General features: G+C 41.4%; 1 protein-coding gene across 1 annotated transcript; it reads left to right on the top strand.

Moving 5' to 3' along the window:
- Nucleotides 1-5,894: 5,894 nt before the first annotated feature.
- pudp (pseudouridine 5'-phosphatase) lies at nt 5,895-42,321 on the top strand. Its single transcript, XM_084574558.1, has 4 exons — nt 5,895-7,084; nt 7,669-7,887; nt 10,943-11,172; nt 39,770-42,321. The coding sequence occupies exons 1-4, from the start codon at nt 7,015-7,017 to the stop codon at nt 39,944-39,946; spliced, it is 696 nt and encodes a 231-aa protein (XP_084430684.1). The 5' UTR covers nt 5,895-7,014; the 3' UTR covers nt 39,947-42,321.
- Nucleotides 42,322-72,089: the final 29,768 nt, after the last annotated feature.

A 72,089-nucleotide genomic window follows, 5' to 3' on the forward strand; every position in this document is an offset into this window, starting at 1 on the left:
GCGTCCATCATAAACAAAGTCGTCGTCCACGACCTCAGAATCGGAGGTGTGCACGGAGATGACATCATCCAGGTCAATAGTTAGTAGGTCAATCTACAGATGATGATAACAGGTAACTCTGGACTCAATGGGAAATAGCACTAGCGTGTCATAACAAAATATTGGTGAAATGAACGAGTTTCGCAGCAGATAATGTCTTATTTAGAGGCTGCGTTTCGGTGCCCCAGTCACTCCCACTATATGGATATACGCAGCGCTCCGCTGGATCTAAGGGCCCGTCCACACATACGAAAACGATCTTTTCCCTCTCCGTTTTCGATCATCGTTTCAAGAAATATCCGCGTCCGCACGGATCCGTTTCAGCACGACCGAAAACGCTACTTCCTATTCCAGGCCTATAAGTGGCGCTGTTTCGGTTTCAGAAATTCACCAAAAATGGAGAGGAAGATGCGGAGCATGCGCATAAAGCTTGAGCGCTGTTTACAAATCGCCTTTTTTGCTCAGCGTGGTGGCACAGGAGCATGATATTTTGCCCTAGTAACCCTAATAGGCTCAATATCGTCTCCAGCATGAAAACTAGCATGTAGTCCGCCATTGTTGTTGATGTTGTTACGAGACGTCTCACGGGATGTGGAAGGCTGCTCGGGAGTGTGGCGATGACGTCATCGTTTTCCCCGTATTCGCCGTCCACATGAAAACGCAAGAGCTGCGTTTTTGAATCTCTCCACCCTGGGACCCGTTTTCAGAAAAGTGCGTTTTAGGGCTATGCGTTTACAGGATACGTGTGGACGAAAGGCCAAAACGATGAAAAACTTATGCGTTTCGGCGTTTTTGCGTTTCCGTGTGGACGGGCCCTAAATATCTTCCGAACGAAGTTATATGGGTGCGTAAATGAAAGTATTTTATGCCAGAAATAAGGTCCAGGTTGTAAAAAAACTGTAATTCCCCTTTAAATTCCTGGATGATGTTCATGATGGAGGTTGGCAGGTATGTCAGCCATACTCATCGTCATCTTCTGTAACCACTTGTCCTGTGAAGGGCCGCGGGGGGGTCCTGTCCCAGCTGTCATCGGGCGAGAGGCGGGGTGTCAACCGCACTCATTCATGTTTTACTTGGCAAAGAATTTGGCTTCCGTAACTTTTAAACAAAAATCACAGGGGGTGAGGAGTGTTGATCTTGACCCCACTGGATAATGTACTCATAAGATAACAATGATACCAAGTCTCATTCCAAATTAAACTGAAAAGTTATCGGCCACTACTATTTGTACAATTGACAGGACACTAATCCTCACTTGGGATGACGAAAACAACGTATTCATACAAAGGGAAATCCCTCTGTATCCAAATCCAGAACCGTCAGATGACGCAAGTTGGTCAAGTCTGGCCCTGTCTTTCAATAAACTCTTAATATGCGGCCTTGATATCTTTTTTTTTTTTTCATACTGATGAGTCATCCAGTCATTTCTCAGACATGTTTCATTCATAAAGTAGTGATGTTCTGACTGTAGGGACAACGAAGGGGAGTTGATAACTGATCTCTCTGTTGGTTTCCAGCCCAAAAGCCGCCCAAAATATTGGATCCATGTTTTGTTTAGTACTTTAAGTACCAAGTTTGCTTACACTAATGTGTCCTGTGGTGTCTGGCAATAGTATATTGTTAGTGGGGGCCTTTGAGGCCTATGGATTGAGGGGAGTGGCCTCTGTGGATCATCCCACAGATACTTGATCAGTTTGGGATGTAGGGAACTTGGAGGCCAGGTCAACAGCTTGTGCTGTTTTCCATGCTTTTTGAATTGTTCCTAAACTGTTTTTGGGTCTGTGCCTGTGTCAGGCTGCATCCTACAAGGGATGGTGGCTGCCCTCAAGGAGAGTCATTGCTCCTTGAGGGCAAACCGCTAAACTAGGCATAAAAATGCCAAATATAACCATGAAACTGAGGTTGAGAGGCATGTGGCCAACCAAGTAGCGTACTAGTTTATGTTTTATAGTTATCCAACTTGCCCATGATATGTCACTTAATCCTACATAATGCCAGCAAATGTACTTGTAATAAAACTACTATTTTCACTGACAGTTTTATGCTATCTTCTTGTTTATCCCTATAACCCTAACTTTATGAGCACTCTTTAATATGTAGATTTTCTAGTGCTATCCATTCATTTTTATTCATTATCAGTCTCTTATGTAACATGCTTCAGCTATATCTTCTACTCTAATTTTTATCATGTTGTTATGCCGTCTGTTTGCTCTAGTCTGATGCACGTGTGACATATTTATGTATTATTTTGTTCTTCCTGCTTCTCTCTTTTCTCTTTTTCTGGCTCTATCCGACGGACCTCAAGCAGGTGGTTCCTCCCACCTGAGCTTGGTTCTGCTCAAAGTTTCGTCCTTTGAAGACTGAGCTTTTCCTTTCAACCACCATTTAGGCTTCTGCGTCAATTCGACGCCGTAGCTACAGCGACAGCACGGACCATACGCAGAACCTAACGCCTTAGCCAGAAATGTAACTTTAAGTCACGACAACGCAGACCACTAGAGCTGTGATTGGTCCGCTTGGTAGTCGCGTGCTGCTGCTTTAGTATTTCCAGATGCTTCTCCATCTCCGCAATTTTTGAATTGATTGTTTTGGATTGATAAAGACAGAACACATCAAGGAAAGGGGGCGGTTCGGGGGTACAAAGATTTGTATGAGTCGTCTTTGGCAAATTGAATCGCCAATTGTTGAAAGTGAAGCAGGAAGTGAAAACAAAAGTTAACCTGACTGGAAAAAAAGACACAGCGCCGACTAGTGTTTGGGTGGTTACGCTGCCAATGTCTCGTAGTACCTTAAATGAGCCTTTAGTGCTTGCTCTGGGGGTTTCACGCCCTGCGTTCAGTAAAGCAACGACTGGAACAAACAAACAAAAATACAGACACATATTGCAAACCCAATATATAATTAATGGGCTATACAATAAAAGATCAATGGCTAAACATGCAAAATTCAACAGATAATTTCAGTACAAAGAATGTTTATTTATGAATCTCAGTATAATAATTTAGGAGCAGGCATAATGAATACATTTGCCAGTCAAACTGTAGCGTCTCTGTAGAATCCCACTCCAGAGGGAGATATGAAAACTAACTAACTGTGTCTCTGCTGTTTGACTGAAAGCGTGTGTCTGGTAGATATAAATAGTGGAGTGGTAAAATCACAGCCAAAGTGTCGCTCCAGGCTAGCTTCATAGCAATCTCCCGCTACTTCTTCCCAGACTGTCATCTTTTTTTTTTTTGTTGTTGATTTGTGGGTTTGGAAGCATCATCAGGTTCATCCTCTATTCCTGTGCTGCTTCCTCTGCGCTCACGACCCTGCTAGAACAAAATAAAAGTAGGCTATTTTTTTTTTGTCTTGTCGGAGTAGTTATATTTACATGATCCAGGTCTTGACAGGAAGCCGCCTTTTCTTTAGCGCTCACCCAGAAAGACTCCCGGTTCTTGCTTCTTCTTAGCGTTACAAGCCTATTGGTCAGCCTGAGCAGTTCCCTAAACTATGCAATTCAACACAGAGCAACCTCAACAGGCCTCAAAGCCTCCATTTCGCTCTCACCGTCCCCCAATTAGACCTGAAATCCATAGGCTCATTAGATTGTCCAGGTTGCGGAGTTCTCTCATTCCCCTGACATCTCTTTCACACTAACAAGACGAACTCTGTTAACGTGGAGTTTCCAATTATTCAGAAAGATGTGGCAGTGCTGGTAACAATGCAGCGAACAGCCATTTGTCAGTAATTTGCAAGGGGGGCCTTCTCTGTGAGACTGTGGAAAATTGAGATGTAAGTCTGAATTTCAACTTTATAGAATCATTTGTTATTCAGCATGTTAATTCAGCATTTTTTATTTTTTTATTTTTTTTACACAAGGGAGGGCATTCAAACTAAAATGGACTCTTCTTGTCTTGGCTGGTGCAAGTTGAAATATGTTGCTGAAATGAAATGTGACAGTAGCTAATATGAATAATTCATCACCTGTCTGGACCTTTGGAAAATGGTACTACGCAAACCACTGACAGACTATTGTATGTCTGAGACAGTTCTCAAACAAAGCTCATTTTCTCCTAATTTGGACGTACAAAATAGGACGTTGTAGACTCAGAATGCTCTGTAGATGTTTTGTTTGTGAAAATGGGTCCAGTATTTAGTTAGGTGAATATGGGGTGAAGGAATCAGTCAGAATCTGTGTTTGTGTTCACTTCCCCTTTGTGAATGAGCAGCCGGGCCTGCTACCATCTCCAAAAGCAGTGGGGCATTGGAGAAACCCACTTCCAGGAAATGACTGTTATGGTAAATGGTAAATGGCCTTGCTGTTATATAGCGGTTTTCTACCTGTTGGTACTGAAAGGGCTTTACAGTCACAGACACATCTACCCATTCGCTCACACAAGCACACACACACATTCACACACCAGTGCCACGCACTGGGAGCAACTGGGGGTTCAGTGTCTTGACAGTCTTCACAGGGATTTTTGTACCGCACCTTAGCTTCGTTAGCATACTTCAATACATTGCTTTACGGAGTGGTTGGCATGGCAACTGTCAATCATCATAATGTCACATCCTGCTGTAGCGTCAAATAACTAACTAAAACAAAACTTATCAGAAAAATGGCCACTTGAACATACATCAGTACTAACTACCTAAAATAACAGAAATCATCTTTGAAATTTTTTTTTAAAAAACTGACATGTACTTTAATGTTGCCGTGTTTTAGTTTGACCCAAGTTCTATCCACTGACATGGAGGAGGCGGAGCTTATGACCTATACTGGAGCCAGCCACCAGGGGGAGCTCTATGGGAATGGCTAGGCGCTACGTCATCATGTCCAAAAAAGCCACTTCCGTGTCCATTCGCTAATATTGTAACGGTTACGGTGCTCTGTCAAACTGGACTACAACGGCATTAAAATGGTGCAGTGCTGTGTCCCGTGTGGTGACATGGTGACACTTGGCCCTGCCGATTGAGAGTGAGGAGTTGTCGTCATGGTACAGAGCCCCTCCCCTCGATATCGCGGTATCTCGCAGGATCCTCACCCTCTCCGCCATGTTGGCAGGATTCCAGCCCTAACCCCAGTCGCAGTTAATTACTTTGTCATTTTGGTGTCTGCTAAGTGCAATGTAATTACGACACACTAAAACGCATGTTGAGAAAACTTACCTTTGCCAGTACAACGCTGTTTTCACCACCTGGAGGCTTGTAGATGGCCAAGTCCTGCACCCAGCCACAGCAGAAAGCCTCGTAACTTTCCAAAGACTTGTGGCTTTTAAACTCCTGCATTGTGTAGTAACTCACACCAAAAACAAGGTAATTTACGATATCCATATACATGCACGGAGGCAAATGGTCCAGGTCTCTGTGCCATTCCGCTGCAGGGAGCTCTTATGGGTCTATGTGTTGGATGTCTGAGAGCTTCTCCAAATACCGCTGTTTTGCGGTAAGTGTAAGCTTGTCCCTGTAAGGTCCATTTTCTTTCGCCTTAACTTTCTCCATTGCTTTACTTTCTTACTTTTCTTGTATTCGTAGATCTGTCCCGCCGAAATAATAAACGCGCAAAAATTAAAGAGCTCTGGAATGTTTAGTCGCGCCTCTGTTAAGTTCTGAAGGCGTTGCCCCTGGCAACCGATAGAGTCTCCTACCATCATGGCCGACCGGCTCAGACCCCGCCCAAATCGGCACGTGACTCCTCACTCTCAATAGCACAAGAGCGGGTACTTGCCTTCACCTCCTGTCCCTCAGCGTGTACCTGAGTGAAAACAACTTAGCTAGCTAACCCTCATCAAACCCTAAGACAGCTAAGGGACAATCAGCGACGCACAGCCTGTGTTTACATCAGCTAGCTTCCAACCCTAAATTCAGTATACTGAACCTGTCTAGCTATGTTTCTAAGACATTCCCAGTGTGTTGTAAATTTATTTACATGAGCAAAACGTGTAAAGTTGTATGTTACGTTGTTACCCTGAAAACAACTAAGCTAGCTAACCCTCACCAAACCACAACACGGCTAAAAGACAGTCAGCAACGTCATCCCGTGTTTACATTAACGTTAGCTAACCAACATCCTTACTTTCTCACCTCAACATCGTAGCTTTTTTTTTTCATGGAGGCCTGGACTTTCCCTGATAGACTTCCACCTGACATTGAAACTGATATAACCCTATTTGAATTATAGGAGTTAAGACCCTTCTGAACAGACTTTGGGAAGTCAGTAAAGTAGGCTGTCACTGTATAAAAGGTGACCGGTTCCTGTGCTGTAGCGGCAGTAGCCATAGTTGTTTACGTGACCTAAAAATTAATGGACACGGACGTGATTCCTAGCGATTTGTGACGTCACACTGACATTGAAACTGATATAACCCTATTTGAATTATAGGAGTTAAGACCCTTCTGAACAGACTTTGGGAAGTCAGTAAAGTAGGCTGTCACTGTATAAAAGGTGACCGGTTCCTGTGCTGTAGCGGCTGTAGCCATAGTTGTTTACGTGACCTAAAAATTAATGGACACGGACGTGATTCCTAGCGATTTGTGACGTCACACCAGCCATTCCCATTTGCTTTGGCTTCACTTTAGAGGAGCTGTTCCACCATCCATCTTTTTTTACAGTCTAAGCACACATTCTTGCTGGAAAATAATGTCACCAGCCCCAAGGACTTTCTTAAAAAGACTTGGGACTTAACGTAGATTTATATAATTGTAAAGCTTTTGCAAGCTGTAAAATATTTCTGTAAGGAAACAATAATAAAGGATTTTTGCGAAATATTCTTGGTACTGTGTACGTGTTAAATGATTATGTGCAAGTTTTGTCTATTACATTTATCATTTGTTAGAGTGTTGACGCATAGCACAAAACAGAGTTTTTTAAAACCAACTTTTTAACTATGAACGCCATGAGACGTCCGTGTGGACTCCATTTCCCACTAACCATTGCGCCGGTTCCACTGATGTCGTCACACTGAACCCGGAACCGCGCTCACGACTGAAAACATGTCCGTGACAAGCGGTCGCTATAAACCCGTGAGCCATGTTCTTTTCGACATGGACGGATTACTTTTAGGTGTTGAAACGCTCTTTGTGTGTTATATCTTGTGGTACTGTTTAGTTTAAGTGCATTCATTGCTTGAAGTCGTGCAGCGCGAGGAGCTGACACAGTGAACCGCCACAGAGTCTGACATGGTTTCTTCGCACGAGACTAAAATAATATATCAAACGTCAATGAATATAGTCCGTCATGGTGCACGATTGAGGCACACAACTGAATTATCAGTCTGCATTACTTGTTTATCACCGTTTAGTGTTACTTAGGCTGTCTGGTAAAGCTTGATTTCTACTACCGCTGCACGTACGAGTGCGTACCTACGTCGTAGGGGGTTACGTCGTCGAAAATTCAAACTTAACCTGATAATAAAAAATACCCTTCACGGGCTGCCACTGCAACATGGAACATGTCCTTTAACTTATGCTTAACCTCAATGGTGTCATTTTCCTTAACTAAAGTTTGTTTCTGTAGTTATATAGTTTACTGTGCCTGTTCTGTAAAATACGTTGAAGTGTACCAAATGTTGCATTCAAATTTAATCCTAAATTTGTGAAAGTACATTTGAAGTTATTCATATTCTTTTCTGCATTTTCTCTCCCAAGACACAGAGCGACTTTACACTGTGTCCTTCCAGGAAATATGCGACCGTTTTGGAAAGCAGTACACGTGGGATGTGAAGTCGTCAGTGATGGGTAAAAAGGCCCTGGATGCCGCCCAGATTATCCGGGATGCTTTGGACCTTCCCATGACAGCTGAGGAACTCCTGGGCGAAAGCAGGAGGATACAAGAAAGGATTTTCCCCTCTGCCAAACTCATGCCAGGTATCCCTGACCACACAATTTGACTTTTTTTTTTTCTTCTTTTCATTAGGAATACAGGAATACAGCTCTAGACTGGTCAGCATTAGCTCTTATTTGGGGCTTATTTGGGTGGTACTGTAGTAGTACAGGCCAGGTACACACAGGGCGACAGAGAGTCTTAAAATTATGACACTTTTTTCTAAAGTGTCATAATTTTAAGACTTTGGCCTGTATTTGTTTGAAAAAAAATGCTTACCAATATTGGAGTGAAACTAAATGAAGAGCCTTTTGGGACCAGGTAGCCGAGCAACAAGAGACGACTCTTTGAAAAGAGCCGGACTTCCCATCACTAGTGGTGGCGTAACCTCGCCGCGCAACTACTCAGTCAATCATGAACACCTGTTGTTCTGTTAAATGAATATTAAAACTCAGGAAGAAAAACACATCCAATAAATTAGTTTTACATAAGGATATCCAGGATATCCTGTTCTCATTTAAATGATCATGGAAAGGATTTCATTTGCGCTAATAATGTCACTGATACAAAGGGTTTCTAAATGTACATTTTTTTTCTTCAGGTAGTGTTAATGTTAGGGACAAGTAGGTAAAAGTGGGCATTTAATAGCTCTTTGTGTGGCCTTCCCGTTATAATACTATGTATTTGTGTTACGAAATCAAGACACATTATCCCTCTTTGTCAGAAATTATGGGAAATAAATAAATAAATGTGGTGTAGTTTAGTTGTGTCTTTTGCTCAACCTAATCATCTGTCAACATTTAAAATTAAATGAATAAAAACTGTAACTTTTTTCTTCTGTGTGTTCATAAAAGACTTGTGACGTACACGAACGAACTGAATCTACTGACTGGCTCTTTAAAACGAACGTTGGGAACCGAGTCACAGTTGTGAGCGGATCTTTCTCACGTGATAAACAAAGCATCTGACTATCTAAGATCTATATTTTAGATATAGATAGACTCCAATAGAATATGTATTGGTGGGGTGTATTTTGAATGATTCTGATCCAAATCTTATCCTATCACAGTGCAAATTTTGAGGATAAAATACGTTACACTCTTTGAAAGGAATGGATCCACAAGATCCGGCTCACTTCAAAGAGCCATAAATCCCATCTCTAGTTCATAAAGCAAATTGCTTGTTCTTCATCATTATCAAAATTTCCCAGCACAAAAGTCAAGCCGGCTTCTTTTAACTGTTAATCTTAGAGAAGATTCAGGGAGAAGTGCACAAGCATGGATGGATGCCACAAAAGTTCTTAAATTGTTCACACGCTCAATTTAAGATCGAATCTTTGCACTCTCATACTCATGCTTGAAGCCCATCATATTGTCTGCACATCCACTATTGTGTAGCCGATGGCTGAATAGGTGACCCGAGAATATATTCTTTGAAATAATTCAGATTTTGCACTGTGAACTTGACCTAAACATTTGAATGGTCCCTGTCACATCCACAATGTCCACATTTGCAGATAAGTTTTTGCAGTTTCTCTTCAGAACGTTTGAGCGTGATTTATAGTATTTCTGCACGTTGACGCCATCGGTGTGGCGGCCTGGACCCTTCGGACCTGATGTAGCCCGACGCTCACCTCGCCAGAAATGTAACTACGTGACTCAGCAGCTGGGCAAGCACAGAAAGTTCTCCTTTGTTCAGGCTCCTACGCACCGTCTACTCAGACATGTTCTGCAGTGATTTTAGTGAGACTAACTCTTAATCCACATTGATTAACTTCGTCTACAACATGAGCCGCGAGTTCCACTCGCCCTTGTGTGAAGTGCAGAGTGAAACTCAACACAGCTGGCCACTCGCCACTTACAAAGATTTGGTTCTTTTGGCTCAGATCCCTTAGAAGAGCCGGCTCTTATGGCTCCTAAACTGCTCCCACATGGCTCTTCATTTAGTTTCACTCCAAGCCTTCTATTTTATTGTGATTTATTGTGATGGTTTGTGTGTTGGTAGGTAATTTTTCATTTGCTGTTTTCATAAAATCCATTACTAAAAAATTACAGTTACTATTGTTTAATACTTTAAATGAATTACTGAACCACAGCAAACAAATCAAATAAATACAGGCCAAAGTTTTAACATTATGACACTTTAGTGCAGGCTAGCATTGAGAAATACCAGATGCCTCAGCTTGGATGGCCAGTTTTCATTAAGTTCTTTACTTTTTTCCAATGTACTTACATTTACATCCAGCTCCTTCATCACTCTGTGTGTACCTGGCCTGTACCACTACACTTGCTGTCTTTAGTGCGTTTTAACACAAAGGTATGATCCTACTCTGTCTTGGCATGTCATTGGCCACATGGGGTGCCTCATTCTCAGGAGCGGCTGAAGCTTGGGCTCTCCCCAAGTGGAATCGTCTCTTCTCGTTCGCTACAAAGAATCGGCCCTTAGAGGCGGCTCGTTCGTGAACGACACATCAGTAGCGCAACAATAGTATAAATCAAGCTTTAAGCTTCATGTTATCATCTTAACATACTGTCTCAGCTGTAGTGTTAATTTCTGAGGATGAGACATTACAGCAGTGGGGTGGCAATCTTGCTCACATGTCTCTTAGTCAGTGGCAAGTATAAACCAATGACCAAGTTACCAAGTAAATGGTTGAATTGCATTATTTATGCGTCACAATGGCTTTTTATCGTTCTGTCTTTCCACGAATAATGTAAAATCCAAAATTTGTAATGGCCCCAACTGGACATACCTCAGTGGCATATTTAGTTTAGAAATTTGGATTTCATAAGAGTCAGAATCGGAATACAGCTGTAATGAATGATGGAGTGTTACTCCGCACCATTTACTGGCAACATGTTCTTTTCAATTAAGTGGGAAGTTAAAGGAGTGTGTTCCTTGAGGGAGTTTTTATTAAAGTCTTTATAGACAGTCATCCTTGAAGCTGTAGATTAAAATCCTCCCACGGCTCTGCTCAGCTCTTGGTCAGCACTGAAGTTAAAAAAAAAAGAAACATATTGAAAAAAAATACATATTTACTAGCTGCGATGTTGGATTTTATTGAAAACAACTGTTATTTTGGAACATCTCCCCCGTCAGGTGTGGAGAAACTTGTGCACCATCTGCAGAAGCACAACATCCCCATCGCTGTGGCGACCAGCTCAGCCCGCGTGACGTTCGAACTGAAGACAAGCCAACATAAAGACTTCTTCGCTGTGTTCAGTCACATCGTTCTGGGCGATGATCCCGAGGTGAAGAGCGGCAAACCTCAGCCCGACTCTTTCCTGGTGTGTGCCGGCAGATTCGAACCCCCAGCTTCTCCGGAGAACGTAAGCACAACGGATTGCAGACATATTTGTGTAGTATTTGTTGTTTTTGTGTTAGATGGAGAATGTGGAACTGAGGTCAAAAACAGGCAATGACAAAAATGCATCATATTTGATTTTGTCATTTAATGTGATGTCTGAATCGTTGTGCTGTTTGTTTCTCTTAAAAAGCAGAAAAACCTACATTGTGATATTTAGTCTCATTCAGAGACTTGGTAATTGGGATTTCCATCTTGAAAGGTTGAAACTGGACTAATTCAATGCTGGTTTGGATAAAGTGGCACATAATTAAGATGGAATATGTGCCTGATCTTCAACATCAAACAGGCAGATTTAGATATGGGCGACATATTGCCAGGGGCGGCACAGCTTCTCAGGGGAAAAACAAACAAAAAAATACGTTTCATTAGTGTGACTGGTTTCCATCGCCCTGCATGCAGCGCCCCCTCAGTTTGAAGGGGGCGCCCTCCAACTTTCTGATGAGTAGACAGACGATCTCATTGCCGCAGTTCACCCAGGGCGCTGAACAGGCTAGAGCCGCCTCTGACAGCATGGGATTTTTATTTAAATGCGGACTGCTCTGATGCAGATTAAACTTTTTGAACAACTGAACCCTGGTCACGCAATGCAGATCAGATCTAATATCAAAATAATTGAATTTTGATATGTGATCTGTTTTCCCGTTTTATACCTGAGCACAAAATCCCCAAAACATTTTTATGATATTTCTTGCAGTGTGTGTCACCTATACACTGGCATATCTTTTCTTTCTTTCTTTTACCTTTATTTAAACTCGTTAGTACACTGAGGCGAGCCTCATTTACAGTGCAGACGAGAGTACAGAGCAAAACAGACAAAATACACAACAGATATTCACAATAAAATACCATAAAGAACAGAATGAAAAAAAAGGATCAGAGGAAACAATTGCAAATGGTGGACAGGGAATTAGTAATTAATGATTTGAAGTGATTGAATGGGACGAGTGAGTTTAACTTAAGAGTCAGCTGTAGATGATTCCAGATGTGTGGGGCATAAGCTGAGAGATATGGCACTGCGTTGACAAAAAAAGTTATTTGTGCGTATTTTAGACCTTGTCATTTCCATGAAAACAATCTCAGCTTGAACATGTCATTAGATCCGACTACGCTTTTCAGCAGGCCCTAACTATGGAAACATGTAAATATGTAGAAAAAATGGAACTCTGCTAACCATTTCATGAGGACTTGAAGTCATATTTGATCATTTTGGGTATTTGCTCTACTGCAATCTTTCTAGAGGGATTTTTATGCACTTTATAAAAACATTTACAGTCGTTGCTGTGAGTTACGGTAATTTGATATAGATTTTAGAGTTTCATACTATTCAGGCACCATTAAACAGCCGTTCATGTTAAAATTTGATCTTATCCAGTTTTGTTGCATCAGTCGAAATGACTAAAGCTCCCGAAACATCCTCTATAAATTATTGCACAAACTATCAAACCACAAAAAGATTGATCTGCAGTAGTGGATGCTGTTTCCAATGCACTGTGGCATACTTAATTAGTTATTTGCTTTATTTCAGATACAGAATAGTGGTAGTTTAGAGATGTGACGTTCACGAACGAACCGAATCAATCGACCGGCTTTTTAATACAAATGATGAGAATTGAGTCCCAGTTGTCAGTGTTTTTTTTTATTTTATTTTTTTTATTGTTGCGCTGTGTTTCACATATACAGGTACTGGTCATATAATTAGAATATCATCAAAAAGTTGATTTATGTCAGTAATTCCATTGAAAAAGTGAAACTTGTATATTATATTCATTCATTACACACAGACTGATATATTTCAAATGTTTATTTCTTTTCATTTTGACGATTATAACTGACAACTAATGAAAAGCCCAAATTCAGTATCTCAGAAAATTAGAATATTACTTAAGACCAATACAAAAAAAGGATTTTTAGAAATGTTGGCCAACTGAAAAGTATGAATATGAGAAGTATGAGCATGTACAGCACTCAATACTTAGTTGGGGCTCCTTTTGCCTGAATTACTGCAGCAATGCGGCGTGGCATGGAGACGATCAGTCTGTGGCACTGCTCAGGTGTTATGAGAGCCCAGGTTGCCCTGATAGTGGCCTTCAGCTCTTCTGCATTGTTGGGTCTGGCGTATCGTATCTTCCTCTTCACAATACCCCATAGATTTTCTATAGGGTTAAGGTCAGGCGAGTTTGCTGGCCAATTAAGAACAGGGATACCATGGTCCTTAAACCAGGTACTGGTAGCTTTGGCACTGTGTGCAGGTGCCAAGTCCTGTTGGAAAATGAAATCTGCATCTCCGTAAAGTTGGTCAGCAGCAGGTAGCATGAAGTGCTCTCAAACTTCCTGGTAGACGGCTGCGTTGACCTTGGACCTCAGAAAACAAAGTGGACCAACACCAGCAGATGACATGGCACCCCAAACCATCACTGACTGTGGATACTTTACACTGGACTTCAAGCAACGTGAATTCTGTGCCTCTCCTCTCTTCCTCCAGACTCTGGGACCTTGATTTCCAAAGGAAATGCAAATTTTACTTTCATCAGAGAACATAACTTTTGGACCACTCAGGCTGAACAGCCAGCCTCTTTAGCAATGACCTTTTGTGTCTTGCCCTCCTTGTGCAAGGTGTCAGTGGTCGTCTTTTGGACAACGGTCAAGTCAGCAGTCTTCCCCGTGATTGTGTAGCCTACAGAACTAGACTGAGAGACCATTTAAAGGCCTTTGCAGGTGTTTTGAGTTAATTAGCTGATTAGAGTGTGGCACCAGGTGTCTTCAATATTGAACCTTTTCACTATATTCTAATTTTCTGAGATACTGAATTTGGGGTTTTCATTCGTTGTCAGTTATAATCATCAAAATAAACACTTGAAATATATCAGTCTGTGTGTAATGAATGAATATAATATACAAGTTTCACTTTTTGAATGGAATTACTGACATAAATCAACTTTTTGATGATATTCTAATTATATGACCAGCACCTGTACACACACACACAATCTCCTCCTTTGCTACTCCATTGAGTGAGACTGAGAACAGGCACAAGGGGAGGAGCACAACAGAGTACACATGGGCCACTCAAAAAGACAAAATGAGCCAAAGAAACCGCAGCTAGATGCACTTTTGTGATGATTGCGCTTGTATAGTGTTGAGTGTAGCTGCTTTCGAAGCAGTTTACCTGTGCTCAATACCCGAGCAGTACAAAGGTCTTTACCACATTTTCCACGGTTTAAATAAAGTATCCATCTAAAAGTAATATTTCAGAATAATTCAAACTCATGTAGCCCACCAATAGAATATATGTTTGGATGATTCTGATGCATATATCATTCCTCCCAGTGATTATGTCCTGGCTAAATTACATTCCCCCAGGCTGGCATCTTAAAAATAATTAAATATCAAAATGAGCCAGTCTTTTGAATAGCTCTTTGAAAGGAGCTGATCCATAAAATCCAGCTCCCTTTAAAGAGCCATCTGGTAGAGATGGGATTTATGGGAATTAATTTACAGTTCCCTATCAGTAGACTACATGACGTCATCAAATGGCTTACCAGTAGCCAGATGTGAGTAGTTGTGGTGGTTTCTGCATTCTTTATATGAAACGCTAATCGGTCTAATATTTTGGGCGGTTTTGTGTGCGTTTTGGCATTTTTGGATAGCTTCTGGTTCTGGTTCGTGTTTCCATTGTAGTATTTCCAGCTGCTTCTCCATCTCCACAATTTTTGAATTGATTGTTTTGGATAAATAAAGATGGAACACACATGGAAAGGTTAACTGGGGAGCTTCAGAGATACAAACATTTGTAAGACTCGTCTTCGGCGAAATTTCGGCACCACTGTTGAAAGTGAAGCAGGAAGTAGAAACAAAAATTAACCCGACTGGCAAAAAAGACACAATGCCAACTAGCGTTTGGGTGGTGTTTTTACAGATCAAGCCAGATTGACAAGCATACGTATATAAGCACAAATGGCTTGCACCGGCGTCGGCTAAGTGCGTAGGTTACAGCGTCTAGTCCCACAGCAGTTTAAGTGAGCCTTTACTTTGCAACTTAATCTTTCTGTTTTTAGTATGCGTGTGAATTTGTATGCAAAATACCATTCTTACCTACCTTAACCACAATTAATTGTTTATCATTAAATAAGCAAATAAAATACGTTTGGAGATTCACTAATTGGTCTCTAATGATCTCGCCAAAGTGATTCTTCAAATTTTTTCCTGGTGCAGTAACCCTGTCAGGCTGACTCCTGTCTGTGTTGAGACGACTCAAAACTCGACAAATACTAGACCAAAAAAAAAAAAATATGTAATGGAAAATGTAAAACATTTTGTTGGTGATTCTAATATTATGGGGTGGGTGAATTGGAGGTCACAGATTTCTAGGAGCTTTCTAGGAGTGTTGGGGATTCAGGCTGGAAATCTGGGACTGTTCTGTACTTACATTTTTGAGTTAAACTACTGGCTTGCGCAGCAGAATATTATTACAGCAGCTGTCTCTAGTGGATCTCTACCGCTGCTCCAGAACCGAGAACTGCGCTGTTTAATGTGTGTGCGTCATGACTTTGGCAAACACCGTAGGTTATTATGTATTGATCTCTGTCCTGATGTTAGACTTGCACAAAACTCAGATTATATCACGAACCCTGGAAGCTTCCATATGCACTGTAATCTCCAATAATAAAAGTTATTGAGGACATTATGAATAAAGACACCGGTGAAGGAGGAAATACAACTACAAGCGGCTGCTTATACATCAACATGATAAAAATGATGATTAAAAATTAACCACACACCAACATGTTTTTTTAATAACATTATCACACACAGTGCGCTTATATTTTTTCACATTTTAAAATAGAATTTCCCCGATGATGATAACAGGTAACTCCGGACTCAACGAGGAATAGCACTAGCGTATCATAACAAAATATTGGTGAAATGAACGAGTTTCTCGGCAGATAATGTGTTATTTAGAGGCTGCATTTCGGTGCCCCATTCACTCCCACTATATGGATATACGCGGCACTCCGCTGGATCTAAATGTCATCTGAACGACTCCAAATGTGACCAAAGTTATATGGGCGAGTAAACGAAAGTATTTAATGCTAGAAATGCGTTCTGGGGTTATTCACACCTGTACTTTACGCTGGTCACTTGCGATCGAATTCCCCAGGGCAGTGGTTCCCAAACTTTTTCTGCGGGGACCCCCTTTGGTACATAAGAAAATCTTAACAGGGCTTCAGAATGTGGGATTGCATACTTTGCAGTGAGAACAACACAGATCCCCAAGTTTTAAGTTGGATACTGAATAAAAGTTAAATATTGAAACTGAAACCTTCAGTGAAATCAACAAGTGCGGCAGCTGGCTGAGGAGATGTAGAATTATGTCAACAGTGTGTCAAACAATGTGTGCCATACCTGTGGTTTCTATTTAACCGCCCGCATGTCAATTAGAGGCTTTTTATTTAAAGCTAATGTGCTCCATTTGCAGCAATGCAAGCAGGACCCGGAGTCAGTCCCCCTCGGCACTGACAGATACACACTTTTTCGGCACCGCTTTGATCAAAAGTGTTGAGCTTTCAGAGTTCATGGGCGGTTTAAAATATATTTTCAGACACTCTGGAAGCATTTCGCTGCACCGAGTCAGTCTAAAATAGCTGCGAATGTCTCAGTAAAAGAACCAAATAACAGTGCGAAGGCTGACCTACTTTCATGAAAATGCTCACACTGTCGACCACATGTAAAAATGGTAGTGTCATACTAAATTAAACAAATTTACTATATATTATTATTCTTTACACGGATGGTTGATTAAATACATTATTAAAATACATGTTTGGATTTGTTAATGGGCTTTAATTCAGTTTGAAACATAGAAACTCTTAAACATCTTAAGCAATCTTAGACATAAAACTCTTCTTGTTAGTGTTGTGCTAGTGTAATATATCATTTCTTTACAACAGTGTAAATAAAGCTGCTGATGCTTTTTTTTTTGCTCAGATTTAACTTGGAATTGAAAGTTGTTTTCAGTGGATGGTTTTTTGATTTGGCCGTCTGACCATACTTAATGACTGAGCAAGAAGGGCTTTAGTGCGAAAGGTGACCAAGAACCAAATAGCCGCGGCAGCAGTCCATCAGTCAGGGCTTTAATTGGTAGAGTGGCTAGACAGAAGCCAGTCTAAGTAAAAGGCAACCAAACTTAAAAGACCCCGAGGAAATGACGGAAATAATTATCTCATTTAATGACCACTTTGGGCGGAATTCTTAAGCACTATATCTGAAAAACTTCCCATCCCATGTATGATACCATCCATACAGTTAAGCAAGGTGGTAGCAGCATCATGTTAAGTGGGTACCTCCGAGCAGCAGTCACCATGAGACTGGTTAGAACAAATGGAAGAGCGAATACAGCAAATACAGAGAGGTCTTTGAATGAAAACTGAATTCCAGATTTCAGCAACTTCAGCAGCACACCACCTTTCAGCACCTCAGTGAGCCAAAGCTAAAGCTAGGACAACACTGGAGAGGCTTTAGGACGAGTCTCTGACTGTCCTTGAGCGTCCCAGCCAAAGCCCAGACTTAAACTCCCTGGAACGTCTGTAGAGAGACCTGAAGATGGAAGTTCACATATGCTTGCCATCCAGTCTGACGGTGCCTCTGGGATAAACTGTCCAAATCCGAGTGTGCCAAAGCCTGTAGAGATTTACCCAAGAAGATTCAAAATTGTAACAGCTGCCAAAGGAGCTTCCGTTATGTATTGATTTAAAGGTATTGATTTTCACTGAAAAAATACTCTCCAGAGTGACTGCATAAGTAGCGGACCACCGCCTCTACTGCCTGACCAAATACAGGGCATTAGCATTACATTAGTAACAAGATTCAGTGAAGAAATTACATGAACGTGAGATGTATTTCTCTTTTGTGGCAGTAAACTCAAAACCGCTGCAGATACTGTAACTCTGCCTTATTTAGAGCTTAACAGGATATAACACACACTTGGAAAGCTTCTCACACTGGAGCTGCCAGCCAAACTACAGCACAAGTACCCACACACCGACTGTCTCAAGGGCCTTACATGTTCTTCTGCGACTGTCGAAGCTCCGGCAGACGGTCTTTTTAGGAGAGATACAGAGAGACCAACAGTAGCTACTCAGGACTAGTTGGCTCTGACTCCCGGCATCACTGAATGGAATGAACGTTACTGCACTCAAGGTTAGGGTGTACTTTCTCTTGAAAGAGTTTCTTAACAGCTATGTGGATATGTGCACCAATTATTTAATATTTTGTATTATATGTATCTTTCTATATTGGTGGTTTTTATATTGGTGGACGGCAAAAGAAGAATTTCATTGCACAGGGACACATGTTTCTGTAGTGTACACGTGACAATAAATCCTCTGAAGCTTGAATAATAACCTGGAAGCCAGCCTGAACTTCCCCCACCTTTGTAAAATTTGTGTAAAAAAAAATTTGGTCTGGTGTTAAGCGTTTATTATGCTCCACCAAATATGTTTGGAAAATGGAGTTCAATTTGTTACACATCACAATGGCTCTGATTGGTTGTAGGACTATGCAATTGCACGTAGAACTATGTTGGGAAACGCGTCTCTACTTCCTCCCACTGGTACCTTCTCCCAAGTTTGGAGGCACATTATCAATTATACGCCCACTCTTTCACTAGACTCGCTGGTGTTTGCGTTTAATTAATACAGCACTCTGCTCAACTAAAACTCAGAAAAACAGATCCTTGAACATTCATCAGCATTATATTAACCGCCTAAAATGACATGTACTCTAGTGTTTTAGTTAGGGCCCAGATCACATCGACTAACATGGAGGAGGCGGAGCTTATGACCTATACTGCAGCCAGCCACCAGGGGGAGCTCTACTTCCTTTGGCTTCACTTTTGAGGAGCTGTCATGGCATCCACTTTTCTTATAGTCTGAAACACACTTCACAGTGAAATCCACACGCATTACCAGCGTGCTTTCAGTCATTTTCTGCTACACATTGAGTCTGGCTATGGTAAAATACTTAAAAAATATATTTAATGTAGCATCAAATGAACCTTGATTAAATTTCATAAATTAATCCTACATATGATTTTCTTATTTTCTATTGAGTAAGACTCAACTCTAAGAGAAATTAAGAAAGCAGTCATATATGATACCCATTTGTTACTCCTTTTGAGCAAAAGTTCTAATGCTGCTGGAAAAAAATTATTCAGAAAATGTGAAAATACATTAAATTTAAATTTAATTGGGCAGTTTAGTTTCTTCTGTGAGATTAGAAAATGAGCCTTTGCTTGAGAATGGGTTTATTCAGACTTAGATTTGTCAGTCGTCATGTTGGAAAACCAGACCACTGACCTTTCAGTCTTTCCACAAGCACTGCCTTCGACTAGCACATCCTCTGTATTCACTTTTGTTCAGAAAAGCTGTGTACAAAAACTGAATTGGCAACATGTCCTTGGCACATGGATCCTTTTAAAAAAAAAGAAAAATAACGATTGTTAGTTTTTGGCGAAATATGTCCTGTAAACAATGATTATATGTATTGAACTAAACTACGCAGGGATAAATATGGGTGAATAAGTAGCAAATAATAAAAAAAAAAAATAGTGGATGACAGTGTGAGGAAATTGCTCTCTGTTTTTGCAAGGTATTGATTTTCCTCATTGTGTGTTCATAAGCTCTTGAAATTCTGTTGTTCGTGTACAACTGAGGGAACAAATGATGCACAGAGCTTCAGAACTGTGATGAGTAAAGAAATGACTCAAAGCAGCATCATCAATGTTCTTCGAGGGGTGTATTGCATATAGTATTGTTCTCTAGCAGAAAACCACCGGCCTTGGTGCTTTATCACTGCACATAACACTCACCAGCGACATTTGGAGTCTAGTCAATCTGCTCCCACAGTTGAGATATTTGTGTCTCCGTTGTGGTTTCTTTTTGACATATATAGCTTGGGATACACAGACTATGTCGGAACAAGATTCTCCTCTATCTTCTACCAGGGGGATGAGTCCTGGCCTTATGGTTAGTTGCCTGAAAAATAAGATAAGATATAATAAGATAAGACTTTACTGGTCCCCAACAGGAAATTCAGGTGTTACAGTGGCGGGGAAACAAAGTGAGCAACAGCGACGACGCTAGCGCCTCTACGAAAAGTTCCGAAATATACCCCAAAATACTCAGCACTGAACAAAGATGCTTAGGGCAGTGCTTTTTCTCTAAACGTGCGGCTGCATACCCTCTCAACAATTGAAAAGAGATGCCATCGCTCAGCCATAGACATCAGAAGCCTTATATAGTGCCTGTACATGTTGTATTGTGTCTATAACAAACGGAATGAATGTGAACGTGTGTGCGCTTGTGTGAACGAATGGGTAGACGTGCTTTTACTATTTACTGTATCTATAGCTTGGGCCTAGGCTTTTTTTTAAATGTCTACCTGAAGAAGCGTCACAAACTTCCGATAATAACAGCTGACAAGACTTTAAGACCAAAAAAAAAACAAACCTTACGATCTATGGAGATCCATCACCATCCAGCTCCAATTATTGAGCTATCTTCGTGAAGGCTTACCCATGGTCCTGCATTGGTGCCATGCAGAGATTTGCGGGTGCATCTCTACCTTTTGTTGCCGTTTTCCCCCCGCTTGTTGTCAGCGTCAAATATATGGTGAACAGCCAGAAAAGCAGACTTTTTTTTTGCTCCTGCTGTGAAAAATACTGAACAATGAACCTCTTTCTGGTGTTGTGAAAGGTTTAATGTGGATGGTTTAATATAGCTCAACATCAGAGAGCATCGTCACTGGCAGTTGTTACATTCAGAACTTGTCTTGGACAGTCCACAGAGACCACTCTCTGTGCATTTGTCCTTGCATAGTTAACATCTTCTTTTCCTTTGTGGCTGTTCCCTTCAGGGGTCGCCACAGCGAACTTCTGCTTCCATCTCAACCTATCCCTGTATCCTCTTCTCTCACAATAACGTCATGTCCACTTTCTCTACATCCATAAACGTCCTGTTTGGTCTTCCTCTAGACCTCGTGCCTGGCAGCTCTAGCCTCAGCATCCTTCGACCAATACAATCAAATTCCCTCCTCTGAACATGTACAAACCATCTCAACCTGGTCTCTTTAACTTTATTACCGAAACATCTCACACAAGTTGTCCCTCAGCTCATTCCTGATCAGACAAAACCTCAACATCTTCAGCTCTGCTACCTCCAGGTCTTCCTCCAGTCTTTTCCTCAAAGCCATTATCTCTAAACCATACAACATCGCCGGTCTCACCACTGTTCTGTAGTCCTTTCTTTTCAGTCTTGTTGGTACTCTTTTATCCCGCAACACACCTGACACCTTTCTCCACCCATTCCATCCTCTTTTCCACACTCCCTGTTGCTAAATAGGGTCCCAAATTTCATTCACTCAAGACACATCTTCCATTCTACCTCTGGAAGTCTTCTTTGGCAGGTTGGTGCTTCTGGCCTGACCTAGTGCCTCCTACCAGTTGAACGTGCTTAGAAGCAATGTTTTGCAACCAGTTCTTATATCATCCAACTTTTTTTCTATTAATTATTTTGCTTAACACCAAGAGCTCATCATTGTTGTACCTCTCTGAAGGTTAACATGTGTAGTCGAAAGAATCAACTTGCTTTTTAGCATAGTTATTCAAATGTTGGAACCCTGCTCTTACTTAGAGCCTGTTGAGACCTTTCATTAAGATCCGATTTGGGTAATCTGATCACGTTAAAGACAGGTGAACACCCCCAGGATGCATTTAGATCGCATTTGAGTGATCCGATCTCTGACCACATTTGAAGGGGGTCTGGGCCGCATGTGTCCAGATGTGTCCGCATTCCTTTGGTGGCGTGAACGCACTGCGCCCTGAGTCGCATTAAAGACCGCCTATACTCAACAGGGGTGGTCCTGCCTTAATTATTGATGGGGTCATGTTAATGTATGAGGAGCAGTGTGTGGTTACGTATTTCCTCAATGACCGGTGTCTTTATTCCTGGAGATTACATTGCTTATCGACGCTTCCATGGTTGGATCTGAGTTTTGTGCACGTCTAACTAGCGTCAGGGCAGAGATCAATAAATAATAACACACAAACTTAGAGATCCATTAGAGACAGTCGCTGTTAAAATATTCTATTGCACTAGATGATGTTGGAGTTGATTTACATACAGAGCGTGAAACTGAGATCGGATCTTAATGCACGGTCTGAACTTAGTAAGTGGATGCAGTTTTGGAGGGGGTTTTGCTTAGTTTGGGTAGCCAGTGGTTGTATAGAGCTGGGCAGCATTCATTTTTTTAAATTAAACAAAATACCAAAATGTGCATTAGTACCGAAAGTATGCGCCGTACAGTTTTTCAATTTATGTGGAGTATTTTTATCACGCAATGTGAAATGTTAATCATTCAGCAGATCTGCCATTATTCTTAATTTCAATAAAAAAGTCACGGTTGTAAATCACATTTTAACTACACAACCTTACATTTGTAATAGGCTTCTGGATAATATAAAAAGCAAGGGTAGACAAAAAAGAATTTATTCAAAAAGTGTGCAATAATTGCATTTCTTCCAACAGCATTTATACATTTATGGCAAAATTTGAGGCAGCCCATAGATATAACTCTTCTCTTTTCACTTTAAAGGCTTTTCGCTGCAAATAGGTCTGCCCGTGGCACGGCACACCTGATTATTTTTAATCTGGAGCCAGCCGCAGTTAGGGCTGGCATTTTTCTTGATGAGATATGAAACTGTGGCTCAGAGGGGGAATCGACAGAGTGTTCAGCGGAATAACGAATGACGATGCGTCACTCTCTGGCTCCCACTCCGTGACAGAGGAGAGGAGGAGGGGTGAGAGCGGAGAAGGAGGGGGAGAGAAGGAAAGCAGACAGAGGCAAGACTAGAGGTAGCAGGTAAACACAAGTATGGTAATAGCGTACACCCATTTATCAGTGCTTCGTGCCCTAATCTACACTCTGATAAAAAAAAAAAACACCTTGTTTTTAGTCATTACAGGGCTTGAAATAAATGCATGAAGTGAAATGCATTAAAGCCTGCTCAGACAGATACAGACTTTGTAATAAAATGATTATCTGTCCAATTAATTTGTCAGAAAACAGTCAGTTAATGTAAAAATAAGGCTAAATAAACATAAATGTGTTTCAGTGTGTTTCCATTCATTCTTAATTTGTGTATTTAGTTACATTAGGGCAAGCCAGTAGGGCTTATTACAATATTACACATCAACTGGGCATTAATGTGTAATAACCACTTTAGTCACCAACACAAGAAGCTCATAACTTCACTAAAAAAACTGAATTCTATCTTTACAAAATAATTCAGACCCTTAATTCAGTACTTTGCAGGAAGCCCTTCGGCAGCAGTCACTGCTTGAAGTCTTTTTGGGTAAGTCCCTACAAGCTTTCCACATTTGGATTTGGGCAGTTTATCCAAGCCAGCACTTGCCCCACTTTCAAGTTGCAGAACCCGGGAACAGGTTTTCCTCAAAGACCAGTCTATATTTGCTTTCAATCTTTCTGGGCAGTTTTTGCTGTACCAGAAATGAATGTCTTTATGTAATTAGACAAGACAATCTTCTTGGTTTTGTCTGGCCTGATTGATGGCGCACAGGTATGATTTTCATTGCTAGTTCATCCATTTCTGCATAGGACTTCTCAAGCTCTGCCCTCTGAAGAATGTTGATTTCAAACTTCTTCCATTTCTATTTTAGAAATACTTTTTTTTTTATACTGTTTGCCTGATCTTTCCTTGGCCACAAATTTAGAGCATAGGTCTACAGAGAGTTCTTTGGACTTCACGGATGATTGTTTCTTCTGCCATGCAGGAGATTCAATTTACCAAAGTTGGCCTTGAGTCACTTTCATTAAAGGAAAGCTAAGGTTCACAAACGGGTTTGAATACTTTCGTAATCAGGATTAGATTTTTTTTACACAGTTTCATTTAATTTAAAGCTCCATTAAAGGCTACTTGGTGCTGATTGATTGGAAACCAGCTAGTTAGCCAACAGGGACAGGCTGGGACATTTCACATCGTGTATTTCCAGAAAAATAAATAGTTGTAAAAGCACAAAGCAAGAAAATGAATCAGTCTGTCCTTCTCCTTGATACAACTGCTGTATTCATTACCTGGTAGCCATAATGTTAGCCCTGTAAAAGACTGTTGACCTGTCCCGGGTGTACCCCGCCTTTAGCCTTATGACAGCTGGGATAGGCTCCAGCCCCTCTCGACCCTCTAGAGGAAAAATGTTGTAGATAATGAATTAAAATGCCACCTGCTGCCAGGAGACACTTCAGTCAGTCATTTACAGCAGATCCACATAAAGTGCAATTACTCATGTGGAAAATTATGTGACTCTCAGAAATTGAGACACCATCTCTTTAAAAATAATCTTTTTGTCCACATAATAGTAATTTGATATTCATTTTAAAAAAGTGTACAAGAAATAAAAATGTAATGTATGAATAGCAATGTGTAGCCAGTGTCGAAAACACCCTAGACTGGTCCATTTATTAATCTGTAATACAAGGACCATGTTTGGGCCACTGGCTATTGTAATAAACCAGATGCACTTTTCCCAAGCCTCAGGCAGACAGACCTTTCTTCAGCTCATTTGCAGAAGAATGAGCTGAAGAAAGGTCTGTCATTGGTAACTTATTATGTCATTGGTAACTTATTATGTCTGTTGACCAAGGTGTTGACCTGGCCTCCAGATTCCCAAGATCCCAAACTGATCAAGTATCTGTGGGATGATCCACAGAGGCCCCTCCCCTCAACCCATAGGACCCAAAGGCCCCCACTAACAACATTCTGTTGCCAGACACTACAGGACACCTTCAGAAGGCCCATGTTCATTCTCTGATGAGTCAGAACTGTTTTGGAGGCACAAGGGAGACCTACACAATATTAGGCCACAATGTTATGCCTGATCAGTGTGGATTAACTAGTTTGAAATCATGGATGATCACAACATATTTTGTTTAAGAAAAGCAAACATTTAAGACCTTTCCTCTCCATGTCTTGCCATGTTCTTTAACATGTTGGCTAACAGGAAACTGCCACTGACTTTAACAACTCCAGGAAGCTGGACTTGTAGGCCCAGCCCTTGACCATACGAACATCAGTGTTGTAGTTAAGGTACTAGCCTAGCTTGACCTTGGTGGCCTTGTTCATAACATACCTTTTGTAACCTGTGGATGGGTGTTCACCTGCGTTGTGGGAAGTATGCCTCGCGTATGTGCGTCTTTGTCACGGAATCTACGGCAATGCAAATGTGTGACAGCGAGTGACGGTAACGACACCGGTGTTGACTGGTGCGCGAAAAGGCCGCAGTATCAGTCTAGCACAGCCACCAAAATAACAGAGAAAGTGGTTGTATTTTGACAAAACTAATATTGCTGCCAATGATTGTTGGTATCTTATGGCATTTTGCTAAGCAATAAACTTTTAGCGCACTGTGTTAGTGATTTTGATATAGTACCTATCAACTGGTATTTCATCATTATGTGTAGTTTTATGTCCCTGCAATAATAAAAATTGTGAAGTTGTATAAAATACAAATCCATACCGGCCAAGGTGGCCTGGCCTTAGCTGTTTTAGCAGGAAAGAACTGCACCACATCTTACTTGCGTGTTTTTGTAATTTCTAATCTGGAAAAACACTCTTTTTAGAACAGTTGTGCAAAGAAGAAATAGTGAAAAGTTTATAGTGTAATTGAAGGACAGGTTTACATGTAATATCTTATTATTGTGTGCACAAAAAAGCAGTGAATAGTAAGAAGTTAATGGGTTCACTCACAGTGACCGCAAGGACATTGCATTGAAGTTAAAAAATTGTAGTGTGTCCTATTCGGACTGATTTTCTAGTGAAAATGTCCACTGCAGCAAAGTAAATATATTACAAGACATGGCTGAATGTGATATTCAGAACGCCAGGGGCGAATGAAAGAAAGCCTCATGTCCCCTTACTGTAAGCACTGCAGTTCACCGGCCTCACAAGTGAGTAATGTGGTGTCGGGGCAGCTGTCCAAGCTGACCAAAAGTGAAAGAAAAAGCACTGCTCTCCTTTTCCACGGAGAGTAGAGACATTTTTCACAACTTTAAGTTACCACTGTTGATGAGACAGGAGATTTTACCAAAGGTGTGCTCAGTAGCCTGAATAAGATTAATGAAACATGAAAGTGAGCAAGTTCATGCTCACACTGACAGGGAGGGAGAGAGGCGGAGAGGACTAGTTCTTCTGCTTTCATTAATCATACAAGGCATTACACCTGGGAAAGGCTTCGTAATCCAGATATTCAAATCAGGTACAATTAAGACATGAACTTTTCTACTTGGGCGTTAAAATGGTCCATTAATACTTTGTCAAAGCTTTTTATATTCAACCTTAGAGTCCATAGATTTTCAAATTCTATATATGAAAATGTTAAATGCACTATAGTGGTAAGGTAATTTTTTAAATGTTGTCACTGACTGTTCCTACATGGCACTTCCATTTGTGTTGTTGACTCCTGCAGAGCATATGGTCTTTTAGGGCTTGTTCAGACCTTGCGCTAATATCCGATCTGAGCGATCCGATCACTTAAAGACAGATGTGAACACCCGAGATCCAATCTCTGACCACATTTGGAAGTGGTCTGGGTCGCATGTGTCTGCATTCCTTTGCGATGTGTCCTGAGTCCATTAAAGACCACCAATACTCAACAGTTATGCTCCTATGTCAGCAGAGGTTTGCCTCGTTCATTCAGAAAAAAAACATACGGCCGTTATTATAAATGCAGGGTTTCCCGCACAATGTCAATACTATGGCGGCCCGCCAGGGTCTAATTTACTCTGCCATGGTCTCATAGCAAATCGGAAATATTTTTGCACGATTCAAACAACGTCGTTCTCAACCTGCTACTGTTTAAAACCAGATGTTTGTGCTCTTTTTATTTAAACCATGAAGAGTTCCAACTATTTTAAGAGAGTAGGTCAAATCCGGGAGGAAATGACTACAGGCGTAAGGTGAAATAGCTTAACTCTATAAGAGCTAGCATGTATTCAGTTATTATTTGTTGCTAAATCCGAAATCCGCGTTATTACGGTAATTTGAAAATGGACTATACATATGGGCTTTTATCAAGACAGTAGAATTAAAAACAATTTACAAAAAAATTCTGGAGCTACACATTTAAAGCGTTTTTCAGCATTTTTATAGCCAGGTCTGAAACTCCAGAATAGAAACACATCTCTGGACTTTGGGTTTGCCCCCCCTCCTGATCCTTCGCAGATTGAAGCCTTGCATTCTTTATTTATCAAATTCTGTATATCTGATGAAGCTGATCTTCTGATGGTTTTGCCCAAGACTCGCTTTTGGTCTTCCCAACTACTGATCCAGTTTCTGCAAATTGGAAATGGGATACAGTGGGCCCCGTTTCCCGGCCCATTCAGTCTGGCAATGATTTGATGGTGAGAAAGACAGTCTTTTACAGTTCTCACGCCATGTTATTCACATCATAATTTTTGTAGGATAACAACTCAAGGCAATTTGACCTATTGTGTCTTTGATGATTATAAGGTATTTCAAAAATATAATTGCAGAACTAGCATTTGACGACCATGACTACTATTATTTTCAAATTTTCCAATGTTTTACTCGCCTATGTCATACCATTGTCTTCAGTTACAGCCCATTTTTTTTAAATCGCACAATTTGGTGGATGAGCAGTGAATTAGGGAAAAGCTTATACTGAGAAATGAGAGAGAGTGTGAAAAGGTTCTCACACAGGGTGGATAGAATCTACGAATTCCCTTTTGGCCACAGGAGCTTTGGATGTGCAGATAATGATGCTGCAACAACACAGCAACTATGATTCAGGACATGCCCCACCCCCATACTTTTATTGCCTTTCATCCCTCAGAAACCATCAGGGGTTTCACATAATAAAGAATCAGCACTGCGATCCAACAATGAGGGGGGGGGGAACTATTTCCAAGCTGCAGGCTGAGGACTTCCAGCAGTTCATTTATCACTTGCCTGACGTATTTTTCTTTAATTTGTTTGAATTGGATATGGTCACTAGAACAGTTTAATCTGTTCTGATGGGCAAGCTGTGAAAATGACGCAGGATACCTTAAAAGGTTCTTGGTGGAACGTCCAAGAGCAGTTTCGTAAGGTGTCAAACAACGCTCAGGCTGAAAGGATGGTAAGCTTTGGGAATGCTCTGACAAATGACCATTGGCCATGGAATGTTTTAGTGCAGTGATGGCCAAGTTGATTTAAAACCATGATTTGCTCGACATACATGCGGATACACAGCTCCATCCCTCAATCTGTTTGTGTCCTCCTAGCTGCAGACTGCTTTATCACAGATTTAAAATCCCCTCCTCAGATCACAAACAAAGCAAAAGCAGGCAGGGTGAGACTATGAGACTTGCAGCCAGTCATTCTGGCTCAATGGTGATGCTCAGTGGTAAGCTATCAGCTAATGAGCACATCCTCAGTAATGGTTTCCTCTATTGTAAATGCGTTTGTTTCGTCACAGATCCCACACCACAAATACCATGCTTGTGTGACAAAGTTCCTGTGATTGACAGGACAAATTCGGATTGTAACACATTAATGAACCATAGCCGTAGTGGTCATCTCCCCAATCTTCCAGTAACATAGAGTAATTGGAGTAATATAATCAGTGGCGGTACTAGCCCGTGTAGCGCCCCGGGCACACTTCGGTAATGCCACATTGTCGTATACCGCTCAAACAACATAGCAACAGGCTAGCATAGTTATACCATCCATCATATTTCATTATTACACCATCATACTCATAAATAGATGACAGCAGCACACCATTATCTCTTCCAGTGAAGAATCACTGGTCAAGACTCAAGACTAAACCCATTCATCTGGATGGTGTACACACTGCTTCAGTATTAACGTCATTATTTAACACAAACCAGAAAATTCTGTCTGTCAAATGATGCGTCTTTGTGGTGTCATTATAAATACATCTACTGCAGAGGTCTGCTATCTGATAGATCCCCGCTCCCCTACTCCATTGGGACGACTTGAAATCAACCTTCCCCCGTCCACACATCCCGCTACGTTTGTGGCAAAGATCTGCCTAGTCATCAGAAAGAACGAGTACGGCCACTTTCAGAAGGGAAATCGTATCAAACTGACAGACCACACAAATACAACTGTAGTGGCTAGTCCTGTACTTAGCCGCTACTGGCTGATAGTGGGCTTGAAGCCGTGTTGGGACGTGTACTCAAGAAAATAATAAACCATTAGTCGGTTTTCCGTTATTTACTTAGAATGTCCTTTTTATTTTAGTGACGGTGCCTTTGGTTATAATGAAAACAAAATGGTTGAAAAAAATAAACTCTAGCACAGTCGAAAACTGTTGGTCTCCTCCACTTAATTAAGCCAAACTTAAAACACCTGTACCCACCTTCGGCCGTATGACATTCAGACACGCATGACATTTCACTGCCCCCTGGTGGCTCGGAGGAAAACAACCCTCTTAAAGAATATGTGGCTCTTACAACAACAAATTGTTGCTACCCATGTTGCCCATACCTAAATCAGCCTCTGAATACAGTGGCAAACACCAGTTACGTGTTTCATCTATGTCAAAATACAATGGACCAGAGTCCAGATAGTATGAATAGCTAGTCAGTTTTAATTAAACTATAACTGCTTTTGTTTCTCCTGGATTCTCCTTCTTGAAGAACCGGAGTCTCATGCTTATGATAGTGGTACTGCTAACGTTGTGATTATTGGTTGGCGGGGTTGTGTGTGGTTAGAGAAGCAACCTTGGACTGAAGGGTCACAGGTTTGCATTGGCTGAGGTGCACTGAGCAAGCACCTAAGCCCAAAGTTGCTCCCTGGTTGCTACCCAGGTGGTAGCCCACTGCTCAGAGTGTACACACTACTTTGAACGAATGGATGGGTAACAGAAGGTTCTAGGTTCTCCTTTTTTCAACATTCATCTGACCACGTAGTTTTTTTACCCTGCTTGTCATTGGGTCTTTGAATTTGTGCGTCTGTCCTTTGCGACATTACGCAAACACACATACTTGTTCCTGTTCACCATTGTAAGGGTCTGTCTGTTGTCAACACTGCCTTTAATTCTGCTCTCCACATCATCAATGACGAACTGTAACACATTCGTCACTCATGTTGCCCCAAGCTCTGGGATCATTTAGAAGATACAACGGGCAATCTGTCACTGTCGCTTATTCACTCGGCAGGGCATGCAGGACACAAATGTTTGCACGATGCGCACATTTACAATTCCCTCATATATTACTGTATTGTATTCATACGATATTCGGCCTCATTTTATTGTTGTTTTATTTTGTATTTCTTGCTCTGGCTGGCTCTGTTAAGAGCATAAACAACATCTGGGTAAAGCACATGGTCCATTGCCAATGTATGTACACAGTGAATGTGTAACTGGTATTTCTGATTCTGTGTCAAACCAAGAGCTGCAGATAAAAATTTACTTTTTTTGACAATCACCTGTCTTGGCTCATGCTCACAAACTAGTGAGTTGGTAGCTTTCGTAACTCAGGCAACCGTCAAGCAAATGCAACAAAAGCAGTGTGTGTAAGTGTCCAGGGCGTTCATCTAATCATAATGTTAGTGGTAGGTTTCTATTTATATAAATGTGTGCTTCATGTACCACTGTTCTGTGCAACAGCATGTTCAGTTCGATCGAGCACTTAGGCTGCAAGTAGAAAACGGCGGTTACGCATTTATGATGAGAAGGCGCACTGCTGCTGCCAGCAGCGGCTGATCAGCCACAACATTAAAACCACTGACAGGAGAAGTAAATAACGTTGCAATGTCGCCAACTGCCAGGCTTTGGGGGGGCGGGGCGCCCTCATTATATAACGGTAGGGGAAATACTGGAAAAGAAGAGTGCAACAATCCAAAACCATCCGCTGTATGGAAGTTATACAACCAGTTGCAGAGGATGTGATGTATTGAGTGTTTTATATCAATCATCAGGCAATACACCAGCATTGCATATAAAAGGAACTTTTTTTTTCACCTTAACCCCTTAATGTTTCTGTTAAATTTACCTAAAATGCCTAAGAACTGAATAAGTCCCAGACCATAAGAATGGAACTGAAACAAAAATGGATGGTGCACCCATGGTCTAACTGTATTGTTGGATGCATAGTACATATGTAAACTGACATGCTAGGGAAAGAGATTATAGAAGAGAAGTAGCAGACAGCCTTCAAACATACAGTTGAAACCACATGGTTACATACACTGTGTTAAAAGACGCATAAACATTTTTTCCTCACTGTCTGAAGTTAAATCAGACTAAACCTCTCCTATTTTAGGTCAGTTAGGATTACTAAAATTATTTCTATTTGCTAAATGCCACAATAACGAGAGAGAGAATTTCTTAGATAATTTTTTTATTACTTTCTTCAAAGTCAGAAGTTTACATACACAAAGATTACTATGTCTTCAAACAATGAAGGAAAGCCCTGATGATGATGTCATGGCTTTGGAAGCTTCTGATAGGTTAACAGACAACATTTGAGTTAATTGGAGGCACACCTGTGGATGTATTTTAAGGCTACACCTCAAACACACTGCTTCCTTGTTTGACATCATGGGAAAATCTAAAGAAATCAGCCAAGATATCAGGAAGAGAACTGTGGTGCTCCACAAGACTGGTTCATCCTTGGGTACAATTTCCAGAAGCTTGAAGGTGCCACGTTCATCTGTTCAAACAATTATACGCAAGTATAGACACCGTGGGAATGTCCAGCCATCATACCACTCAGGAAAGAGACGGGTTCTATGTCCCAGAGATGAACGTGTTTTGTTCCGAAACGTGCGAATCAACCCCAGAACAAAAGCTAAAGACCTTGTCAAGATGATGGCTGAAGCTGGTAAGAGAGTGTCATTCTCCACAGTGAAACAAGTCCTGTATTGACATGGGCTGAAAGACCACTCAGCGAGGAAGAAGCCATTACTCCAAAAGCAACATAAAAAAGCCAGATTACAGTTTGCAAATACACACAGGGACAAAGACCTTCATTTTTGGAGACATGTCCTGTGATCTGATGAAACTAAAGTGGAACTGTTTGGCCATAATGACCATCCATTTGGAGGAAAAAGGGCGAAGCTTGCAAGCCTGAGAACACCATCCCAACTGTGAAGTATGGGGGTGGTAGCATCATGTTGTGGGGCTGTTTTGCTGCAGGAGGAACTGGTGCACTTCATAAAATAGACGGCATCATGAAGAAAGAACATTATGTGGAAATATTGAAGCAACATCTCAAGACATCAGCCAGGAAGTTAAAGCTTGGGCGGAAATGGGTCTTCCAAATGGACAATGACCGTAAGCATACTGCCAAAGTAGTTACAAAGTGGCTTAAGGACAACAAAATCAACGTTTTGGAGTGGCCATCACAAAGCCCCAATCTCAATCCCATAGAAAATTTGTGGGCAGATCTGAAAAGGCGTGTGCGAGCGAGGTGGCCTACAACCCTGACTCAGTTACACAAGTTCTGTCAGGAGGGTGGACCAGAATTCCAGCAGACTATTTCAAGAAGAAGCTTGTGGAAGGATACCCAAAACATTTGACCCAAGTCATACAGTTTCATGGCAATGCCACCAAAAGAGAGGTTTAGTCTGATTTAACTTCAGACAGTGAAGAAAAAAGGTTTATGTGTCTTTTAACACAGTGTATGTCAACATCTGGTTTCAACTGTATTTATTGCAGTAGCTTGGCAAAATGTTTCCAGATATAGACTCTTCATGGTAAGTTGTTATGAAATACCTTGAATCAGAGACATTCTCCCTGAAGATTTTATCAAATCTGGCAACTGCTTATAGATCACTTCTGTAAAATGAAAGGTTCATATTAAGGTGTGTGTGCAAACAAGTGTCTCTTCATGTATTACTGGTTGTTAACTGTGGGGGTGTAAATCAGGCTGGCAGGCTTGCACATAGGGAGGATATTTGGTTTAGAAGCTCGCTCTGTTTACACCTTACAGCCCAGGCAGCGTTTCGCAGGTTGTTTCAAATTGATCTAATTTAACTTTGAGATAACACTTTCTATTTATAGGATCCACACAAAGCGGTGTAAAAAAAAAAAGTAGGTTTCCCAAACAGGTCACCCTCTCCACTTCCAAGCATTGTGTTTGTATTATGTACGCCTCCTGCTGCTTCTATTGTGAGCACTAATTGAGCAATTATATTACTAAATTGCTCAATTTAAATGTTCCATTTTCAAATTTGAAAAACAAGGACGATTATATGAAATGTCATGTTTTGATTTAACTTCATTAGTGTATCCTCCCAGCTCAAGAATACCCACTGATTTCAGTTTAATGTGATCAAAATATTTTGCAATTTTGCTAGTGTTTCCCATTACTTCAACATATCAAACATCAATGGAATAACTACAGAATGAAACTCCTTAGAGTAAAATTCCAGATCAGATCTTTGCCTATAAAGAATTTGTCTTGCTGTATGTGTGCACTGTGAACCCCACTGAAATGCAGCATGACATCGCTCAGTCTTTTTTCTCTCATTATTGTAAAAGCATCCTTTTTGATCTCCTGCAGCCGGCAGCAGTGTCTGCAGCCGAGCAAGGCCTGGATCCTCTCCAAATCACCCCATGCAGGCGTCTGTCACATAGCCACAACACAGTGAACGCTAATGGGCTTGACAATGTGTGTTAGTGGGCCATTTGTATTTAAGACGACTACAAAGGTGCATATGTGTGAATCCACACACGGACACAGTTTACAGCTCTGGCCTCAGCCCACATCCCCTTTGTCTTGTCTCACTGCTGACTCGGGTACAGGTCAGTTCAGGTTCTGATGGACCTACACCCAGACCTTCCACTCATAGGGAAGTAGAATCAAGAGACCGCCTTGCCCTTTCGGGACTTTGAAGTGTTCGAACTGATTTTGTTCAGTCGCATGTATATGCACCTTTTAACAGGTACGGTCGTTCCAACATAGGCTGTATAAAAAGTGGACGCAATGACAACTCCTCAAAAGTGAGCTCCCCCTGGTGTCTGGCTGCAGTATAGGTCATATATTTGGTGATACTTTCTGTCTTTTTAGGTAGTTAATATAATGCCGATGTATGTTCAAGTGTCCATTTTTCTACGAAGTTTTGTTTTAGTTATAGAAACAGGATGCCATGACAACCACTTTGTGAAGTACAACGTCCATGAGTAGGTCTCTTTACTTACTCAAGTGATTCTCACTATAATATGGATTGGAACAGCAGTGGAATAGGACTAGAGAACTGTGTACCAGATCTTGATCCATTCCAGGTGACTACCTCATTTAGCCGATTGAGAGAATTCCAAGAGTGTGCCAATCTGTCATCAATTTGTTGAAGATTTTTTCTGTTTAGTACATAATTGTATTTATGTTCCTTCATATTTCAATGTCTTAAGTACAATGTAGAGAAGGTGAATCCAAACTTCTGAAAGGTTCTAGATGTTATATTGGACCATAAGCACCCCATAGTTCAACCTCCATCTAAAACACCTAATTTAGTCTCTTATCCCCTGACAAAGTGTGTAGCAACATTGCAAACAAGGTATCTTGAAAGACCTTTTGACTTGCAGGGAACATTTTTTACCAACATCATAACTGTATTTACCATTATACCATGGTTAGAGTATTAAACCATTTACCATAACTGACAGAAAGCCACAAATGCACATTACATGTCCCCTTCAGCACTAATAATGTGTCACTTTCGGTCAAGAGGAATGGTGAAATGGCGGCGGTTAAACTCATTTCTCCCTCCAAGACATTCGTAATGTGAAGTTCAGTGAATTTAGCCCGTTCCATTTTTATGAGGCTGTGTTTGTGTATGGCTGGGTGTTTAATATGCACGACATCTCCTCTTTGCGCGACAGCCACTGTTGGGAAATGGTTTTGGGCCACAGTCAGCAGCTATTGATGCTGCTGTCATCTCCTCCTGTGGTCGTCCGGGATAGAAACGTACACGTTCAACCGTTTTCTGTACCAGTTTGATGGATTTGGTTGCCAAATAGACAGTTATGTTTTTAGAAGTAGTATAATACAGATATAATACAGATTTTTGTTGAAAAAATTCTGTGTTTTGGACAAATGGATGGCTATCATAGCTTTATATACACTTCACAAACTGGTAAAGGTTATCGTAGTCTGTGCGTGTGTATATTCCATTTTATTCATGTAGTTGGCCTATAGTTGTAACTATAAAAGCAATTTGACAATTTCTTCAACTTCTGTCTGTATATTGTACCCAAGCTATGACTCCACTGTGCATCTGTCTCTGTTTCCCTTCCATTTCAATACAGCTACTTGAAAGTAGATTAAAAGGTCACTTTGCTGGCTCATTTGGTAATTACCAGTGTTAATTTGCTCCCAATCAAGGGAATTAGCAATGGCCCTCGCAGTGTATACTTTTGGTGTTTCCGGCGTCATTGTTAGACTTCCTCCAGCTTTAGGCTTAGTGACATCATAGAAGTCAATTAGGTTTTAAAGAAACTCAAGGAGGCCTCTTTGTTCTACCTGAATACTTGAGTTGAGATGAATAGAGGTCCTTAAGGCTTTCTCTGAGACTCAGCTTTTGGTGGCTTCTGTAGAGCTTTAGACTCATTGTAGAGCTGTAGCGCTGCTCCATCCACAAAGTTTTAACCCAATAATGAATTCACTATCCACCATTGTTAATAATAATAGTAAAAAAGAAACAAAGAGGCATTTCAAATTCAGGTTAAAGGGAAATTTGTTGCATATATTAATGGTAATATTTAATTAAACAGATACAGAATCAGTGCCTCAAGATGAGAAAAATATAATTTCTATTCACATTCTTTAATCCTGGATCTTTTGTGCTTTTGTGACTTGGCATTAATTTGAAGCTCAAATAGAAGGAGAGTTGAGATGTGACGTTCGCAAATGAACCGAATCTTTTGACCGGCTCATTAATGCGAAAGATAGGAACGGAGCCACAGTTGCTAGCCATTCTTCTTCTTTCTTTTTTTTTTTCTTGCTGTGCAAATATCGAATGAAGTCACCTGAGTTGTCAGCTGCCTTTGCACGAGTGCCTCAGTGTGCAGCGGCCTAAAGAAGGGGAAGGACACACTTCATTTGAAGTGAGTGGCTGCCAACTCAAAAAGACAAAATGAGCTAAATAAACTCATCCCGCTAATAGAATATTGGTGGGATGTTTGAATGATTCTGATCCAAATCTTACCCTATCATTCCTCTCTGTGATTAATTCCCAGATAAAACAATAAACATAAACAAGGCGTTATTCAACAGAACAGGGTGAAAAGTGAAAGCAATAAGCCACAAGGAGGGTATTTTGATGAAATTCCTGGGTAGACTAGACTGTGCATCATTTCCCTTATTTCATAACAGACATATTGTCCACATTTTGGCACTAACACATGTCCATAAACATCACAATTTACCAGTAATGACTGTAATTCAGGTTAGATAAAACCTTAAACTAGACCTGACATCTTTCCTTTGAGTTCGTTAAAGACCTGCACCTTCATAAATTAAGTGTGTACTGATGAAGTAATTCCTTAGCTGATGAGCTGCCAAACATCCTTAGTACTACATTTATATACATTACATGCTCAAATGCCTGGTGATGGACGTATCAAAACCTTTGGGACTGTTAACACACTCACTGCAGAGACTAATTTCATTGTTTCATTGTTCCTTGTGGTGTTGAATCTTACCTCTGCAGTTGTCCTCATCTCAGATTCTGTTAGACAGTGACCTTTGTGGTTGCTGGAGGAACTATCAGAACTTCTTTCTTGAAGGATGGCCCTCTGATTAATTTTGTCAGTGAACCAGTATGTCACATGTTGCTTGCATGATGAAAGAGGCCCTGTTCACACCTGTAAGCAAATCTAAAATGTGCAAACCAGCTGGCATCCATCACCATTTACTGCTGTTTCAGAACCGTCAATCGGCCTGTTTGTTGTGTGCAGTGCCCGTGCCCCAGAGGTGGTTCTAGCCTATTTAGCGACAATGGGCGAATTTCCCGTAATGGCGTAAAATCATATCAAATTGACGGGACGTGGCCTACAGGGCCGATCACACAAATGTAACAGTTATTTTTTTCCCCCCCGAGTTCCCCTGACGATACGGCATCCTGGACGGCTGCCCATGTCGCCCACACCTAAATCTGCCTCTGCTGCGCCCAACAGCAATGTGCCAGCAAAGAGTTTGGATAGCTTTAACCCTGCAAGCATCCGTATCACAACATTTTTCCCAATTTTTTAGTGAGTCACTACTAAACTAAACTACTCATTTTAAAAGTAGTTAAAAGCCTCTCTATTCATAATAGCACCCGCAGATTGTAATAATTAGTCTTTTCAGTTGCAGAGAGAGGACATGGGGTTGGATAAAAAAAAAATATTTTTTATGGATTTACCATGCACCACTTTGGCAAATTTAGGGTTTACACAGTATTCTACTCAAATAAGCCCCTTACCAGTTAATCTCTGCACTGAACATGTCTGTTGTACCTACCAGCATAATCAGCAGTCCTACAACTCCTGTGTCTACATTGCGGTACAATGTAGAGTATAATTGTTGTACATAAAAATCAAATGCCAGTTGTAGGAATGAAATGTTTCGTATCCATTTATTAACGAAGACGTGTTGGTGTCGATATGTACGGCAGGGGTGGCAGAGGACCCGGGACACACCCAAGACCTGCCATTCATTCTCAAATACTCCAGTACACACTGTCTACACAGCGCATGGAATCCCATTGTCTGGCAAAATGCACTCAGCGGCCCCGGCACAAAATGACTAAAACCCTTAACAAAGCTATCAGGCTGAGAGGACTGACCCATATTTCTTGAATCTCGTTCCGTTCCTGAGACCAAGCTGTCAAGTGAGTCTGGAGATAAAGTGCACAGAAAGGTCCATTTCAGTCAGGTCTCAGTAGTGGTCTTAAGAAACCTACAAGTTGGGGCGCTCTTTTTGTCGAATGTCCTGTCTGTCATTAAAAAATATCCTTCTCCAGTCCAGGATAGAAATGATGGCGGTGATAAGTTGGTGAAGACAATTTTAAGTACCTCTTAGAAAGTATAAATATCAAATTTACTAGTGTTACTGTCTTAGTGTTACAAACAGTTCAGTAGTGCTTAGATTATCAGATGATGTAGCTTTATGTATCCAATTTAAAATGATAAGTTCGGTGTTTAAAATATTAAAATTTCAATTTGTGGGAACCCAGATCTTAGTTAAATCAATTTTGTTCCCTGCTTTATCATTAAAATAGAATTAAATCTACCTGGGTGGCTTAAAAAACTGAATCATCTGCTTCCTGATTGGTCTATGTCATGCTACTTTGTGGGTACATTGTTACTGTTCAGTCATATTCAAGGACGGTCGCCACAATACAGTATGAAAACTTGGGTTTTAGGAGCTTTGTATCTGAAAAAGGATGTTTTTTTCAGTGCCTTCATTTTGTATTACAAATCTTTTCTACACATTTTAGATTTTTTCACACAAATCTGTTTTTGTAGGTTTACAAAAGGTTGATTTTAAACCACAAACTCTTCACTTTCCAATCTCCATGCTGTTAATGCATCTTCCTCGTGCTTGAGCTCTGCTGAAGCAGCGTCGCCATAGCCGCCGATTTTCCTGAATCAACGTTCGGGGTTAAAAGTGTGTTTGGCTTTTGTTGTAAACAGAACAAAAAAACACAATTAAAATGCACATATCATATTGGTTATACAAGTGACAAGATAAAATCAAATGAACAACCTGTTTTACAAGCAATTCTCACATAATGTTACATTTTAATGGAAGAATCGTGTCATTTTGTTTCCCTCTTTCAGCTAGACACAATTTATTTTAATAGAGTCTAATTTAACTCCATTATAAACTACAGGCACAGACAGGAGCACTAGAAGACAATCCAAACTGATCAAGTATTTGTAGGATGCACCAGAGGCCCCTCAACCCAAACCATAGGCCCCCCTCGAACAGCATCCTGTTGCTAGACCCCACATGACACCCTCAGAAGGCCCTGATGAGTCACAACTGTTTTGGAGGCACAAGGGAGACCTACACGATATCAGGAAGGTGGTCATAATGTTATGCCTGACTGGTGTACCTACATTGCTTAGCAGCAGCCAATAATAATAGCAACATTGATGTAACGCAAGTCTTATATCACATTCCCCACGTCAGTAGTCTTGGCAAACATTGAGTCATCATCTCTCTGACTGTCAGCCATAACATTATGATAATATTAGCCTGGATTAATTTCCACTCTACACTATGTATTTTATCTGCCCAGACTCTTGCCCCTCTGTTCAGTGAAAGAATATCTCTCATGCGGTGACAGAAAATATGAAAAAACAAAGCCATTTCAGTGGGGCTACGAAGTTGAACCCGCTGAAAAGGGAAATGGTAGTCCTGCTTTTCATTTTATGGTGAAATGCCGAATTACTGAAATGCTTTAGATGTAATAGGCTTATAAGATAATATCATTTTTTTTCCCCCCTCTCTCCTGTCTTTGTCAGTGCTTGGTGTTTGAAGACGCTCCCAATGGCGTGAAAGCGGCACTGGCTGCGGGGATGCAGGTGGTGATGATTCCTGACAGCAACCTGAACCCCAGCCTTACTCAGGAGGCGACGCTGCGATTGAGGAGCATGGAGGAGTTTGAGCCGCACCTCTTTGGCCTACCGGCATATGATTAAACTAGATACCGTAGCTGAAAATCAATCGTTGTAATTCAGTCTCTGTGTTTTCACTCCGTTCTTCGAAAGAAACCGTGATAATAAAGATGAGTGTGTCGTGGGTGAATGGTCATGTACTTTGTTGATAGCAGTGGATGACAATCAATCATGCGTGCTTTTTAAAACAATCTTTGTGTTAGGGTTGTGACGACCGCGGACGAAGCGAATCAATTGACTGGCTCTTTAAAATAAACGATGGGAATTACATTTTTTTTTTTGCTGTGTTTAAAAAAGATGCACACAGAAGCTCCTGCTTTGCTAATCTGCTGAGTGAGACGGTGTTGGTGATGGAGATGGTGGTGAAAATGAACAAGTCTTTTCAACGGCTCTTTGAAAGAAATGGGTCCACAAGCTCCAGCTCCCTCCAAAAAGCCATAAATCCCATCTCTACTTTGTGTCACAGATTATTTTGTAATTTAAAGGGGAATTACCGTTTTTTACAACCTGGACCTTATTTCTGGCATAAAATACGACCGTTTATTCACCCATATAACTTTGGTGTTATTTGGAGTCGTTCGGAACAGATTTAGATCCAACGGAGCGTCGCGTATACATATAGTGGGAGTGAATGGGGCACCGAAACACAGCCTCTAAATAACGCATTATCTGCCGCAAAACTAATTTATTTCACCAATATTTTGTTATGGCACGCTAGTGCTATTCCCCGTTGAGTCCGGAGTTACCTGTTATCATCATCCGGGGTCTGTAGATTGACCTACTAACCTCTGACCTGGATGATGTCATCACTGAGCGTCGCGCACACCCGCAACGGTTGGCTTGTTTACCTAGAGGCTGCATTGCGGTGCCCCAGTCACTCCCACTATATGGATATACGCGGTACTCCGCTGGATGTAAATATCGTCCGAATGACTCCAAATGACACCAAAGTTATATGGGTGAGTAAACAATCGTATTTTATGCCAGAAATAACGTACAGGTTGTAAAAAAAAATAACGGTAATTCCCCTTTAACCCTATAGGGCTGAGTTTTATTCATATTTGCCGCCGAAACTTTCACCACCATTGTACTTTTGCTCGTGAATGCAAAATGTATTATATCTGCCCGAAACATTAACAATTCTTTTGATCCAAATATAGAATGTTTAAAATGTAATCTTTTTGACAATGCGAAGCGGGACGTTTTGGTGTCAGAACTCCTACCTACAAACACTCCCTGACAAACTATAGCCTGGTGTTAAATGACAAGTCTTTTTCCAAACAGCAGTTCAGATTGCAGTCAGTCAGGAATGTCTATAACACATGCATCTATGATTATGATTCAATAGCTTATAGTTAAGCTATTGAAATGCCAAAGACACTACTCCTCCAGTAAAGATGCAGAGTTGTTATCACTCTTCCTGCTCTTGTATGCCTCTTGTACTACACTTTCCATGTACCCCTTCACCTTGCTTAATAAGGTGCCACTGGAGGAGCCTGCTGCCATGGCTCCATCAGGCTGCTCAAATAGGATTTCGCTGCACTTCTATCCGCTTCCCCTCCATGCCTTCCTGCCCTTTCATTCTCAAGGACGGGCTAATCTCTTTTTTTTTTTTTTTTTTCCTTTTCCTGCTTACGCTCTCCTCACTCTGTAATTTTACATGTCATTTACACACTCCTGGCCTGAACTGTGATTTTACTTATTTTTTTTATTGTGAATGACTCCTTACAATCTAACTGCACAGTGACTGTTTTGTTTTTGATTTTGTATTATTATAATTTGGCTTTATTATTTTAATGTAGATTTAAATTTAAAGATGCTTGACAAAAAAAATAAAAAATCCGCATTTACACTGTAAAAAAAAAAAAATTAAAAAAATCCGCTATGCAAAATTTATTATGTAATAAATAAATCAGTAAAACTAGCCTGAACCATAATAATGATGCAATTTCCATTTATTTTTAATTCATTTTCTTCTTGACTTTGGTTTCAGATTTAAATAGACTACGAGTTATTTTCAGCCGCATTGCATATTTATTCTAAGGCCTTCCTTCACATGTTCAGAGAATTTAACTTGTGCATGTATAGGAGATGTGATTATTCATTTTTAATTTATCTGAGCACTTAATATAAGTCGCATAGCTTCAGTTCACCCGTCACATACAGTTCGCTGATAATCAGATGAGGGCCAATTATACACAACCACCGCAGGTTTTACAGTGTTGCTGCTGAAAGGAACATATCAAATATTTGAAAAGAGACCTCTAAAATATTTATTTATTAAGGTGCAAGACAAATGGTTGTTCTACTCCAACCAGATGCCATCCTTCAGATGTGTGCAGGGTGCACAAAATGTAACTTACCGTGCTCATCAATGCCAAGCTGACTATTCACCGCAAGCACACCAATGTTAGTTTTATGGTGAAAAATGTTGTCTTTGCGCTATCCGCTCCAGCTGAACGAATGAGCTGCCTTTGTAAATACATACTAAAAGATTTAACATGAAAGCTCGGATTAGATTAGATTAGATACAATAATGTATTTTACAGATGGTGACATTGCATACAAAGGCTTAAATGGACATGACTTTGCCCTATAACAGAGACAGCTGTGCAAGTTGGAAGACTGTCATGCAAAGCATGAAAATGGGAGAAAACAGAAAAAGGGAATTGTTTAATCTTCAAGAACAAGAAAAAAATACGGTGGTGTTATGAGATATGTCACGCATTGAGTCTCTACACTAGTTATTGCATACTTTCCTTGCAGCGGCCTGTACAGTTTACATATTGAATGTTTTGGGGGGTGAACAAAGAAGGTACAACGAAACAGTCAAGAAATGTTTTTTTTTTTTCTACAGATAAATCAATTTGCTTGGCCGTGTTTGTCTAATTAACTGGCACCATGACCCAGGAGAGGCTGAATTCGTTGGCCATGCTGTCCACGGAAAAGAGACTTGCATGTGAGGTGACAGACTTCAATCGGAGAATGACTGAAAAATTTGCTGGCCAGAAGGAAAAGAGAGCAAAATTTATGTTCACGTGGCATTTATTGTTTTGTACAGTCCAGTGCGACCCCCCAAAATGTTTTATCACCAGCTGCCGCTGCTTCCAGACACTAAAATTGCCAGCTTCCGTGTCCGACCTTTGTCAAATAATCGAGAACATTTGAAAGTGTCAAGACGTCCTCATCAGTGTCCGTAATGCATGCCTGCATTCCATGTTCTTGAAATACAGTTAGTGAAGGGGAGCTTATCCTCTTTCCTCTCTTTTGTGCATGCCCTGACCAGTCCAAAATAATGGTTTTTCAGCTGACGGCTAAAATAATTTTTTAATTTTTTTTTTTTCAGAGTAGCTTTTTAGGAAACTAGGCCTTTTGGCGACAGTAGGTACGGCGGGTCAGCCACTCACATACCCCAACGTCATTGTGTGCGTCTGTCAGCATACCTGTTATAAAATGTGTCCTCAAGGCTATGCGCCGTTCCCTTTCCATAAAATGCATTTGCATTCTTTCCAATCTCCGCCAATAACCCTTCTCTTTTATCCTTGCCACAAACCTTTTCAACTTTAAGCGGCAGCAGAGATAGCTCCCCGGCATGTTTCCCAGGCCCGCGTTCCTTGCTCGCGACTGATACGCGACAACGGCCGCGGGACGCGTTCATCTCCGACGTCGGGGTTTTTATACCCGCATTTTTATCAGCGCTCAGGCGAGCAGCTTCTCTCGAATCGAAACGCCGGACGGCAGGGACAGACGTTGTATAGATGACCTCGTTTTAAACATTAAACCTCCTTTCTCCTCTTAAGTGGTTGCCAAAGAGTCTCCGTTGAGTGAAAGAGTAGGACGGGTGAAGCTCATCAGATAATGCCGGCAGGCTTCTCTGTACATATCCTTCAGTGTTCAGACTGTGTCACATCTCTGAGTAGGCCGGGAGGCAATCCTTGCATTTGTCCTCACCTAACTTACGGATGTGGGATCCACAAGCAACAGGGATTTGAGTCTTTGAGTAGATTTCTTTGAGAGAAATGGTCATATTCCACAATAGTGCTGCATGTGCCAACTTCTTTGTGTAAATACTCTTAAGAAAATCCCCCCTTTCTTTTAAATACTTCAACAAAACAAACAACTCTACTATGTGCAACGTGGCAAAACTTCAGTTGGATTTCTCTATTCTCAACACCAAGCAAAAAAGCATATCTCAAGCCTTCATATCTCCAAAGCGCAGGCTACGGCTCAAATTGCCAAGAAGGGCAGCACACAGGAGAAGCCGAGATCCGACGGAAGCAGCGAACGCCGTTACGCGCTGCGCCGCCAAAGTGTGCAACCTCCACTTGAACCAAAAGGGATTTTATGGCGGCGGCGATATCGAAGGCCCCTGACCGCGAGAAGTGCTCGGTCTGCTGTGAGATAGGACGCAGACGCTATGCTTTCTGCACTTTCTCTAAGGCTCAATGCTTCCTCAGTGATGCAAATAGACCTCATGTTTTATTCAGCTTTACGTGATGAGATACTAAATTTGATCACGGGAGCAGGTGATAGCGAGGGCCATGTTGGGAAGCACATTCATGAGCATAAAGGAAAATAGCACAATTACGGCCAGGCAATCAAATTAGCATGTTGCGCAACAATGCTTTGTGGAATAATGTGGGAGTTCTGATAGGGTGGAATAATGAGGATTTATCTACGTTTATCTAGACGTTACATTTGAACATTTTACATTTTACATTTACAGTTGAAGGAAAGGAGAAGACAGCTTGATGTGAATGAACGAGGCTACAATACCGGATTCTCTAGTTCTGTATTCATTCTGACAAGGTTAGGTTCATTAGTGAAATTAATGTGTTGTACAGAAAATGAAAGACGATCTTTCCGTTTGGGTTGACAGCACGTTGGCTCAGATTTTATTATTTGTCATTATCTGACCAGATTTAAATGTCTTTTTGTCAGTCTACCATTAGACTGACGTGACATTCAAGGTCAGTGTATGAATCCTACTTTGAAAATTCACTGACTTTTAGTTCCAAAATGAAGTTCACATTTTTGCTATTGTATTGTCATACATTGTCATTGTAATGTTATCATCTCAACATGCCAATTCAGTAAAGCAAGACACACATTTACACAAATTCAGAAGCTTTATTCTATAGAGTTTTGTGTTGACTTTGGTGTCTCACTTAGATGAATGTATAGGGAGAGCTCTATAAATAACCTCCCCCACCTCCCCTCCCATAGGGAACGATAGATGTGCAAATTGACACTATTGGAGTGTGGATGAGTTGAAGCTCTGATGTAGCACAGAATGTAATGAGAGCAGAGAGAGAGAGAGGAGGCAGGAAATATGGTGTGAATGCTTTTCTGAACTTTGATGATCGTTGCAGTGATGTGTCTTTGCCGAACGAGTCGGTTCTAAGAGTCGATTCTTTGTAATGAACGGTAAGTGTCATGAGGTCAAACTTTGGCCTTTTTTTTATTTAATTTGTTTGCTGTGGTTCTGTGTCCAGTTGTTCATTTGGAAGTTTGATTAAAGTTAAATGAAATAATGAAAAAAATCTGTAGATTGGCCTACTAACCTCTGACCTGGATGACGTCATCTCTGAGCGCCGCGCACCCCGTGTGGCTTGTATACCTGTAATTTGCTACTGCTAGTTTTTTGCAACATGGCTGAATATTGATTCGTTGAAAGGAGGATGCGGAGAACAGCTAGCCAAAGAACAACAAAGCGCAGCACACGGCTGTCTATTTGCACCCGCGAATAGATAACAGGTAACTCCGGACTCAACGGGGAATAGCAGGAGCGTATCATAACAAAATATTGGTGAAATGAACGAGTTTCGTGGCAGATAATGCGTTATTTAGATTCTGCATTTCGGTGCCCCATTCACTCCCACTATATGGATATACGCGGATCTAAAAATCTGACAAATGACGAAAAAATAACACCAAAGTTATATGGGTGAGTAAACGATCCTATTTTATGCCAGAAATAAGGTCCAGGTTATAAAAAACAGTAGTGCCCCTTTAATGAAGAGCCATTTTGGAGCCAAAAGAGCCGATTCTTTTAAAAGAGAGGGACTTCCCATGACTAGATCATTGGATGGTAAGAAAGCCTGCACAAAAAAACAAATGAAGAAAGTGGACAACAGCTGAGAGCTGGGGCTCATTATGATAATAAAAATTAACTGACAATTCTGACAAAACTGTTTTTATCGGTTATCATAATGACCTGGTCATATGTTCACGTTTAATATCTCACCTATTTTATCCAGCAGTGTGTTGAAATGTGTGTAGAAATAAAATAACTTATGTTACTAAATGGTGGTCTTGCGCATTCATGCAAGGCAGACGATTGAGGTCAATGTATCGGAACTTTACCACTTTTGATTATGAGGTTGATTAAATGATTAATTTTATTAATGTAATGTTCCAAGAAAACCTGGGTGGTGGTGCTCCACAATTCTAACCAATGCAAATAGGCACGAGGGAAAAATCATTTCGTTATGCGTCAGAAAACGTTCTGCGCTGCTGCCCCGATATCACACTCGCCGTATCGACTGTTCAGCCAAAGATTCTTTGGTGTGGAGGGCTGTGTGCGAGTCAGCTGTGATCAAATGAGGAAAAAAAAATGTTAAGTAAAAGGGAGCCCATGAATACTTTATGCAGGCTTTCCTGCGAAGGAGAACAATGACAAACGAGCTAACGGAGCATCGGCATCTCATTTCTCTTTCAGAGACTTCCCTCTATTTCTTTTCGTCTCTCATTGTTAATCTTCCCTTTTTTGGGGGGCATGCATTATGCGGCTTAAAGTTTCCACTGAAGTCAGTCGAACACGTGCGGACAAGAGTTACGCAAAACACCTCTTCCATCCTCATAGAGCACCTTGAGGCCGACTGCTGCATTAAAGAGGAAATGAAATCCACATGCATGCAGTTGAGAGGATCTCACAGTTTAAGGCAAGCAAATCATGCAGTAAAGGTGTCTTCTGGGTTCCTCAGTGCCTCAGGCTGTATGATTAACATTTCAAGACAGATGGTCACCCTTGATTTTCTGAAATCGGTATGAGGGCAACAGCCTAAGGTGGAGGAAAAAAACATTTTTATCACACAGTAGAATGCGCATACACAAAATATCTCAGCGGGCGTCCGCCTCGTTTTGATCTAAGTTTACAACTAGCACGAAGTTGGAGGTGGAACACAATTGACTGTACAACCGTTTTGAATGTTGAATGTTAAATAAATGGTAAAAATAACAATAATTAAAATCTTGTGTCACATTTGATATGTTGCCTTTGTAGTATTTCAGTTAACTTAAAGGGGAATTACAGTTTTTCACAACCTGTACCTTATTTCTGGCATAAAATACAATTGTTTACTCACCCATGTAACTTTGGTGTCATTTGGAGTCGTTCGGAAGATACTTAGATCCAGCGGAGTGCCGCATATATCCATATAGTGGGAGTGAATGGGGCACCGAAACGCAGCCTCTAAATAACGCATTATCTGCCATTAAACTCATTTCGCCAATATTTTGTTATGAAACGCTAGTGCTATTCCCCGTTGAGTCCGGAGTTACCTGTTATCATCATCCGGGGTCTGTAGATTGACCTACTTACTTCTGACTTAGATGAGCGCCACGCGCACCCATGACGGTCAGCTTGTTTACCTGTACTTTGCTACTGTTTTTTGACACATGGCTGAATATTTTTCTGATTCTGAAGTTGTGGACGACAGCTTTGTTTATGGTGGACGTCCTTACCGTTTTGAGCCAGAGTATACAGATTTGGAGTTCGTTGAAAGGAGGATACGGAGGCAGAGAGAGGAACAGCTGGCCAAGGAACAACAAACCGCTGTCCATGAATAGACAACAGGTAACTCCAGACTCAACAGGTAATAGCACTAGCGTATCATAAGAAAATATTGGCGAAATGGCAGATAATGTGTTCTTTAGAGGCTACGTATCGGTGCCCCAGTCACTCCCACTATATGGATATACGCGGCACTCGGCTGGATCTAAATATCTTCCGAACGACTCCAAATGACACCAAAGTTATATGGGTGAGTAAACGATCGTATTTTATGCCAGAAATAAGGTCCAGGTTGTAAAATACGGTAATTCCCCTTTAATCTGTAGCCTAGCATATGCTTACTGTGGTTTTTAGATACATTTCCAAATATGTAAATAAATGAAACAATAATCTTGTTGTTCTTTATTTTATTGAGTGATTTTGTTCACTTATTTCATTCACTTTTTTGTGTGTATGTCTGTGTTTGTGTTACACTGACATAAACCAGATAAGGGAGCCAAAGTGAGTGGAAAGAGTAAAGAGGATATGTGAGAAGAGCAAAAAATCCCAGCTTAGAATTAAACTTTTAAGTCATAGTATCAGTCCACAGCATGGTCTGCATGATTTCCCATAACCCCTTTGGTAACCTTCACAACAAGAACCATGGTCCCACACAACTTGTTACTAAAAAAAAGTAATCACATGACTCAAATACTTGACAATGGCAGAATTTTGCCATAGGTCGTTGGTCATCAAAGTCTAAATTGGCCACAGTGAAATTTAAGGCCTCGTTCAGGCCTTTGGGTGATCCTTTCACAAGTGGACTGCTCAGTACATCCGTTCACACCTGGCACTAGAATGTTTTTACATATGCATCTTGCCTGTTCACACCTCGCATTAAGATCCGATCCGTGCGATCCGATCACATAAACGACCGCATTCCTTCGGCAGTGTGAACGCAATGTGTCCTGAGTCATATTAAAAGCCGCAGATACTCACCAGGGGTATACTCCTATGTCAGCGGAGTTTTGCATCATTCATTCAGAAAAAAAAACACACCGCTATGATCGCCTGAAAAGGAAAAAGTCCCTCAAGTGATGTTTGTTCATTAGTAATGAGAGCCTTTTAAAATATTCTGTCCTTGTAGCTATTAAGTAACTAAAAAAATAAATGAAATCCCAAATGCCCGGTCTGATCACACGTACATGTTTTGACTTGGCAGAGCAGATATGAATAAAGTATCCAAATAAAGTAAATCAGTTTGGTTAATTCACACATGCTCACATGTAATTAGCAGTGCCATTTCAGATTTTTATTTCACCTTTATTTTTGTTTTTAACCTCAATTTTTCAGTTCAGTTGTACCCTCTTAACAAGCTAATGACTTAAAACACACTCGCACGTCAGCCACATCATTAAAACTACTGGTGATAATCCAAAAAACTACACCAATCAGGCATAACATTATGACCACTGACAGGAGAAGTAAAAAACAATGATCGTCTTGTCACAATTCAATGTTGTGCTGGGAAACTATTGGACCTGGCATTCATGTGGATGTTACTTAAACATGTACCACCCACACGGCCTTTAAATTCCCTAGATCCCAAACTGATCAAGTATCTGTGGGATGCACTGGAACAAGCCTGATCCACAGAGGTCCCTCCCCTCAACCCATAGGACCCAAAGGCCCCCCACTAACAACATTCTGTTGCCAGGCACCACAGGACACCCTTAGAAGTCCCATGTCCATTCTCTTATGAGTCTGTTTTGGAGGCACAAAGGAGGCCTACACAATATTAGGTCACAATGTTATGCCTGATCTGTGTATTCACAGCAGGGTTCGCACAAAATCATTTGACACTTTACAAATTTTCCTCCTTTCTAACCAGCAGGAGACCCTTAGTTTACAAACCCCCTCGTTTTAAGGCACTCTTTAATAATCCATGCTCCCTCGTGATGTTAATGGACAGTGAGGGATGCTTCTCGTCCATCCATCTAAACGGTTGTATCAGCGCTCTGCTCAGTGGACGGGAAAGGCTCCTCTTTGAGCGGGTCTCAGAGGCCGTTCCCGATCACGCACCGAGCGGCAGGTTCGACGCTCGGGGGACTGCACGAGTCGATGGAAGCGTTTGTCTTTCAAGTCGTCACCCGCTGAGAAGTCAATAACGTTCAAACCACAGCGACGAAGCACATTACATGGTAAGTGGTTTTGTATTTACAGTATATAGCGCTTTTCTAAAGTGTGTCAGCCACTGGCACAAAGTGCTCACACACCACTGCCACACACTGGGAGAGTTTTAAAGGAGTAGTGGCAATTTAATGTTAACCATATTTCTTACACACTTTTACTGATTAGTTGGGCAGGATGTTAACATTAAGTATTGTGCCTGCACGCCCCGAGACAGCTTTTTTGGCATCTGTGGAGAGAGACAGGATAGTAATAGGGAGCCTTTTATGATAAAATGAAGAAGTGATTAAATGAAGAAGTGATTACACTTTATATCCAAAAGTCAACTTTAATGTAAGATCAGAATGTTCTGCAACAACTCTCCTTCATATACAGTACATAATGCTGTCATCCCTGGCTAAAAAAAGACTCGCTACCAAGAAAAAAAAGGTCACACACTCACAAGATTTATTTTCATCCATCCATTGCATTGATTTTTCACCAAGCTCTTGTATTGATGATGGGAGAGTCTGACCACTGCGCAAAGCCTTCTCCAGCACATCCCAAAGATTCTCAATGAGGTTAAGGTCTGGACTCTGTGGTGGACAATCCATGTGTGAAAATGATGTCTCATGCTCCCTGAACCACTCTTTCACAATTTGAGCCCAATGAATGACCAACTGCAGCAACCCCAGATCATAGCACTGCCCCCACAAGCTTGCACCCATCATGCAAGGCACAAGGCATGATGGATGCATCTCTTCATCTACCTCTCTTCTTACCCTGATGCGCCATTCACTCTGGAACAGGGTAAATCTGGTCTCATCAGACCACATGACCTTCTTCCATTGCTCCAGAGTCCAATTTTAATGTTCTCTAGCAAATTGAAGCCTTTTTTATCCAGTTAGTCTCACTGATTAGTGGTTTTCTTCAGTCTACACAGCTGTTCAGTCCCGATCCCTTGAGTTCCCTTCACATTATACGTGTGGAAATGCTCTTACTTTCACTGTTAAACATAGCCCTGAGCTCTACTGTTGTTTTTCTTCGATTTGGTTTCACCAAACGTTTAAGTGATCGCCGATCACGATCAATCAGGATTTCTTTCCGACCACATTTTTTCCTCAAAGACGATGGTTCCCCACTATCCTTCCAGTTTTTAACAATGCGTTGGACAGTTCTTAACACAATTTTAGTAGTTTCTGCAATCTCCTGAAATGTTTTCTCTGCTTGATGCATGCCAATGATTTGACCTTTCACAGACAGACTAACGTCACGACCACAGGATGTGTCTTTGGACACGGTTGTTCAAGAAATGAGAAGCTACTCATTGCATCAGTTGGGGTTAAATAACTTGTCCATGCAGTAATTATCCGATAGGAGGCTCATTTGCGACTTTCTTTTGGCCAGGCAGTGTATTTGTCTGGACAGACGTGGAAATATTGTAGTGCGACTGGTTGGCGAAGACATACTGTATAATCGCAAGATGCTAATTCTAGTTTGTGGATCCCTACTGGCTATTTATTGAGAAACTTGATCCCAGTTGCCAAAGATAGTCATTGCCTGTCAGCTTAATGGGACAGAAACCATACCAACATACCACGTCACAGTGCAAGAGACACTTATACCAAACAGCTAGTAGCAGGCCGTTCTGGTCTAAAAACACAGTTTGTTCATTTTATAGACAATTGGATGATCCCCGGAGGTTTCACACACACTTTAAATTATACAAGCTTTGCTTTGTGATAAATAAAACAAACACTGAAATAGACCTAACTCTCCAGAGTCTCTGCTACGATAAAAGCCTGAACAATGTTTAAGGCTTCATGTTGTGTGGCCAAACCTTTAGTTCCCAGATGGCTGGAATATACTGATTCTTTTCTCACAGAGCATTAAGTTTACTTTCGTCTGTAGAATAATTCATAATATGAAAAAAAATGGATCCTATGAAGACAAATTTGTGTTGAATATGTGTAGAATTAAAAAAAAAAAACAACTTTAGAGACCAATGTGTGCATATCAAGAAGAATGTGGCAATGAAAATGACTTCTTATTGCCCATTAAATCTCAAATAGTGGGGTGGTGAGGTGTCGGGGGCGTGAGGGGCAGGGACGGACTTTCAGTATTGGTGTCTTTATTCATGCTTGAGCGATAAACAAGCCTCCAGTCACTAGGTGGCAGCAGTGCTCAAACTAACCAACAGGCTGCCTGTTCGACAAAGTAGAAAAAGAACACAGGAACCGAGGTGACAGATGGTATCGCGAACAGGCTGGTCATTTCGTGAGCATTTTGTTAAAAGAAATTCCGTCCCCTAGGGGAGGCATGACAGAATATAATTGAGAACCACTGCATTAAGTTGATTTGGTGGACATTTTAGCATTGGTTTGGCCTAAAGAGGGAACATATCTGACTTTTTAGATGCTAAGTGCTCCACTATGTTCACCAGCTAGTCTCTACTGTAATGGTAAGTGCTAACAACAACAAAAATAGCCATGGTGCTCGCCATCGCTGGCACAGAAGCAATGGAAGTCTTCAACACTTTTGTGTTTGCTCAACCTGAAGACAAAGACAAGTTTGATGATGTCTTAAAGAAATTTGACGAGCACTGCCTCTCAAAGAAAAATGAAAAATACGAGAGGTACGTCTTTCATTTACGCTTACAACAACAAGGTGAGTCATTTGATACTTTTCTCACCGACCTCAGGATAAAAGCTCAGTCCTATTCTGATAATCTCAGAGACTCTATGATAAGAGATCAGATAGTGTTTGGAACTAATGAGATGAAGCTCCAGGAGAAACTGTTGAAGGAAACAGAACTCACATTGGACAGTGCTGTAAAAATACTGTATGTCAAGCCAGTGAGCTAGCATGACAGCATGTGCTGACTTTCAAAGTGCATGCTCACGGAGCAGCGTACCAAAAAGGTGAGGCAGTGAATGCCTTGTCACTGAAAGGAAAGCCACAGAGCAAATTTAAAAACAATCAGCTAATAAAAATAAAAGGAGGATGCAAACAGCATAACCTGATGTTCACCATTGTGCCTAATGGACATGAGTCACTCCTAGGAGACAAAGCGTCTGAGGACCCTGGACTAGTTAAGAGGATCTATCAGATAAACACTGCCAACATGAAAATGATCAAACGCAGCAAAAGACAGGACCACCAACAGTGTGAGGGAAGTACAGATATAGTAAACAGATTTCCTTCTGTCTTCAAAGGACATGGGACATTACCTTACACTTACAAAACACAGCTCAAGGATGATGCAAGGCCTGTAGCGCACACTCCAAGGAGAGTGCCAGCACCACTCAGAGCTGGCTTGAAAAAAAAAAACTTGAAAAAGACTGACTCAAATGGACGTCACTGAATGAGTGGAAGAACCCACAGACAGAGAACTCCATCACATACGTCAAGAAGAAGAAGAAGAATACAGGTGCTGTAAGAGTCTGCCTTGATCCTAAAGATCTAAATGAATCAATATTTAAAGAGAGTATTATCAAATCCTGAAACAAGAGGCTATAATGAGTGAAATGGCTGGAGTTTTTCAGCAAACTAGATGCTTCCTGTGAATTCTGGCAGCTGTGGCAGGTACACTACCTTCAATACGCCATTTGGACGTTACTGTTTCTTGATGCTCCCATTTGGCATCAAATCGGCACCAGAGATCTTCTCTAGGATGGAGACCATCATAGAGGGTCTGGAAGGCACCAGAGTCTACATTGGAGAAACTCTTACAGAGAATCAAAAGGATGGACTAAAACTTAAAAGGGAAAAGTGCATTTTTGGGGCCACAGAGATGACTTTCTTGGGAGACAAGCTCACAAGCGAAGGAGTGGAACCTGACCAATCAAAAGTGCAAGCCTGTATTGGACGTGCCCACCCCCACTGACAAAAAAGGAATACTGCTAGCCATGGGAATGATCAATTTCCTGGGTAAGTTCGGTCCTAATCTTACCTCCAAAACAGCATGCCTCAGGCTGTATCTGTATCTGCAGAGCCAGTCCTTATACTTTGATCCATCAAAACCAACAAAGATCTCCAGTGATGCCTCCAAAGATGGCTTGGGAGCTGTGCTGCTCCACATGAATGGAGACATATGGCAACCTGTGGCATATGCGTCAAGGTCTGTGATAGAAACTGAGCAATGCTATGCGCAAATAGAAAAAGAGATTTTGGGATTGCCAACCTTTACAGCAGAGACTGACCACAAGCCGCTCATATCAATCAGAAAAAAAGAAACTGTTAAAAACTGGCTGTTAAAAAAAGGCTAGTCACAGTAAGACTGACCCTTACCTGGCTTTGCTAAGCTACAGGGCTGCATCTTTGGAGTGTGGAGCAACTCATGGATCGTAAGCTGTGCACCACACTTCCACGCATTCCAAAGGACACTGATAACGAAAACAACAACAACCTGACCGACAAACGGATGAGAATCAAGCTCAGGCAGAAAATGAACTATGACAAAACAGGAAGGCGTCCGGAACCTCTTCGGGAAAGGGACGTCGTGAAGATTGAGGGCCCTGGTTTCTGGGCCAAGAAAGCAACAGTCCTCAGTGAAATAGGACCCAGGTCATTTGTCGTTAAGACAGAGAATGGACAACTGCTGAGGAGAAACAGGAGGAGTCTGTTGAAGACTCAGGACACAGAGAATCAAACTGGGGAGGCTACACTGGAAGTGCACCACAGTGAGTCTCCTTCTTCATCTTCCCCAAGGACTGAGACATTGAAAAGGTCTACCAGACCTAGGAAACCTCCTGAGGCTCATAGAATAAGGATGAACTGTACAACTAGTAGAATATGAAAGAAAGTTGTTAAAAAAAAATAAAAATACTGGCACAGTGTGAAGTGTTATAATTTGTTATTGATTGCTTCATTTGTGTTGGTGAGCTGTAATGTGTCGCATTATTGGTATGTTGAGACTCATCTGGTTTGGTCAGGGAGATTTATGTTATTTTGAAGTTAAAGAAAAATAGAGAATGTAGTAAAAAGACTATATTTTCGGTGTGTAAAAGAATATGTTTGTGTCCACTGCATTAAGACACGTTGGTTACAGAGAAAGAGCTAAAAGGCTAATGAATGTATATATTCAATGAATATATACATTAGCTTGTTCAATGAAAACAGCCACCTGCTGCCAGGAACCTGGTTAATGAGAGTAAAGTTGCGGACTGAAATTCTCATTCACGGTGCATATAATAAGTTCATCTTTTGCACATTCCAAAGTTTCATTATTGCAGCATTAGCGGAGATAGCTGTAAAAGTAGTGATAACCACTCATAACTAGAGATGGGATTTATGGCTCTTTGAAGGGAGATCTTGTGGATCGGTTCCTTTCAAAGAGCCGTTCAAAATACTTTCTCATTTTGATATTTATTCATTTTTAAGGTAACTTATTTTATCCTTGAAATAAGCACTGTGATCGGGTAAGATTTGGATCATAATCATTAAAAAATAAACATCTCACTGCTGCGATTCGGCTCCCATCGTACATTTTAAGGAGAGTCTGCGCAGTCAATAGATTCAGAAACATCACAACTGGTACAAGTTCAACTTGATGTTTTGCACTGGAACACTGCTGCGGTTCGTACGCAAAATCTTATAAATTGATATACATGCAATACATGCAGATATTCACGTGTGTCATGAGACCACAGTTTGAGAGAATCGTGTGTACTTTGCAGATGTCAACACAGACACTGCACTGTTCCATGGTCTTTAAAATTAACATTAAAGCAAGCTGTTCCCTCAGCGTTGACCCTCGGGACTGCATTTTTATTTTTTCAGAGCTTCCACTTACCTAGAGTGTTGTGAACAGTGTGTTTATAGAGAAGACATGCACCGAGTACAGAGAAGGCAGCGTGCAACTGTAGTGAGAGCTGTCTTTGCATCAGTGCTGCAGTACTACTTCAATAATGAATCTCAAAAATGATGAATTACTCATGTCTCCTGGCGCTTTGCAATGAATGCATTGATTATAGGCAGGGGGGTGGCAGAGGAAACAAGATATGTGATATGAAAGTGCGCATTTAAACATGTAATGACTACTCACTACTGGCTCCGCATACCTCCATCCACAGCTTTGAGTATAAGCTCTATTTTTTTTTGAGGAATGCTATTGTGGGACAACAGCATGCATCATTTACCCAAAAGAATTCAATACCAACCTAGGGCCAGCAACGTACTGATTAAGTTCTAGGCTGTCCAAGATGTTGTGAAAGTTTTATGACTTTTTGTGGATGCTAACATTGATAAGAAGTGACATACTTTGTGAAATGAATGTGAATATGAGAATGTAATGCACTCAACTGTAAAGAAGTCTTCAAACCCTACCACAGCACACTCAGTATCAATTAGGAAAGACTTCCCTCGGATTGACAGTAAAGATCTTATTTAATGACATGCACAATAGAAGTGAATGTCTTTGGAGATAAGAGCAAATCCTGAGATCATCAGGTTTGAGGAGGAGAAGGCAATGCCCTGCTTAGTATGGGGAACCACGCAGGTCTAGACACTTCACAAGACCAACTTAAATAAAATGGAAACAGAAATATAGGGTCCGGCAATTAGTCTGAAAATAAGACTTGATGACCAAACTGAAAATACCATGAGTGATACATGAGGTTGACAGACCCAGATTTCAACATGCACTGTACTGAACATGATCAAAAGTAACCAAGGACCAAACAGAACCCTTTCATCCCATCCCCTCCACCCCTTTTCACCCCATTTCATCCCATCCCCTCCACCCTTTTCATTCCATCCCTACCCTCAACTCTTTTTACCCTTTTCATCCCATCCTTTCAACCCCTTTTCACCCCATCCCTTTGACCCCATCCCTTTGTGAATTAGGGTCAGTGAAAACTAAGTTGCACAACTTGCGAACTTAAAATTCTATTAGTGATGCATAAGGTAAATGGTCTTGTATTTACATAGCACTTTTCTAACTATCGGCACTCAATACTTGTCACAATGACAAAGCTTTCACATGTGCGCACACATTCACATCCGAGGGCCAAGCACTGGGAGCAAGTTAGGGTTCTTGCTCCGTGTGATGCATGAGTCCATGCACCAAGGATCGAACTGCTCACCCTGTGGTTCATGGACAACCCACAAGCTAACAAATGAGAAGCCCTATCCTGAGTATTGGTGAAATGTCCAATACAGAACTGAACACCCTTGTTATTGCAGGAAGGGGATGAAAGGAATTGGTTGGCTGCAGAATTGTGGAGAAATTATAAAAATAAAGACTTCACCACCCAAATTGTTGTGGCACCAACTGCTACTGTCCTCATATGTTATATGATAGATTATTTATTTATCCCATTGGAAATCCAGTATCTAGTAGCATTTGCAGACAGCAAAACTGTCAAAAAGTGAGCTACAATGTATAAAAAGTAGTTCGAATAGTTCAAAAATGGACGTGGTCAGAGCAGTCACCAAGTAGTACTGATGGGTCGAACGTCAACATGTTCATTGAGGCAGTTGTAACCTCAGATGCCAGTAGATGGCATCTAATAACCCCTGTCTTGGTGGTGGTGAAGAAATGAAATCCACATTTATGATTTTCATTTTAACTTATTTATAAGCAGTTAAAAAAAATCAACCAAATGATGCTCTGAGGTTGGAATGATTTTCTAGCAAGAGTGGTTAAATATAGTGGCGCCGCAGTAAAAAAGTAGTTGAAAAGAAGTGGAATGTCAGCCAATTACAAATCCCCAGTACGTGCCCTGAGGAGGTGGACTATGTGGTAGCCTTACTAAAAGGAATTGTTACAGCATCAAATTAAAGTCAAGGCCCCAACAGGCTGGTATTTCTTTGGATTTCTCGCCATTTGGTGGCTCCTGTAGAGAATCCACTCACTGTCCTACTCAAAGACCTTCCTAACGCAGAAGAAAGAAGAAAAATCCTTTGGGTTTTGGAGCAGAATGTGGAGTTTATGCGGACCCGCTCACCTATATATTTTGAGCCGGGCCAGATATAGGACAGAGCACTTCCAGACAGGACTTTAATGAGATATCAGAAGGATTAGGGTTGGTAAAAAAAAAAAAAAATCTCAGTATTCCCAAATGACGTCCTTATTAATTAGACAGAATCTGCACTCATCAAAGGGATCCTGCACTGAATCCTCTTGGTGGGGGAAGTTGGCCGGAGTAAAGAGAAGCTGGTTCCAGGGCGTTCTAGCCTCTAGCCATTATTGACCTGTGTGCAAAATGGGTTGGTCCCAGCGCACATTACACAGCCATAGATGCTTTTTATAGTATATAAGTAGGAGAAGTTTTTATTTCATTGTTCAAAAAAAGAGGCTGAATCCTAAGTGTCCCCATATAATCATGTGCCACACCTTCCACAGATATCATACAAACATACTATGCTGGGATTTCATGAATGGAAATGAAAAACGAATTTTATTAAAATGTCAAAATGGAGGCGGATTTAGGTATGGGCGACAGGGACGGGCTGCACGGGCGCATTACGTTATCTATCTCCCTGCACGGCAGACCCTGTCAGTTTGATAAGATTTCCCTTTGTGGGTTGAAGTGGGCGTCATCCAACTTTCTGATGAGTAGGCAGCCTTCTGCTGCTTATTGACGGAAGTTTGCGGGAGATGCGGACGGGGGTTGGTCGATTCCAGTGGGTAGATGTGTCATTGTGACTGTAGTGTTTTGAGTACCAAGAAGTAGAAAAGTGCTAGCTAAATACAAGACCATTTATTGTCTATTGAGGACTGTCCTTCGTCTTCTGTCAAATGTTGCCTCTTTGATGAAGTTAACTTCAAGGTTCAAGGCATCAAGAACTAGGCGTCGCCTCAACTACTCCCCTAATTACAGTCAAGCTTTCTTATACCCAGTTAACTATGTCGGACTTTTAATTTCAAAAGTCCTCAAACAAACAATCAGCTTACCATTTGACAGCAATTCTCCTCCAACCGTGGTATTCCCACAACAAAAGCCAAACTCTTCAACAAGGCTCCACTGTGTACATCCCACAGGCTCACAGGCAGCCACATTTTAACTCACCTGATGAGATCGCCGACTCCAGCTCGACCTCAGGCTTCATCTGCTTCCCGTTTTACAGACATTCCAGACAGAGATTCTGACTTGACTGCTCTTCTCCTCAGCTGCCAGAACACTATTTCATACATTCCTTGCGCATTGGTTCAGTCTCCACGACAGCCAGATCAGGCTTCCTGGGCCAGTCCTATGTCGCTGTTCACCTCCAGCACACCAGTCCTGCATCTGTAACCTGAATGACCTATGCCTAATCCTGAATTTGGGGGGCATCATTTTCTCAGCTAGCCACCCTCTGATAGAACCAGGGACAGAACCCCCCCACACTGAGTCTCTTTCACTCCGACTACTGATGCCAAGGAGCCTGGCCAAGCCTGACAAGACAGCCTCCACATTCCTTCCCTATCTCGGATCTGTCCCTGCCTTCCCATCTCCAGATCCTCTTTAATGATCCATGCGCATGCATGCACATTCTTCCGTGTTTCCTCAAGAGAGAATTTCTTGACACCTGCATTCATTAGGCCCAGCCGTTTTAACTCACACACCAACTACCGATTGTGAGGCATGCTATGATGCGTTGGTATGTTCATTTTAAATACGCTTTTCATTAATTTCTTACTCTTTTTCTTTTAAGTTAAACAAATCTCTGACGTATCAGTCCACATGGTTCCATTTTTAAACCACTCGGTGTGTCTGTGGGAGCATGAACTGGACCAGACCAAATGGGCAACAAAGTATTATTTGTTATGCTTCCTAACCACACAACAGGCCAGTATTCAGATTCACACTGCACAGGTCAATTAAATCATTTTTTTATGTTATGTGTTCACATTTGGACCAAGTGAGGAAGGTGGCGATTACGAATCAGTGCTGGATCAACTTAGTGAATGCTTTTTAAATCATAGAAAAACACCATTCAAGAGAGCATGCATTTAGTGAGTGCCAAAGTTGCGTGAAATAGCTTGTCATATACCGGAGCGCTATTAACTGAGTGAGAGCTGTGATTTTGGTGAAAGGAAAGGTGAAAACCTAAAAGACATAGTGATTGTTGGCACCCACAATGAAGGCCTCTCCGGGAGACAATAGCTCATGCTTGACAGTGCCCGAGAATTGACAGTGTGGGCTTTATTGGCACAGCAAATGCTAGCAGGAGTATATGCTTGAGAAGAATGTGGGGTAGAAGAAGAAGGAAGAGGTAACAGGAAAGGAGAGAAATGGTATGGCTGTCACCTTTGAATGCAAGAAAAGATCAAAACCCCTGCCATGACCATGATTCGTGTTTGGGTATACCAGCTCCATCCCAAAGAAGTCACTCATGACTCTTTTTTTTTTTAATCTTGGAGCAGTAAATAAAGCGACCCAGGGAATTGTTGAGCTATGAACTGAATAATGAATGTAGGACACACTCCAGTCAAGTTTAGAATTTGGATATGGGAGCGGAAGTCACTGTAATGAACCTCAAGACATTCAGAGATGCCTCCCACAGTGAAAGCTAGATTGATCTAGCTGACCCCTAGAAAGTCTGGGCAGGGCACTAGATACTGCTAACACATTCATGAGAGGAAGTAGAGTGAGACGAAGTGAGCTCCAACTTACACAGAGCAACAGGGCTCAGTGGCAGCAGCGTGTAGGTAGAGGTAGGGAGACAGTGATGGAGATGTGGCTGGTAAAAAAGAGGATAATCGTGCTGGATAATGTATCTGGTAAGACATCACGTTTAAAACTGAATGACATATATTCTGACCGAAAGCTATCATTTGACATGCCCTCCAGAAATGGGATATTTGAGTGCAAAAAAAAAAAAAACATTTCTCTGGAAAACTGTATGGTCTGCCAGTGCTGTGGTTACGATTTGATCAGGGGTTGGTTGCTGCAAACGACAATTTTTAAAGGGGGAACTACCGTTTTTTACAACCTTATTTCTGGCATAAAATACGATCGTTCACTCACCCATATAACTTTGGTGTTATTTGGAGTCCTTCGGAAAATATTTTTTGCTCAAGTGGAGCCCCGCGTATATCCATATAGTGGGAGTGACTGGGGCACCGAAACGGAGCCTCTAAATAACGCATTATCTGCCACGAAACTCGTTCATTTCACCAATATTTTGTTACGATACGCTAGTGCTATTCCCCGTTAATTCCCCAGAAATATTCGTGACATGAAGGAGTTTCGTGGCAGATAATGCGCGAGGCTGGGTTTCAGTGCCCCAGTCACTATAGCCACTATATAGAGCTAAATAGCTTTTGAAGGACGAAACATAGAAGTAGCAAATTACAGGTAAACTGGCCGACCGTCGCAGGTGTACGTGGCGCTCAGAGATGACATCATCCAGGTCGGAAGACATCATGCGAGGTCTGTAGGTCAATCTACAAACCCCAGATGATGATAACAGGTGACTCCGGACTCAACTGGGAATAGCACTAGCGTATGATAACAAAATATTGGTGAAATGAACGAGTTTCGCGGCAGATAATGCGTTATTTAGAGGCTGCGTTTCGGTGCCCCAATCACTCCCACTATATGGATATACGCAGATCTAAATATCTCCTGAACGACTACAAACGACACCAAAGTTATATGGGTGAGTAAACGATCGTATTTTATGCCAGAAATAAGGTCCAGGTTGTAAAAAAACGGTAGTTCCCCTTTAAGAAACAAAAAATACACAGCCATCATCGCAATGAAAAGAAATCAACACCCAGAAAACTGGATGTTGAGTTACGTGGTGTGTTGATATATATATATATACCTACCTGTTCCCTAAAGGTGTGTCCACAGAAAATGAGACAGAAAAATTCTGTATGAATTTACTTCAGTACAGGGAGACGTAAAATTAGACATATTAAAGTTCCTGGTGAGGTTTTTTAATTTAATCTATTGGGCAAATAGACGAGTCCCCCGGGATCCTATAGATCACCGTGGTAATTTAATTGGTTGCAAATCTGCAGTATTTAGTAACGTCACATTGCTGCTGCACACGTGAATTAGTTAATTATGTTGTGCTGAAGTGAACTCTTACCTTTGCTTTGACAGTCACACTTCAACAGTAACATGCTGCCTTGTCATCGTTTGCTTTCTTTCTCTTCTCCTCTTCACCATCTACCCCTCACCTCTACAGTAGCTCATTGACTACATGAGTGGCCTTCTCGAGATATTCCGGTAACCGCTAACAAGCTATTTTGCCAGCAGATAGGACGCAACGTCTGCCAAGTTGAGCAGCAGAAGGAGCAATGACACCAGTTAGCACCAGCTAGCAGAGATCAAACGTCGTGACCACAACACGACACCTCATTGTTGGGTGAAAGTCAGCCACAAACGTGTAGGGAAGGGCTCAAATCTCCTGCTCCTTAAATGACTTTATTTTGGCCTTACATGTGTACATGACAAAGAAACTCCAAAGTCATTCAAACTTTAATAACTATCGATATGGCAACTTTGATTGTTCCTATTAAATTAATTACTAATTGGAATTCCAAATTGATAGTCAAGAATATTTTATGAGATTAATGTCCAGGTTTTATGAGACAGATCTGAATAATAACACTGTGACCCAACTTTAATTGTTGCCACCCTCATGAGGCTCAACAACTGCTGCCTGCAAAGGACAAAAATATAACAATCAACTTCTCACAAAGCAATGTTTTACGTGCAGGACACTCCTATCTATATAGTTTCCAGAGTTTGTCTCTACAACTCCAACACAGCTCGCGGTTAACAGTCTTATCTCTAATCAGATTTTTGCTGTAGAAAAACACTAAGCATTTGCTGAGGCAGCTGTCGTGATAATTGGCCTTTTAGAATCAGTTGGCCCTTCGGTGCAGAGCTATTGATTTCATAATCACTGCTGTACTTTTCTCCCCCGACCTCTACTGTATTCGAGGAAGGCCAAGCCACCGTGTTTCCTGGAGCATAATTAGAATGGATCTAATATCTTTTTTTTATATCTTCCAAAAGCTCGGCTGTAGCGCACTGTAGCCCCATTCCTCCCCACCACCCACCAGACATTTATTTATCCAAGTAGGCGTGCTGCATTTTGATAAGAACCTCTGTCCGGAAGAATTAATGTTATGCCTACCGAAGGAGAGGGGTTTCAATTAGGGAGCGAGACAAGTTCAGATGGGATGAATTCAAGCAAAAATGCACCGGTACCTCACACCATACACGAGAAGAATATACAATCCTCCACACTTTTGAAGCCTCTCTGTAATTTTTACTTCAAAAATTAGCTGTGTTCAGATCTGCGTTTGGAGCACCATTTCCATACAGAGCACCCCTCCTTTTTTTTCAGCTGGATGGATCATCAGCACGTACAGGCTGCCGCTCATTTGAGCACATTACCTTCTTATTCTGTGAGATGTTTCAAAGTGATGCTGAATGAAAAATCTACATATCCAAACAAATCTGATGTACCGATGGGTTAGTTGTTGAAGTTCTTTCTTTATTTCTTGCTTTCTTTCTCTGTGTCGGCAGAGAGGCCTGTGTTTCTCTCGACAGATGTTGCCAGCCTTTACTCATGAATTCTAAATAACCTTCGATTAATGAATGTGGAAAAGGCCAATGCTGCAGCCAGACACCCTCTGTAAGGGCCACCAGAGCAGTGGCTGAGGATGTTACCAGCTATCAGAAGACAAATGGATGGGGGGGGGGGTGAGAAGGGTCGAAGGGTGTGGGATGAAAAGGGGTCGAAGGGATGGGATGAAGGGTGTGGGATGAAAAGGGGTCGAGGGGATGGGATGAAGAGGGATGAAAAGGGGTCGAGGAGATGGGATGAAGAGGGATGAAAAGGGGTCGAGGGGATGGGATGAAGAGGGATGAAAAGGGGTCGAGGGGACGGGATGAAGAGGGATGAAAAGGGGTCGAGGGGACGGGATGAAGAGGGATGAAAAGGGGTCGAGGGGATGGGATGAAGAGGGATGAAAAGGGGTAGAGGGGACGGGATGAAGAGGGATGAAAAGGGGTCGAGGGGATTGGATGAAGAGGGATGAAAAGGGGTCGGGGGGATGGGATGAAGAGGGATGAAAAGGGGTCGAGGGGACGGGATGAAGAGGGATGAAAAGGGTTCGAGGGGATGGGATGAAGAGGGATGAAAATAGGTCGAGGGGATGGGATGAAGAGGGATGAAAAGGGGTCGAGGGCAAGACATGAAGGGGAGCAATGTGTGGACTGGAACCCAGTGAGACTCAGAATGGGGGCATTTCTTATTTTTTTCTCATATATATCTTCCTCTCCTCTTCCTCACATCTCATATGCTTCCTCCCTGCCTCTATCTCATTTCATGCTCTATCTCATACTACCCTTTTCCTCTCCTCTTTCCTTCTCCTGCCATGCCAGTCGCTATTCACCTTCCGCATTTTTGTCTTTCTCGTTACTCTTCTTTGCTTCGTCTCATCTCCCATCCTTCGTATCTCATCTCCCTTCTTGGCCTCCCCTCTCTTTTCATCCCTCAGCCCTTTTTTCCTTTTCCTTGCCACATGCCTCCCCATATCTTCACATTCTCCCCTCCTTTCATCTCACCCATCTCCCGTTTTCTTCACTTTATTGGCTCAGATTTCTCCTCCTCTCTTCATTCCTCTTCCCCTTATTTCTACTTACCAAACTTGTTAGAGCGCTCTTCTTTTCCCTCATTCGATTTTTCCTCATATCCTCCCTTCCCCTTACATCGGCCTTCTTTGCTCTCCTCTCCGCTACGTTCCTCACCCATGTTCTTAAATTTGTGTGTGACCCGCATCAGCCAAATGTGCCTTCCCAAAATAAGTAAATAAAACAAAGAAATCAAATTAAAGACGCCTGCATCCGGTGGGCGAGCATTTGAGACAGCAAGCAAACAATTCATTTTGAAAGTGGATACACAGAAATGTCTTGTATAAACTGATCCATGGAAAACTCCTGATACTCCCATAGTATTTTCTTCTCTTTACTCCACGTGCATTGACTTTAAAGATTAGCAAAGCCAACGATCTCAGAGCCAGAGGGAGCGTTTTCTCGCGCTACACACAACAGAGGAGGCTAACGCATGAACAGCTGTTGAGTCTGTTTGTGTTTAATGTCCCTGTGCAGAAACAACTGTAGAGATGTAGATAATCAAAGCACAGCAGCGCGTGTGGAAGATAACACAATTTCATGGAAGCGCGGAGGAAATGCATACATGAAGACCTCAGTTGATACTGCGGAGCAGTTGCTAGCTTTTAAAATCAGTAATGAAATATTTCAGATTACTCAGTTTATCTTCTTGTGATCTAACGCTGCAAGCTGTGTGGGCAAATGGTGTCTAGAGAAAAGCCTTTTCGCACTACGAGCACGATGTTACAACACTCGTGGGCACTCAGTGTGCCAGAAGTGATGCACCACACGGACTACACAATAGCAGTGTAATAAATAAAATAAATCACTGGATAAAAAGGAGGCAGACACCCTCTCTGCTTTTAAGGTTAGGCTTAAGACTTTCCTTTTTGAAAAATCTTATAGTCAGGGCTGGACTAAACCATCCCTTAGTTAGTTGGAATAGGCCTAGGGCAGTGGTTCCCAACCTGGGGTACGCGTACCGCCAGGGGTACGCAGAGTTGATTCTGAACTCAGCCTGATTACATTTTGAAACTCCAAAAAAACGGATTAATTGAATTTTGATTTCGATTTCGTCTTCCCTCGATCATGAAAATAAGATAATCGTAATAAAACCATCATTCTGCCGCACGCCGTGTCTTGTGTGGTAAATGCAGTGAACCCTTCCATCTCCACCTGTGCGCTCCACTCCGCTCTGCCCCCGCCGGAAAAAAAAGAAGTGTAGAAGAAGACGACAGATGATGGCAGAAAGGCAGCCTTTGGTCGGGAAGAAAGGTAAAGAGAATTCTGTGGTGTGGAAACACTTCGGTTTCAAGGAGTCTGACTCGGAACAAACGAAGATATTGTGCAAGATATGTCACGCTACTAAGGCTGACAACCATCCTTTGAAAAACGTAATCGTCCCGTATTTACAAAGTCTCATATTGAGCTGTCACGGGACGCACTTTGTCCCGTATTACCGTGAAAATAAAAAAATACTGTGTAAAATGACAATGGATTTAAGGACTAACCAGGCGCTTTATATGAACATTTACGGTAAATTTATTCCCAGGCCTTCTCCTGCTTCGTTACCAATGAGCTGACAGTGGAAATCCCGTCGAGGTACTGTTGCTTGCGAATCTTGTATTGAAAATAAATTTTTGAAAAAATATTCACCACGCTGGCCCTGCCAAAGTCTGAGATAGTGTTTATTTTTTTATTTTTACATATTATTTAATTAACTTCATTAATACAATTTTCTCTTATTTATTTGTATTTTTTAGTTCTTATTAAAAGAAATACCCGAGTTAAAAGTTCAATAAATGCTTGTTCTCAAATCAGTGAATAATCATCTTTAATAATCGTGATTACAATATCAATCAAAATAATCATGATTACGATTTTTTCCATAATCAAGCAGCCCTATTTTCTCATTTTCTGATTCTCCACCTAAATGAAAAATCAAAAGACTGTTTTTCATGTGAGTCAATTATGTTAATAGCTGGATTGTAGGACAACTGGCTTTGAAGCTGTGTATCAGTTTGCTGCTAATGTGGCTAGCGCTAGGTCACCAATAAGAAAGATGCAGATTCACTGAAATGTCTGTGATTGGTGGGCAGGTGCAAATCTCCTGATGTTATAGCTGTACTTGCTAGAGTTATTTCCCCCCCAGAAACAAGCAAATCTCGTTCTTGATTGGGTCAAGAATTCTGATAACTTTCTGTCATTTGAGCTGTCAAGTCATCAGTCTGAGGTAAACTAGGTCGCCCGGCTAACCGCCAAAAATGAATAAATAGCTAAAACGGATGGATTGCCCTTCCAGAGAGACCTCAACTGCTACCACCAGTCTGGCTCACAGACATTTCTTTTTCTAGCTGCTACAAGTGCGTGAGGGTAGGGGGTACATGGCTGGAGGTCAAATGTCTGAAGGGGTACGGGGCTGTGAAAAGGTTGGGAACCACTGGCCTAATTTATGGAAAATTAGATATTTCTTATCTAATTTCTTCTCTATTACTACTCATGCCCCCCCTTTCCTTTGTGTTAATTTTTGAGGTCAAAAAAAGGTTGAGCGCTGCTCCACCTCCACCCTCAATTAGCAACACCTGGGCCTGATTGCGCAGTGGTGCGCACCTGCTTAACTGGTCACGCTCTCGCTGGTGCGCACACTATTGTCTGGCGTCCTCCACCTGACGAGGGCTCTGTCGTCTGGCCTCTGCTTTCACCGCGAGGCAGTGACAGTTGGGTCGCGTGTTGAGCTCCCTTAGCTCGCGCAGGCTTACTCTCTTTACTTTTGCTACATTTATTAGCCTTATGCTAACAGTTGGCCTGCTCTCTATCCTGCTGTAGCTGTTAAGACCACAGTTCGCGTCTCCACCCTTCATCCTGCGCTCCTGTGCGGTTTCTCCGTCTTCAGCTCTGTCTTCAGCTTCGTCTTCTACTGCCAGTGTTCCTGTCGGTTTGATTAATTTTAGTTTTTGCTTATTTGCTTTATTCGTTTGGGTCAAATATTGTATTTTGTTGCGCATTTGGGTTATTTTTTTGTGGGTTATTTGGTTAAATATATTTCGTTTATTTGGGTAATATCCAGCTGTTGGGTTTGCCTTTAGCTAATTAGTTTATTACTATTCTTGGCCCCTGCCCACAGCCCACACAGTTTTGGTGTTAAGTTGTTCTTTTTTCATTATTACCTTACTTTTTTCTTTGTATATTTGTATTTGTTTTCAGTAATTCAGTTATTAGGCTCATCCTTTTTGTTGGTATGTGTGCGGATGTGAGTGCTGTGTTTTTAGTATAGGCCAGTGATTCCCAATCTGGGGTACGCGTACCCCCAGGGGTACGCAAAGTGACGTAGGGGGTACGAAAAAAAACAGATAACGGGTTGTTTTCTCATTTTCATTCTCCACCTAATTGAAAAATCAAAACGCTGTTTTTCATGCGAGTCAATTATGTTAATAGCTGGATTGTAGGACAACTGGCTTTGAAGCGATGTATCAGTTTGTTGCTAATGTAGCTAGCGCTAGGTCACCTAAATAAGGACACCAGTTCCCTGAAATGTCTGATTGGTGGGCACGTGCAAATCTCCTGACGATATAGCAATATTTCCCCCCAGAAACACGCAAATCTCGTTCTTGATTGGATCTTTAAATCATGTCGTCAACAATTCTGATAACTTTCTACATTGGAGCTGCCAATGTAGGGTCACAGACATTTCTTTTTCTAGCTGCTTCAAGTGCATAAGAGTAGGGGGTACATGGCTGGAGGTCAAATGTATGAAGGGGTATGGGCTGTGAAAAGGTTGGGAACCACTGGTGTAGGCCTTATGTCTTAGCGGTTCAACCCACTTTCTGAGCGTTCCACCACAAGCGTTACAGTAATTTTGGTTTGTTCTCTTTCAGGACAGGTGCTGGTGCATTGGCGCGACAGACTTCCCGGGTGGTGGTTCCCCTCACTTCCCGTAATTTGGCGTAGCATGGGGTGGTTTGGTTGGTAGTGATTTTCTTTGGTTGGCGTTTCTTCGATTTAGTCTGTCCACCGCAAATAACCGTGGTTTATTATTTTGACACTCGGGCTGTGACTTTATTTTGGCATCTTTGTGTTCTTTTAAACAACAACCAATAAATCTTTGTTATATTTGGAAGTCCGTCTAACGTCCTCTATATGCATTGGTGTAACGAATCTGCATGACCTTCTGTTTAGTAAGGGGGCCTGGTTTGAAGTGTATTTCCTGGGATGAAATTCCCTAGGTGCTGTTGTCGGTCAACTCCCTCCATTTCACCACACATGCTATACAGTAGTAGCACACAACTGCATGAGTAGCACCAGAGACAAAAATAGAAAATTAGAGGACAGGAGTTCAAAGCCAAAAAGAAATTGGAGGATAGGAGCTTGTTGCGAGAGAGGGCAAAAGATAGGTGCTCAGTGCATCATCCCCCAGCAGCCTAGGCCTATAGCATCATAACTACGGGATGGTTCAGAGTCACCTGATCACTTCTTTAAATCACAATTAAACATTGCATCAAACTTAACTAGATCATCAAAATAAAAACAATTTCTGAAGATTTAACCATCTGACACATTTTTGGCTCCACCTCTATGACAAATAGACAATTATGAATAATTATTGTAGGCTAAAAGCAGCTTGTAAATCAGATTTTCTTGCTGGGTTCCAAGAAAGTTAACAATCATCCAGTCTGAATGACACCATATTGTATGTGCAGCATGCCAGGCCTACATTCTAGCAACCCTATAAATAAACAGCTTCGTAGAATTCCACAGCTGGTGATTCTAGGCACTTTCAATGTGCATAATCAGAAAAACATGAATCATAGAAATCTTTACTCTCGGCCCCTCTCTGGTCAGTCTTCATTCACAGTGAATTCCCATCTCTTCTACAGCTTATATTTAATTGAAGGCCGATGAAAGTTTAAAATCTACATTTGGTACATTGTTTCACAGTTTTTTTTTAAATCTTTTTCACAAGACAGTTTGATGTTGGCAGAGATAAGCATACAGACCTCCAGAGGGCGAGGGGGTGAATCTGCGGCTTTGACTGTGAATATCTGCTAAACGCTGTCGGTAAGCCACACAGCAACACCAGCAGGGCCCACTTTAGTCGCTTATGTAACTTTTTGGATATTCCTGCCTTTTTAAATCACCATCTGCTCCGCATAGGGAGGTTTTACGCCTCGGTGGCTGGAAACTTCCTGTTATGATTTTCCTGATTTTGCTTGCGGCGATGTCTCCTTTAGACAGAGTGGGGCAAGAGTGGGCTAACTTATAGGGTCATTCACTGCAGCACATAAATGCCAGATATGCCACACTTTTTTGTTTTATAAAATGTGCACTGCTTGTTTTTTTCTCATAAGTTACAATGATTTTAAATAGTTGTTAGCGAGTTTCCTTCAAATGCTTCTTTATTTTGACCATGCACACCGCTATCCACAAACTATAGTACATCCAAATAGAGGTCGAATAAGTCAACCTATCACTTATTTCTGGTTACAGAAATCATCTTACTGTGTTTATTTACCGATCTGGCATAACATTATGACCACCTGCCTAATATTGGGTAGGTCTCCTTTGTGCCTCCAAAACAGTTCCAACTCATCAGAGAGTAGACATCTAAAGGCTTCTAAAGGCTCTTTTATACTGCGGGACCTAGATGCCGTAACTTACGTACGCAGCCTTCGCCAATGCCAGCCATTTCTGTTTGTGCGCTCACCAGTCTGGATCGCTCCGTAATAACACCACCCAACCGCTAGTTGGCGCTGAATGAAACCTTTGCCGAAATTTCGCCTAAAATGAGTCATACAGGTGTCTGCATAGACATATATACACAGACGCCGCATCGACTGTGGAGGGATGTGCCTAAAGCGCCGCCATCTTGGTACAGGGCTAGAGGCAGCGGTGCATGAATCTTCAAAGGAAAGAGGTACTCCTCAATCTCAAAGTAGAATTATTCGCTGAATTTTGGACCGATTTCCAAACGTATTGATTTGTTAAAAACGTCACACATGTAGCTATGATAAAAAATATGGTTTTACTACCCAAATACAAATTCTACTTAATGTTATCAGCAGACTAGCCTCTGACAGAAGATTGTAAAGAAAAGATGCCGGACTTCAACTGAGCGATTTATGATCACTTTTATTGTGTAGAAACACCATTCCTCCAGAGATGTAATGCACTGTAGGAGCGAGTGGCCCTGTTCCAAGATGGCCGCCCTGTAGGCACGCCGCTCCAGTAGGCGGCAGCGCTCAATGAGGCGTCTATGTATATATGTCTATGGGTGTCTGTATCTCCAAACCTCCTCAGTTAAAAGATTTTTTTATTGATCCAGAACAATCAATCAACTGCGGAGATGGAGAAGCAGCCGGGAATACTGAACAAAACTTTGAGGCGCTCAGTGTTTCAACCTTATGATTTTTGTTAGTTATTTTAAATTTAAATGTTGGGGTAAATGTGTTGTGTAGGGGGCGTTAATTAGTGAGGCACACCGTCGGTGCATACGCTGCGTCGTTAATATACATTTTAGACAACATTGGTGGTAAGTTGTGTTTTTGTGCTCTCTGATCTCTATTGATGAAAATTCGGTAAAAACGGCAATTATTTGTCTTTTAATTAAGTGGAATGATTAGTTATGATATCGATAAGTTCAAACATCACGGGTTTTGATATTTTTAGTCGGCAGAAACTTTGTTTAATGTAAAGGATTTGTCGTCTTTTCACCCGCCATAGGGGATTCGAGAGAACCTACTGCTTTGTGTAACTCGCTCCCTCTCGCTCCGCTACCTTCTTTTAGGTAGGTTTGTGTGAGATTATGGGATTTCTTTGCTTTGTTTAAGATAATTTGGACCGCATTGATTTAATTTGGATTTTATCTGTCAGATTATTTATTTTAATGTATTAATTTCTCATAAAGGATATATGTTGGATGTTTTAAGTTAATTTATGTCAATGGGATTTAGTATGTATTTTTCGAACAATTTCTGATTTGTTGAGTGGTTATTTCTGTTAATAACTTTTCTCTCTAGTACAGAAGCAACTTAAATAAGTGAAATAAAATAAAATAAAAATAAAATAAATCTCAATCTGATGTCTACGTAACATCCACACGAATGCCGGGTCCAAAAGTTTCCCAGCAGAACACTGTATTGTCACAAGATTGTCAATGTTATTTACCACATTGGTTTTAATGTTGTGGCTGATCAGTTTGTCCTTGTAGAATGTCAGCGCTCACATTGCATAATATACAGTACATACACACATGCATACAAATCCAAAATTCTGGCACTAAAGTCAAGATTTCCTCAGGGCTTTCCAGCCTTAGGTCCAGTCCTCCTCCGATTACTTGAAGCAGGGCCTAATCGCTCCAATTACACAGATTACCCCGCGATGCCATTTAAGATAATTTCTAAATTATTTATGAAGTTTCTTTCTACCCCAGTGTGAAGTGAGCCATTAGAGAAGGTTCCCTTTACCGCCTCAATTAACCCTACATGCTTTCAGCATTAGCTTCCCGAGTCTCACATGTCCAAAAAAAAAAAACACGGAATTCTGATCTGTTTCAATGAACAACGGAACAATTTACAGTACTTATTTATTTATTGCATCTATGCTGTTTTTACTACAGGACAAATTCACTGCAGACCCCTTGAATACCTTTTAAGAATCACAA

Source organism: Chelon labrosus (assembly GCF_963514085.1).
Source record: "Chelon labrosus genome assembly, chromosome: 24".
In the NCBI taxonomy this organism is placed as follows: domain Eukaryota; kingdom Metazoa; phylum Chordata; class Actinopteri; order Mugiliformes; family Mugilidae; genus Chelon; species Chelon labrosus.

Coding starts and splice junctions, on each gene's coding strand:
- pudp (XM_084574558.1), top strand. CDS start 7,015: ATGTCCGTGACAAGCGGTCGCTATAAACCCGTGAGCCATGTTCTTTTC. Junction 7,085..7,668: donor CATGGACGGATTACTTTTAG/GTGTTGAAACGC, acceptor TTCTCTCCCAAG/ACACAGAGCGACTTTACACT. Junction 7,888..10,942: donor CTCTGCCAAACTCATGCCAG/GTATCCCTGACC, acceptor CTCCCCCGTCAG/GTGTGGAGAAACTTGTGCAC.